We start from the raw sequence: 64,940 nt of genomic DNA, 5'->3' as shown, positions 1-64,940 counted from the left end.
CACTATTTCCGAACAAACCGCCGCCCTCGCCACCGTGGTCACCAACGTTCTCACCGCCGCTTCCTCTAAACACTAGCGCCGCCGCTTCTTCTCTGTAAACCTTAGCGCCGCCGCTTCTTCTCTGTAAACCTTAGCGCCGTTTCTCTGTAAACCCTAACGCCGCTAAGTCATCAATCTCGAGGAAAAGATGAACATAAAACGTTGTCTCTATCAATTTACTCATTCTCACCGTTTCACGTTTATTTTTTCAGATCTATAACCGCAATGACGAGTACTCCAACTCCTTCTGCGACTGGAAGACTTGTAAGTAATTTAAGTCGTCTGGAAAGTCTTCCAACTGGACGACTTAGTAGATGACTTAAATATAAGTCGTCCATTTGGAAGACTTTCCAGACGACTTAATTATAAGTCGTCTGGACTTATATTGTTGTCTTTGATTATTTTGCAGACAAAAAGGATGGATATTCCAGAACTCCCCCGTAGGTTATACACATCAGGGGAAGAGCCAGAAGCCCACAATAGCATTTCGTATCATACGGATAACAGCAAGTTGCATACTGCTCTTAGGAAAGCTCTTACTGATGACGAATTTGAAGAGCTCAAGGAGTCGAGTTTGGGAGTTTTCATCAAGTTCAAGGAGCAGGGATTTGGTTGGGCTTCAAGGCTGGTTCACTACATGCTCAGTTTCAAGCTGGACATTAAGAAGAAGTATGAGATGTGGTCTCTCGTTGGTCCAGAACCTTTGAGGTTTTCACTGTTAGAGTTTGAAAACCTCACTGGTCTAAACTGCGAGTACATCGAGGACCTTGAGACACCAAAATGTGACGTTACCCCAGAGATGGTTTCTTTCTGGGGGATGCTGGGAGTTCATCTGGAAGCTGGGCCAACTACTGATCAGATAATAGCAGCACTGAAGAGATGCGGGGATTGGTCCAGGGAAGATCGCAAGCGGCTCGCGTACCTCTCCATCTTCACTGGATTCATTGAAGGGAGAAAGTTTTCAACCGCTACACGATCTACTCTGGCAAGGCTAGTGATGGATTTAGAACGGTTTGAGAATTATCCATGGGGGAGAGTCGCGTTTAAGGTGCTGATGGACTCTTTGTGGAACAAAGAAATTGCTGGCTGTTACACCGTGGATGGGTTTATACAAGTTCTTCAGGTCTGGACGTACACAGCTATGCCGGAATTGGTGCTAGTATTGGTGGTCCCAGAGCAGACAGTCCGTCTCCACCGATACTGGCTTACGAGGGCAGCAGAGGCCGCAGATCAATGAAAGCTGCTATCTTGAGTCAGGTATTTACTTCAATCCAAAAGACTGCGCAGACGACTTATTATAAGTCGTCTGGAAGGTCGTCCAGCTGGACGACTTATCGGACGACTTATAATAAGTCGTCTGGAAAGTCTTCCCAGCTGGACGACTTATCGGACGACTTAATTAAGTCGTCTGGAAAGTCTTCCATCTGGACGACTTATTAGACGACTTATTATAAGTCGTCTGGAAGGTCTTCCAGCTGGACGACTTAGTAGACGACTTATAATTAAGTCGTCTATTTAGTATTTTTTTCAAATATCTAACTCGATTCTTCTATTTACTGCAGACCCGCGTGATCAACTTTGTTGAGAAGGACATTAGTGAAATGTGGCCAAAATGGGACTCTGAGGTTGAGGACCTGCCCGCGGAGAACATCATTAAAGTCATGTATGAGCGGAGACCGTGGAAGTGGACCATGGATTGCTGGGAAGTCACTGGTACTAAGGTCAATACAAAACCTAAGGTTGTGACTCCATCGAAGAAGGCCAAAGAGATGGTTGTGTTGGAGGAGGAGGAGGAGGAGGAAGACAATCCAAGACCTCGGAAGAAAGCTCGTAAAGAGGCTCCTAAAGTGGCTAGTGAAGAGGCTAGAGAAGAGGCTAGAGGGGTGACCAGAGAGGAGTTGGAAATTATGTTCAAGGGCGTAGCTGACTGCATGAAAAAAGGGTTTAATAAGTGCATGAGGGAGTTTAGGAAGTTGTCTGATAGATTGGAAGCTGTGGAGAAGAAGGTTGGTGTCACCAATCAGGCTACCCCTCCACCTCTAACCAATCAGGCTACCCCTCAAGATAAACAGCCTACCCCTCTTGCCAAAGAAACCGGGGGTAGAAACAAACAGGCTACCCCTCATGCCAATGAAACCGTGGTTAGTAACCAGCCTCCTCCTCATCAAACCAAACAGCAGCCTCCTCCTCCTCAAAAGAAACAGCAGCAGCCTCCTCCTCCTCAAAAGAAACAGCCTCCTCCTCAAAAGAAACAGCCTCCTCAAATCAAAGAGGTTAGTATCAAATCCAGGGTTAACTAGTTGTCCAGACGACTGTAAAAGTTGTCTGGACGACTAGTTGACCCTGGACGACTTAAACGTAAGTTGTCTGGACGACTAGTTGACCATGGAAGACTTAATTTTAAGTCGTCCAGGGTCAACTAGTCGTCCAGACAACTTTTATTTAAGTCGTCGATAGTTAACTTGTGTGCAACTTTTATTGCAGAGATGGTTGCCGGAGGATACAGCAACCGAGGCGAACTCGGTAAATAAGATCTTGCCGGAGGATAAAGCTTCCACCGAGCCAAGCGATCCAGTTTCAGAACCGAGCCTGGTTGTATTGGACAAGCGTGCAAAGAGCAAACGAGCGAAGAAACCTGCTCCCACTGTGAGTTCTCCTTATACGGCAGAGAAAAAAAAAGATAAAGTGGCGGCCTATAATCCATTTCCGCCAGTAAACAAAGAGAAGTTGAAGGAACTCGCTGATTGGTTGAAAACTGATCCGTAAGTGATTGCTTTACCCATAATAGCTTGATTTAGTCGTCCAAAACTGATTGCTTTTTTGTTTGCAGTCATTATTTAACTAAGACCGAGGACAAACCACGTACATCACCAACAAGGTGGTACCACTTCCTCCGGACAGCCAGAGGATGGCTGGAAGACTGCGTAAGTCTTCTGCACACGATTTAAGTCGTCTACAAAGTCGTCCAAGTAGACTACTTTCCAGACGACTTAAAGATAAATCGTCTGGAAAGTCGTCTACTTGGACGACCACGTAGACGACTTATATTTAAGTCGTCTGGTAACTTCTAACTTGTTATATTTAATATGCAGCATATAGATGCTTGGATTAATGTGCTAAGGCAGAGGTATCAGGAGAACCCACAAGCTTTCAGGAGCGAGCGAATGTGCTTCCTGGATCACAACTTTTCCCAGTCTTGGAGAGAGCAGTATCAGCTCTTCAAAACATCGGAACCTGATCACAAAGGTTTAGGAAGAGTTCTACCTGGTGGGGCGTCGATTTTTATGACGGATCAATACCTTCATTTTGCCAATCAAACAAGAAGTGGGGGGAGGACATTGATGATATCTATGCGCCAGTGAACTTGGACGACAAGCATTGGGTTGCTATTTGGATATCGATCCCTAAGAGGCACATAGTCGTCTGGGACAGCATACCTTCATCTAGTGTACCAGACGCATGGGATGCGATAATGGAGCCTTTTCTCCAGATGGTCCCTTATCTGCTTGTTGAGTGCGCAGCCACCGACGAAATACGGGTCAAATACGGGTTGGAGCCATACACATATGAGAGACCGCTGAAAGGTGTACCCACGGCCAACAATGGTGATTGTGGCGTGTACGCTGTAAAGTACATTGAATGTCATGCTCTTGGGGTCTCCTTTGACCCTAAAGACTTTGCTAGGTGCAACGCGAAGAAAATGAGGGATAATATGGCGGTGGATATATGGAAGGAGCTTGTTGATCAGCATCTGAAAGAAAATGTGGATGGTGATAAGTTCGTGGGCATGTATGATTAGCATTTGAACATGATTTTTTAACAAGCGAAGTATTTGTATTTCAGCTTGTCTTTTTTTAACAAGCGAAGTATTTGTATTTCAGCTTGTCTTTTTTTAACAAGCGAAGTATTTGTATTTCAGCTTGTCTTTGTATAGATTTGTAAATATATAAGTTGTCTGGAAGAAATAAGTCGTCTAGAAGGTTTGGACGACTTACAAATAAGTCGTCTAGAAGGTTTGGACGACTTATTATAAGTCGTCTGGAAGGTTTTCCAACTGGACGACTTACAAATAAGTCGTCTAGAAGGTTTGGACGACTTGAAGAGATAGTAGAAGGTCGTCTAAAAATAAAATACACTTGAAGAGATAGTAGAAGGTCGTCTAAAAATAAAATACACTGGACGACTTAGTAGAAGGTCGTCTAAAAATAAAATACACTTGAAGAGATAGTAGAAGGTCGTCTAAAAATAAAATACACTGGACGACTTAGTAGAAGGTCGTCTAAAAATAAAATACACTGGACGACTAAAAATTTAGTCGTCTGGACGGGTAATCAAGACTGGACGACTTAAATTTAGGTCGTCTGGACAACTAGTCAACTGGTTGTGTACATTGTGGTTTCGTATGGCCAGTTTCCTTGCAGTTTGAGCATCTCCGTGCCCTGTGTTTCTTCCTGGGTTTGTGTCCTCTCATCCTAGATAGCTCCAACCAAGATTGCCATCTTGATTTCTTCGGTCTCCCCCGACCACGCTTTAGTTCTGGAGGAAAGCATTCTCGTTCCTCAATATGTTGTGACACGATAGGATATATATTCTCTGAGTATCCTGCATACAGATAATTCTTTGAGTACAGTGGACATACAAGTGTGGAGATATGCAAACCAGCATGTATTCCAGCAGCTATAGCATGAGAGCAAGGTATTTTCTCCACTCCATAGACACCACAATCACACTTTGCATGTTCCAAATCAACCACACAGTCCATTTTGCCACCTTTGACAAAGAAATGCCATCCATCAATTGGTTCGACCGTCATCGTACCCGCTATCTCTTCTCGAACAGCAAGCAAGTATTCAACACCCCCGCTATGTTCAGTTGTGAGACTCAAAGCATCTTGTCTCCTTTTCCAATACCATTTTCCTAACTTCTGCCTTATGAACTCCAGCAGGAACGTAATCGGAAATCCTCTTGCTCGCTTCAGTGCGGAATTAATAGATTCAGCAATGTTGCTTGTTTTTATGTTGAACCTGTTCCCCTTACAATAAACCCTTGACCATAGCCTGACGTCGGCTTTCTCCAAATACGTTGCAAGTTCCGGGTTTGCACTCCGTATCTCAGCCATGTACCGGTCAAAATCGTAAACCGTGTGAGCATAAGCAGCCCCTTTCACCAAGTACATGAGATGTTTCCCTTTAAACTTTTTGACAATGTTATCTTGAAGGTGATAATAACATATTCCTCGGGTTGCCCAAGGAAACACCTTATCACACGCACTTTTAATGGCCTTGTGCCGGTCGGAGACTATCACCAGAGGCTTGTCATGAGATATACAACTAGCCAATTTTGTGAAAAACCATTCCCAAGAAGGTATATCTTCCTCATCCACGATCCCAAAAGCCAATGGGAATATCTGAAAATTGCCATCTTGTGCGGCTGCAACTAACATAGTTCCTCCATACTTTCCACTTAGGTGAGTTCCATCCACCACAATGACCCTTCTCTGATACTTAAAACCTTTGATAGAAGCTCCAAAAGAGAGAAATAGATACTTAAATCTTTTCATAGAATCAAGTTCTATCGCCGTGATAGAATCAGGATTTGCAATGGAGATTTGCTCGAGATATGATGCCAGACGCGAATACCCTTCTTCTGCTGATCCTCTCACCAATCTTTGTGCATATAACAGTGCTCTGTATGAAGTGGTGTAATCAAGCGCCATGCCAAACATGTTCCTCATTGCATCAGTGATATGCTGCGGAGTTATCCCATCAATGATTCCAACACGATCAATGAAAAGACTACCTACATACTTCGGAGTACAGTGTCTCCGCTGAGCGATTCGGTCTCCCGCTGAGCATAAATGTTTTTCCACATACTTTGTTACCCAAAACGTGTTTGTCCCATGTTTGACACTCGCTCTGACCTTCCATCCACAATAGCTAACCGGACATGTTGCCACAACGAGAGTTTTCGTTGATTTGTATAATCTGAAAGAAAACTTACCCCTCACTGCTGCCAACCGCAGCTCTGAAAGCAGTGCACCCTTGCTAACAAAACTCTGGTTGACATAGATACTGGTACCATTCGATTTTCCTCCTTCAATAGCATTTGTCTTAGCATATGTCTTTTGGATTTCTTCAAAACAAATATTATCATCATCTTCCTCGTCCTCATCTGGAACCTTTCCATAAAGACTGTAATCCCCACCATTCTGATCCGTTTCACCAACAATAGAATTATCAGCATCCTCCTCCCCATTTTCCTCCTCCCCATCTTGATTTTCATCTTCAACAAACTCATTATCACCAACATCTTCAAAACATTCATCAGCTTCATCATCATCACCAACATCTTCTTCCCATTCACCAGCTTCATCATTATCACCAACATCTTTTTCCCATTCACCAGCTTCATCAATATCCCTTTTCTCTGAAACCGTTTCGACCTTGCTGCGGCTTGATACACAAAGACATACTCTATGGGTTTTGAGTATCTCCAGCAAGTTTCGAACTTGTCTATCACTTGTAACATGAATGGGAAGACTGCCTGGAGCCATCATCATTTCTGCTGGTAATGAGTAGCTAATCTCCACACTCACTGTTCTCATGTCCAGGTTATAATCTTCTTGAGCCATTGCAACAAGTTCAGCATGTGTTGAATCTTCATTCAATAAAAACAATCTTGCTCCTTTGAGATCATCAACCACAAAATCCCAACGGAAATCTCTCAACAACCATTCTCCATACACTGCATGTAACTGAAAAATCATCTGCAAATATTCAAAATAAAACACATTAGTAAACATAGAGAAAATGAAGAAGTTCAATAAACATTGCCGCAGACGACTTAGCATTAAGTCGTCCAGAAGACTTAAAGGTAAGTCGTCTAAAGAGGTCACTTTTGCAATTGAAAATTAAAAGGGACGACTTAATTCTAAGTCGTCCGGCTTTGTTTGTTAAAAAAAAAACTTCAGACGACTTATATATAAGTCGTCTACGAGAAACGGGCTAGTTTTGCATTTGACCGAATCGTGTCAGATCTTTGACTATTTCTGGACGACTTATAATTCAGTCGTCTCTGGGAAAGTTAAAATTTCAATATTTTATGAAAACTTGACGACTTACGTGTAAGTCGTCCTAGGTTAGTTTTGTAATTGAAAAATAAAACTTGAAATTTAACTTTCTCCAGACGACTTAGATGAAAGTCGTCCAGCTAAACGACTTAATTTAAGGTCGTCCGGGATAAGCAAGGTTTGACCAGAAAATTGGGAAAAATTCTGGACGACTTTGCTTTCCCCGGACGACTTTAAATTAAGTCTTCTGGAGGGACGACTTTATATTAAGTCGTCTGGTTAAAGTTAAATTATGAAGTTTTATTTTTCAATTACAAAACTAACCTAGGACGACTTACACGTAAGTCGTCAAGTTTTCATAAAATATTGAAATTTTAACTTTCCCAGAGACGACTGAATTATAAGTCGTCCAGAAATAGTCAAAGATCTGACACGATTCGGTCAAATGCAAAACTAGCCCGTTTCTCGTAGACGACGTATATATAAGTCGTCTGGAGTGTTTTTTTTTAACAAACAAAGCTGGACGACTTAATTTAAGTCGTCCGTTTGACCAGAAGACTCATCAGTAAGTCTTCTACATACAGATGACTTACTAGTAAGTCTTCTACGCGAACAGATCTTGAAAAAAAATTCAAATTCGTACCTTAAACTAGGTGAGATGACTTCGTTTGCACACAGAACCTCAAACGAAAGCAACCGTAAGTCAAAACGAAAGAAATATGGCTCTGTCAACCATAGCCCATATTTTGAATCAAAAGCTTGAGTTTTTTGGATGAATATAGAGAGAAAGTGAAAGAAATGTTGTTTTTAGTTCATAACAATTGAAACAGAGAGAGTGTAAAGAGATTTACGTGCATTAAAGAGCATTAAAAGCTTCAAACAGTTCGTACAAGGTTGTTGCCACTATTCATTGCAGTGGCAATATTGTAAATACTTGAAGAAGATGAGGTTGAGACAGTAAAGAAGCCATTTTCGAAAAAAAAAAAAAATGTTAATGGCATTTTCGTAGATAAACTGCAGCTGTGGGGTTAAAATCTCAAAAAAAAAAAGAGTCAAAAGAAAAGGTTAGTTTTCTGTTTGACTCCAAGTTTTGAGTCACTTTTGCAAAAGCCCCTTATATTTATGATTAAAGGTTTGGAGTTAAGAAAATACGAAATGAGGTATAGATTTAAAGTATGAGTTTAATTTTTTTAAAAAATAATTTGAAAATATAAACTTGAAAAGTTTTAAATTTAAATTAGTAGTTTATGTTTAAGTTTTGTTGATTAAATTTGAAAATGTTAAATTTGGTGTTTTTGGATTTTATGATTGGGAGAATAAGGTTTAGGGTTATAAGTGTATGGTTTGGAATATAGTGTGTGAAGTATAAATTTAGGTTTCAGAACTAAATTATAAGAAATATTAAATTTTAAAGTTAAATTTAAGATTTGTTCTTTAACTTTGAAAATATTAGATTTAGTGTCTATATTAGTGATTTGGGGTATAGAGTTTATACATAGATTTTAGGGTTTGAGATATAGTGTTTGAGTTAAGATTAGTGATTTCGTTTTTGTGTTGTTTAGTGTTTTTTATTTATTTTTGAAATGTATAATGTAAAATTTTAAATTTGGTATATAGTTTGAGATATTATATATATATATATATATATATATATATATTATAAAAATTAGATTTTATTTAAATTTTGAGTAATTGGGGAAAAAATGAATTTGCAATGGAATTGCTAGGGATCCCTCGCAAATTTCTTGCAAATTTGAGATTTGCAATGGAATTGCTAGGGATCCCTCGCAAATTCCTTGCAAATTCATAAGTCAATGACTTTAGGGTTTCGTTTGGGGTATTGGTATATTTTTGGTGGACTAATATGTATTTTGTATTTGTTGTTTGAAAAAATAATTGACATGAAATTTTGTTTCAAATTTTTTTTGGAAACTTATTTGACGTGTATTTATTGTATAAATTATAGAGTTTTGATGTTTAGTACTTTGTAATATTAGTTTTAAGTGTCAGAAAATATTTATCCCGTAAATATTTAGTTGACTGATATTGATTAAATTTCCAAAAATATTCATCGATGTACTTGTTAAACACTAAATATTTTAATTAATAATTTTTATTAACTTTATTTGATTTTGGGAGAAAAATGATAAAATGTACATACCATGCAACTTCTTTGCAAATCTATTGCAAATTTGCAAGGGAGCTGTGAGGAAACAAGATAGACATACAAAATTCTTACAAATCCCTTGCAAATTTGCGAGAGAAATGTTTCATTGCAAATTTGCGAGGGATTTGCGAGGACGCTGTAACTTCCATCGCAAATCTCTCGCAAATTTGCGAGGAATTTGAGAGGAAAATTTTTCCTCGCAAATTTGCGAGAGATTTGCGAGGGTAATAATTTTTCTTGCAATTCCGTTGCAAATCTGTCGCAAATTTGCAAGGAAAATTTTTGCTCGCAAATTTCCCTTGCAATCGGCGTGTTTTCTTGTAGTGAAAGTCGGTTTTTGTGGATGCGACACGTGTCTCTTTTAAAAAAATTGTTTCTTTCGTATGGATTATTTGGGCTTTTATGATTTTCATTGGGCTTAGTATTATCTTTATATTTGCTGACAACAAAAATGATGTTTCTGTGAGTAATCGTGGCATTCAATTAAGCGCTTCAGCAAAATTTACAGGAGAAAATAACCCAAAAATCTACGGCTATGACCAGATACGCCGGAATCTTCGATCACCTGCAAGGATAAAGTCAAATCAAACACAGGTGGAAGCTTCCGGTCTTGACTAATCGATTTGACTTCTTCTAATCTGTATCAAAATCGGGCACCGTTACAGAATTGACTGGATTCATGCATCTTCGTTAACACTCGCATTTACACTGATTTCCCTCTCCTCACACAATTTCTCATTTGATTAACATCACCATTCAGTGAGCTATAAATATGTGAGTTCCCTTCCATGAATTTCATCAGTTCATTATTCAAAACTATTTTCCAAAAAAAATCAGAGATTGGAATGGCAAAAGCTTTTCAATTACTCACCGTTTTGAAAACCGACTCCACCGTCGAAGTGCCTCTCCTAAGGTTTTGGAAAGCTCGAGGCGGGAGATTGGATGTCGATATGCTACCCCTCAACACTAAAATAATTCCGAGGAAATCTCTCATAACTCTCCTCAAGAGGCCAAGAGCGAAGAAACTGCACACTAGCTTCTTTTTCTTTCAGTCTCAAGAATGGTGTCTCTTTTGGGCATCTTGACCTGTTTTTTTATTTGGTATTTTTTCTGAGTCATTCTTGAATTCAAGCTTAGAATCCATGTTTTTACTTTTCTGTTTAGCTTTCGTTTTTTTTTGTTTCTCACCAGCTTCTGATTTTTCTTTTGAGATTTCCTTTGTAAAGTTCTCTCCTTTTTGCCAAATTAAATCAATTGTACGTCTTTTAAAGACTCCAACGCAATCAACGCTTTGAGGTCATTCCTTTGGATTCTGTTTTAGGTTACTTGTATAGATATATTCATAGTTGGATCTGGGTTTCTTAGTAAACTGAATATAAAAAGTGATTAAAAATAGTTAATTCATACTTTGTTTAGTTTGGTTCTACTGAATTTCAGACTAACCATCAGATTCAGGTAATAATAAAAGTATTAAATCTGAATAAGTTGGATTTTGAATTCTAATCTTGGTTTACAATGCTTTGTCTTAATCTTCCTTTTTAACCTGTTGGACAACTATCAAGTTTTCAACTTGAAAAAACTATATCTAAATGGCGGAGGCTGAGAGCTTTGTCCCTTTTCAGTGCATAAGGAATGATGTCATTTGGAAACTCAAATCCTACAAGCATGATTGGATCAGTGGTTTCAGAGCTGGATTTGGTATGTTCATGTCTCTTCTCTTTTGCTTTTACATAAAGTGTTACTGCTTGAGAGAGATAAGGTTGATCTTCATTTATGAAAAAGTCTAGGGATTTGTATAAATAATTGGAGAGGTTGTGGGTTTGTCAAGTTTCGTACCCTGAAAGAAACCATTGTTTTTTTGCATGATTTGTGTTGCACTTGAAAAGTTAAGCCTGATTTCTTCTATGGTGATGATAGGTTTAATTTTTAGAGATCGTGTATGTGTTGGATGGCTTAATGATTCCAAGGAATACATAGATGCTAGGAAAGCTATAGACGATGTTGGGATTTGATTCTGAAGATCAGGTACTTTCCTTTTAGTTGTTTATTTACATGCTTAGACATAAGAACAACTCTACTTACATTCTAATTTTCCCGGATGCACTCTTCCGTATAGTGGCTGCATTCCTTCATCTACGGAACATCGAGCTCGCAGAGGGTCAAGAATCATAAGCTTCAGAACCTAAGGACGAGAAATCACGGTTCCATCTAGACATCAAGGTTGTTCATGCTAACACTAAGGTATGACTTTGCTTCACTTTCTTCACTCATATTTAACCTTAAACTGAAGTTTATTTAGATATAAGTAGAGAATTTTTTAGTATATGACAATGTATGTGTTTGCAAGAATTCATTTTTGCAAGACATTAAGAGATATTGTGTTATGATTCCACGTCTTATCATTGATCTAATTAAGCTAGGAGTTTTAAATTTATCTTATCAATTCAGTATCCTTTTATTTGTTAGGTATTCTCTTCGTTGATACTTTTTGATATATTAGACGGAAGAAATCAACATTTGATTGCATTAAAGGAAAATTTAATCATATATTTCAAGAAGAAGGGTGACACTTCGTTGAGACTTTCGATCTCTTTAACTTTTTGCCAGCTCCATCATCAGGCGAGAGATATTGTTTTCAGCAGCTCGGTATTGTCTCACCAAGAAGCATTGTTAATATATATACATAAAAACAAGAAGCATTTGTAATAGATTGATGATAATGATCATGCAAGCCTATTTCGTAGATTACCTGAGAAAAAGTTAAGTTATATATCATGTATCAGCATGTGACATCCAAAGACAACTATAATATAAAATTTTAACCACAATACAAATTTGTTATTTTTTTGTTAATAATTATTTTTACTACCAACCAATTCTGAAAAATAACAGTATTGTGCAAATACGATTATGAACATTATTCAAATTAATTAATTATATATAGATGTAGAATGAGGAGGAGCAAAAAAAAATTAATAGATAAAATTTTAATACCTTTAAAAGTTATAATTTTAATGGTTCCAAAGCCAAAATAAAATTCCAAAAGTACATACAAATTTATTTTACACAAACTTAAATAAGTAAGATAAAAATATTCAGATTAAACTCCGCTTAATTATTTTATATATTTTCATCATGTGGTACATAATTTTCAATAATTAAAAATTACAAATTCTGAGTGATAAAAGTTCAAATCTGTCGGACAAAAACAAAAAATTTAAACCTACATTTTTGGAAATTTGTCTAATGATTTATGTTTTAATAATATTAATATAATTATGTATATATATAATACTGAAACAAATAGAAAACAGAATTAAAAATAAATATTAGAGAAAATCCTGGGCGTAGTCCGGGCCGACCCTAGTTTATAATAATTGATTACTTGCAAATACTTGAATTGAAAGTACGTATATGAAACAAGTATTTTAACGAGAGTAATTTTAATGAGTTATAAACAGTTTTCTAAAGGGTAATAAATCACTTTTAGTGATGAGCAACAAGAAATGCAACAAATAGCAAATTAAGTATAAAAGTTAAAAACGATATTTGATACTTGACTTAGGGGGATGTATTCAATTTAACATCTGATGTGATTTGATTTTTAATGGGATTTTAGATGATTTCAATAAGTTGCAGAGATTTAAGTGATTTTTGTTAAACTACTCTAGAATATCACCTAAAACTATGAGATTTGGGTTTTAATTTTTTTAACTAAGAAATTCTATCCAAACACCCTAAAATCACCTAAAAACTTTAAAACTCCACGACTTAAAATATTTTCAATAACAGTGGATTTCAGAGTACTTTAAAAAATGTCAAATTCAATAACAGTGGATTTTAAATGAATTTTTAAAATTCATGTTTCAATAGCAGTGGATTTGTCATTTTAATACAAATCACCTGAAACTCTCAGTTGAATACATCTCTCTTAGACTTCCAAGTAATAAAACTTGATGACTTGTTATTTGATTTGACAAAACCAAATATTTAAATATTCAAGATGAATACGAGGCAACTAACGAACTAACGAGTACAAGTCAAATACCAAATAATCATGCCGAGCTCTACTCCTAACTAGTTGCCTCCGCCACTGTCTCTTATATGGCTGAAATCAAGTCCAGAAACATTAAAGACAAATGTATAATATCTGCAACTAGAAAGGAGAGTAGGGTTATGAACTTGGGACCAGGTCACCACCCGTCATGAGAGCGACCAGTATTATTTCCAATTAACACTACTAGATTGCATATTAATTAGTTTATGTTTTATACGAAAATATGATTTGAAATGAACACCATACATATGATACACAGGACCGTGTCTCTGATTATATGTGGAATTTTGACGGATTATAAATAAAGGAGTTGTACTAACTAACGTTAAATGCACACAAATTGTATTTTAAATAATCACTAGATTCGGACCCGCACAACCGTGCGGATATTAATTTTCATGTTTATATATATTTTACATAATTAGAATATATTTTTAAAGTTACTTATATATTTAAATGTTTATATATAATTATTTTAAATATAACAATTTGATAGATTTCATGCTGTAAGTTAATTGATTATTTCAAATCATCACATATATTGATATTTTTTTATTATATATTTTTTAAAATTATTTTTTATTCAATTATTATGATCATGATCTGTAATTCAAAGCGCTAGATTCCCTTTATCAATATTTTTTTTATGTTTATTCATTTAAGATAATAACTATATATATATATAAAAAAGTTTAAGATAAGTTAATTTTATACATGAATTATCTAATTTACTAATGTTAACCCGTTCTACCAACATATTATATTTCTAGCATAAATTTTTAATGTTTGTGAAAATAAAATATATTAATTTATCAGTTTAAAATAATTTTTATCATATTTAGTTAAATACAATGTTTTATTTTAAAATGATAGATATAACTATAAAATATATATATATATATATATATATATATATATATATATTTATGTATAATAACATTAATTTCATTACTAATTACAAAATTAGTGAAAATATGTATATACAATTTTTGATAATTAAGATATTGTTATGATTTTTTCAACACATTTGTTAAGAAAATTAAAAATATATATATATTTATATTTTAAATTAAAAGATATCAAATTATATTATGATTTAAGTAGTTCAAAGATTATATATTAGCATTAAGGAAATGCATTTAATAAAAAATTTAAATGATGATCCAAATAAAAATATCACACATGAATCAAGGTGAGTTTGTTAACAAATCCGGGTTTTTAGGAGTTGATGTTATATTAGGAATGATATATTATTAATCCATATTATTAGTAATAAATGAATGATAAATGATTTCTAGTGAGGGTCCATTTTTAAAAAAATCACACATGAATTAAGGTTGTGACTTCTGTTTCAATATATAAAATAGTGAAAAAATAATGTTCAGTAAGATTGTTTTTAACTTTGTAATTTTAGGTAATGTCCCTGATTATAATTTATAAACAAAGCACCATGAATATCAATGATATAAATCATTGCTAATAATTGTTTTTGATAAATAAAGAATATATAATTTAATTAATTAGTATTGTCATCATCATATTCAATCAATATTTGTTCCAAAAAAATATGTATTAGTTACAAGCAAATTCGAGCATCACTGAAGTCCCTTTTTATTGTGTCATGAGACTCATGCATGACTCATCATGAGAAAGATTCCGTTACAAAAACAAATTGAAGCAAAAGTTACAAAACCGCCACAATAAAATATAGAAACAAAGCCAACCATAAAATAAAATTCTATGAAATGATCATATTCATTTAGCTGTCTACCTAGGCTCGTCTATTACATTTAGAAGAAAATATAAAGATGATTGTTAAAGGAAGAGAATTATTTGTTGGTGGTAACAAAGTAAGAAGCTACACATGCTCATCATTATCATAAAATTGCTCGAGGAAAAAAAACAGAAGCAAATGATATGGTTTACGAGATCACGTTTTGGTCACACACCGGATCGAGTGAAAAATCCAAATCAGCAGCAGCAACAATAACACCATAGAAAGTACATATGTATTATACGGAATAAATGCGTAAAATTTGATAAATCGATGTCAACAAGTATAGAACTCTGCCAATTCTTCAACGGATCCTCCTTCTTGACCACTGTTAAGCATCCACAACAAGTGCTCGAACAACACAACTTCACAAGCTACAACAATCTCACGTTCTTGTTTAGCAGATCTAGAAGACCGAACCACCAGTTCTTGAAAGAGTGGGTGAGAGATGATGTCCGGTCTAAGCATGTAAGGTCTTCGAGTCTGACCAACATAAACAACATGGAGATTGTTGTCCTCTGAGAGCTCATCGGAGACGGCGGCTGAGGAGGATGAGTGGTGGTGGTTCTTGGCGAATGAAGGCCATTTCTTTATCGCCGACTTGAGCTTTGTCAGCTTCCCAACTTTGGCCATTGAAAAAGAATCTAACCCTTTCTCTTGGATTTGGAACAATATAGTTGCTGAAACTAGGTAGGGTTTAGGGTTTATGAGGATAAATGATTATATGAGTGTGTGTGTGGGGGGGTCTCAAAATATTGAATGAAGAATAAAAATGTTTGAGATGTTCTTGGGAGGAAATAACGAGGAAGGTTCGTGTATATATATATATTGAGTGAGGTAGAGAAAGGAGAGAAAGAGAACGTATAGATGCATGACCCACCGATTGATGTATAACAGCTAAGAGAGATGAGGACATAAATGGCAAAACTAGCATCTCCTTTGCCCATTGTTTTTTCTTAATTATAATCGGATTTTGATATTTATTTAAGTAGATTTCCTACATAATTCCATTTGTAAATAAATTTGGACAAAGTAATTGATTATCTTCGTATAATATATTAGTTAATGTATTAAAAAAAGTTCTATTGATGGCATGAATGTATACAATCTTGTATATAACATGCTCTTTTTAGTAAATTGAAATTTCTAATAACTCGGTAACTTAATATATGAACCAAATGTACAAAGCATATAAATTTTGGATCAACAATACAAGAAAATCACTAACAATAAACATTTGATACCATACTTATTAATCTATAGATCATTAACATGACAAAGCTTTTGCAATATATGTCTATTGCTTTCTTACTTATGACATTTTATTTTGTCTACATTGATGCCACTCTTCATAAATCAAAATTTGAAAATACTTGATAACAGACATCGATGTTTATTAAAAAAAAAATTATTTATTTTATGGGTACTATAAAGTTAAAAATAATACATATAATATACGTATACGTGTATGTTTAGATGTGTAGGCAACATCATCTTATTGCGTGTTGTGATCTTATGATCGGACAAAGATTGATGTGTTTTAGATAACGATTACAGCTTGTCCACAGTTTTGTTGAATATTACCCGATAAAGCTAATTTTTTGTCGTTCATGTATACTATACCAATGACCTATTGACTCATTTTGAGTAGCATAATTCAAAACCATAACCATAAAACAAATGAAGAATCCTAATCATATAAACAAAGAGATGACGGTACTGAATCAAAACAAAATAAAATTATTAAACTTCCTCTATTTCTAAAAGATTAAAAAATTAGATAAAATTTTGCTTTTTAAAAGAGATAGATGTTTTATATTTTATATGCAGTTTTATACTATTGACTCATTTTGAGTAGCATATTTCAAAACCATAACCATAAAACAAATAAAGAATCCTAATCATATAAACAAAGAGATGACGGTACTGAATCAAAACAAAATAAAATTATTAAACTTCCTCTATTTCTAAAAGATTAAAAAATTAGATAAAATTTTGTTTTTTAAAAGAGATAGATGTTTTATATTTTATATGCAGTTTTATTATTTAATTATAGTAAATTGTAAATTAAGAAAATATAATTGTACTTATTAAAATATTATAAGTTTAAAATTACGGAAAATAAAAAATAATAAAATAATGTATTTATTATCAAAATTTGAAGTTTTCCTAATATGTATGTGTTAATTAAAAAAAATATCTTTCGTAAATAGAGGGAGTATAACATTTTTCGGACGGATGCAACCACACACACAAGGCAATATGTTCTTTTCTTTTGAGAAAATACAGTCCTCTTAATCAGTTAAAATGCATATAAAAAAATTAAAGTTAGTCAGTTTGGTATTTCTGAGAAATTGGGTGGAGAGAACCTTAGACCACGCGCAGCGGGAATTTTTAAGTGGAAGTCTTTAGAAAAAAAATAATTAAATAATCCGTAGACTCCACCAAAAGCTAAGAATTCAACTTTTAAAATTCCTAACTAAAGACGCTTTCTTAGTGAATCCTTGCACTATTTGCGGATCTCCAAGACTACGTGGCGGCCAGTGAATGGTCATTTTTTTTTTTTTTTAAATTCAAAATATCCAAGATTAATCCAAAATGTTCTTGTCGCTAAGGATTCCAATGAGTGTCACCGTTGCGCATGATCTTAGTACCTTAATTACCGTCTGTCTTTGTCGAACAAAAAGGTTGTGGACGGTAAGTTAATCATTTAACGAATTCAAACACTTCTTATAATTGGTCGTAAATACTTATTTATGGCAAAATAAATCAAATAGTAAGATAGTACTGCTAATGATCAGACATTAGATAACTGTCCAATGTCATGTACTTACTTATATACTTATGTAGCCATCATATAGGCCTAATAATTTTAAAAAAATATATATCTCCTGTTTCAAGAGTTTTGTTGAAGATCTTAAGAAAGGAAAATGACACTCGCACATATATGATTATGCATATATACATGCATTACATGAAACAGACAAGCAGCCTTATCATTGTAATTATTTTTTTATTGTGAGGATATGATTAAGTCCAGTTATGCTATCTTTTTTTTCGAAGTAGCTCCATATATATAGAGCGTGATTAATACGGGTCTCTTAAAATATGATTTTTAGCGTAATATAAAAGATGTTTCTTAATTTTTTTTAATTAAAATTTAAAAAATATTTTTTTATATTATGGTAAGAACTCTACCCTAAAATATTCCATTAATGATGCTTTTAGTCAATATTCTAAAGTATATTACTTTTAGCAATATTATTTTGTTGTTTTGAGATTTAAATATATTATTACTAAAAAGGTTACAAAGTTATTTAAGAGAAATTTGTAGATTATATTAAAAGAGTCCAAAATTAAAGCAGAGACATGCCAGTTGGGCTGGTGCTGACGTGTTGTTCATCTAAGTGCACGACAATTGTGCAACTAATCTACTTTTGTTTTCTCTTCTTGTAAAAGAAATGCATAATAAGCTTTTTTACAACTAATATAACTTATCGTTTTCTTAAAGTATTTGTATATAAGGGCTTAACGGAGTAGTACATAGTTGTTGAAATATATATGCATTTCGTTTATTTTTCTTTATGAGTAGTTGTAATTATTGACTGATATATTGTAGATTAATATTTTTACGATGTATGAATATGAGTATCTATTCAGTTTTAAATCGCGATAGTCTACAGCGTTTTATACTGATTTTACCTAATACATTTTACGGATTTGGAAATGTTCTTAAGCTTTAATAAGTGCGGGTATTTGTTTTTATTTTTAAATAAATAAATTTTTGTTTTGTATAAATTGTTTAATATATTTTTATAATCTACGCATACAACATAATTATTTAATATGACATTTTAAACATTATAATTTTATCTATTATATTGAGTAATTATATTCTTTTTTTATAGTCAATCGTATCATCATTTATCATCGTATAAATTTACCGTATTTGATTTTCAATGAACTTATATATATGAAAATATACTGCCAATAATATATTAAAAGACTAATTTCTACTATATTTTATCTATTATATTGGGTTTGATTCCCCTTGGCCACCCATAGACGTCTTAAGTGGCAAGAAAACTCGGATTTATATGGGCCTCCTGGTGATTAGTTCTCAGACCTAAAAAGCCTTTGAGATCACACCAAAATTATCAAAAAATAATAATATTATATATAAATGATTATTTTATGTAACTTTTAATTTTTACTTTATAATTATTACTAATAAATAATAAGAAATATAAACTACGTAATTTTAAAATATAATTTTCAAAATTTAGTAAATGGATACCTAGATCGGTTTAATTTTGTTTTTTACGTTATGTAAGTTAATTAGTTATTTTAATTTTAACATTATACCTTATTTTCATATTTATTAAATAATGACACACCCATCCACATTCTAAATCAATTATATTTAAATATATGTCGAGTTTATATAAGTTTATTTGACTAAATTCAATGACAGAAATAACTAAATAAAAATAAAATAATAGAGATATTTATACTAAAGTAATAGAATAAAGATTTGTACTAAACCCATAAAATAATAGAGAGATATGAATGTTTTATGGTTGTTTTAATTGATAAAAAGAAAATAAATACTGAAAGTTATGATTAGGTAATTTTTGTAGTGAAATATAAATTAGGAAAAGACAATAAATACTGAAAGTTAAGATTAAGTAACTTTTGCAGTGAAATATAAATTAGGAAAGACAAAAATGCTTAAAAATAAGTTTATTATTATTTGACATTCACTTGTAAATAATTGGTTGTTTTAACGGTGAGTTTATATTTGTATTTCTCTTTTAATAAGATATATTCTCTTATGCCCCCCAATTAAGTGGGATTTTAAGGTTACATCTGCTCTAAGCATGTCTTAATCATATCACTCAAGTAAAGATCTATACCAATTTGTTCTCGCACACCTATCATGATGCCATCACTATAAGAAGGGGAAGTATCGATATCAATATTTGTATGTAAAATATACTCAAAATTGATGAAATACTTATTGGGTATAATTTTTTGTACAACATTTGGGAATATATATATATATATATACACCTGTAGAAGGATATTTTGATCAATGATTTCGAGTCTCAAGTGATTAAATTGAATGTACAATATATATATTTTGTTTTGAAGAAAGAAAACAACAAAAATGCTTACCATAGAGGGGGCCTTGCTTTTAGCACCTCAGACAGAAGGAAAAGGCATCCACAGGCGTAATGTGGTGGCTGCTGTAGCACAACCTAGTCAAGAATATAAGAGTAAATTTAAGAGAAAACATACAAATTTCCAATACCAGTGTGCTAATGCCATCACTCTTTATGTGTTCATCTTATAAGATGATCTTGACGAGTCATATATTCATGTTACCAACCTGCAAGACTCTTTTGGAGAAGGCAGCCACCCGCGCGCCTTACATTTATATCGTTTTCTCAGAGCCCAATAAACATTTCAGCTTGAAAGTTAAGAATTGCAAATTATTGAACAGCGTTTTTTTTACATCTATTGAACAGGGTTATGGAGAAAAAGATATGGTTCATGCTAGGGCAAAAAGATATGCCTATTACCATTGCTGATGCTTTTAGAATCTTTAGGAGTTACTAATTTAAATAGCACTCGTGTCTTCAGCCAATAATTCTACATACATATATGTTTTTGTTATCATTTATTTAGGACAGTCTCACAGTTTTACTTATAAAATTCGATGTAAATGTTTTGCCATTAATTTATACTAGATGATAATCTGTGCTCATAAGCTGGGTGAATTTTTATAATAATGTTTTTTCATTAAATAGTTTTAACATTTTGCAACACTACAATTTTTATTGATTGTAAAATGACGAATACAATGTTGGTCTCTTAAATGTGTCATCATTGTTGAAGACTTAATGTATTACAACTCATTTTAATTATTTTTAAGACTTCATATGCACAAAAGAAAATTAAATTTTACGGATGACACAAAACACCAAAACCAAATAGGCAATAAAGAAAGGGGATTAGGGTTTTTGCTCTCGGTTTGTTTACTATTGACTCTCCATAAGTGATTTAATTTTCTACCTCTATAAAATTGTGCTTTCGTTATCGTCTCTGTTTCATTGAAATGAATTTCGTTTGTTTTTAACTTCTTCTGTGAATTCAGTAAATTACATAAGTGTCAAATAAAAAGATGGACATCTGTAAAAATTAGTTTCACTCCAAATACATATCTAAGAATCAAAATTTTGAAAAAAAAATCACCGGCAAGCTCTATTAACAAGTTAGTGTTCCAATCTAATACAAATATTTATTATTGACACTTCCTACTCATATGATTTTTTAACATTTATATATTTGCTATAACAAAAATTTAAATCATTAATCACAAAACTTTTGATGTGAAATTTTTCAATACAAATTTCAAAATTAAAATATTAAGATCTCAATAATTTTCACTGCAAATTTTGAATTAACATATTTTTATATTTTTATATAGTATATAATTTATTTCAAATGATATTAATATATATATATATATATATATATATATTAAATATGAATATCTATTAATGAGACTTCATATTCATACGATTTATTAGGACTTGACATTTTATCTGATACCCAAACCTGTATCTGAATCCGATCCGAAAATCCAAACCGAAGTAACAAAATACCCGAACGGTTATTGAATTCGGAGAAATTGGATATCCGAGCTCAAACGGGTAATATTCAAACCTGAACGGCCGAATGGATATCCGAAGATAACCAAACATAAGTATAATTAATCATATATTTCTAATTTACTTCTCTCGTTTTATTCAAAATGTTTATATTAATGATGCACATTGTTCAAAATTAGATAATGTACATATAACTATGGACAAAATCATTTGCTACTCACTTAAAATACATATCAAGCTCTTGTTTCTTGCATTAACAAAAGTTGCATCTAAAATTTCAAAACAACAACTAAATTAGTGTCTTTCTATTTTTAAAGTTTTATCTCCAAACCTATTAATAGTTTAATCTTTTAAAAATTAGAAAACCATTTAAATTAAAAGTATATTTTAAATACAAAAATCTTAAACAATGAATAATTTATTTATTTTTTCTTCAAAATTTAAATACCCAAAAGTCCAAAATATTTGAACCCAAACATAAAATATCTGAACCCGAAGTGTAGAAATATCCGAACGGTTTCTATACATTTATACTGAAATACCCGAAAATCCTAAATACCTAATACGAACTCGAACGGATACCTGAACGCCCACCCCTACGAGATATGATCATTTGTATCTTGTTTGAACAAAAAAAAGTTAAACTATTGATCACAAAATTTTCAGTGTGGAATTTTTACCATTTTTAGTAATATATATAGTCGTTTTTAAAAATTCAAAATATAATATATAAGAAAAAACTATTTTTATTATATGTTTAATGTAAATGTTTAATTTATTTTAATAATATAAAATTAAACAAAAAAGAGAGAGAACACAAAATTTGTTATCAAATATTCATAACCATTAATTATCATATATATGTTAATCATATTAGGTAATTCCGTATGATAGTTAGTTTAATAAAAAAATATACTATATGTTTATATGGACCAACTTATTTTTCTAAGAATTCTAAAAATCATCTTCGTTATGACACGTGGCTAAAAAACATGTTGTAATGATCCGTGATTAATATATATAGGGGATAACAAATGATACATATATAAATTTGTCCAAAAATGTATCAATTACGTTGTGTAAAACTGCATTAATTAACACATCCTTCCCACAATTAAAAAAAAAAAAAGTAATTCTACTCCAGTTTGGGCTTCGACTCAAATTAGCAACACTTAATAATAGCTTTACCTTTTCACAACCTTGACTCTTTCAACGAACATTCTCGCCATAAGCTCCTAACTATCTCTCATCCAGTGGATCACAAACGCCAAAGAAAAACAGAGACAGAGCGAGAAACAAGACAGGAACAAAGAAAATTAGAAACAAAAAAAAAAAAAACACAAGGTTCTTGAAAACAAGAGTAAATGGCCATGGCCTGGCTAATATGGCCGTTCCTACTATTCCTAACAGCACTTCCCGCAAATTCAATAACTGAATCAGAATCATTGTTGAAGTTCAAGCAGTCATTAAACTACGCCACGCCTCTCGATTCTTGGACACCAGATTCAGACCCTTGTGGAGGAGTGCAACTATGGGTCGGAATACTCTGCAACAAAAACTCAGTCTTTGGCTTACGGCTCGAACAGATGGGTCTCTCAGGAACCATCGACGTTGCCTCCTTAATGGACTTACCAGCGTTACGCACCTTAAGCATAATGAACAACTCCTTCTCCGGTGATATACCCGAATTTAACCGGTTAACCGGTCTGAAATCTATTTATTTATCGGGTAACCGGTTCTCTGGTAGCATCCCTTCCAACTATTTCTCAACAATGGTTTCTCTGAAGAAAGTTTGGCTCTCAAACAACGAGTTCTCTGGTCTCATTCCTCTCTCGTTGGCCACTAAGTTGCCTAATCTAATAACGTTACACCTCGAAAACAATCAGTTCATTGGGAATATACCGAACTTCACCCAACCGAGTTTAGTTGATGTTGATCTCTCAAACAACAGACTAAACGGAGGAATACCATCCGGTTTGTCGAAATTCGACGTGTGGATTTTCGCGGGGAATCCTGGCCTTTGCGGTGAGCAGCTAGCAACTACATGCACGCAGCCGAAAGATGCGACTGCATCGATTTTAATAGACGGGACAATGAAAGATGCCTATAAGACCAAATACTATATAGCATTTGGTACACTAGGGTTCCTTTTAGTGGTTACCATCATCTCCTTGTTCTTCAAGAAGAAGAAAAAGAGGAGAAAGAGGAGGAAGAGGACGCGTCGTGCCTCTGAACAAGAAAGCAACGACGACCAACAAATCCAGGTTAGTCCACTATCACTTTCTTCACTTCACCATAGTAGGTTCTGAGATTTACGGGGCTTGAAACATATACGAACTGTACAGTAAATGATCAATACATATTTTTATTAATCAATTTTAGGATCAAATGATTTATACATATTATCCATTTAAATTTTGGGGATTAAGAAGAATGTTTCATCTGGTTATGCCTAAAACGGATCCGGTGTTAAAGAGAGTTTTTAACTTATAAAGAAAAACTTCTTGATCTCGTTTGACAGGTAATAGTTGACGGATCAAGAACTGGTGGCTCGAGGCAGAGTAAGAGCAGTCGCTCCGGCGAGCTGAGTGATAGATCAACAGGTTTGACGGGGACGGCGGATTTGGTGATGGTGAACAAAGAAAAGGGTGTTTTCCGTTTATCAGACTTGATGAAAGCAGAGGCTCACGTTCTCGGAGACTCTGGTGGCGGTGGCAGCCGGCCTAGCAGCAGCGGAAGCGTGGGATCTGCGTACAAGGCAGTGATCGAGAGCGGTGTCACGGTGGTGGTGAAGCGTGTGACGGTGATGAATCAAGTGAGTTTAGACGTGTTCGACAAGGAGATTAAAAACTTAGGAAGCTTGCGACACAAGAATGCATTAACACCTCTTGCTTACCATTTCCGACAAGACGAGAAACTGCTTGTGTCTGAATACGTCCCCAACTTGAGTCTTCTTCACCGGCTACACGGCGATCCCGGGGAGGCTTCTCGGTTAGATTGGCCTTCACGGTTTAAAATCATCCTAGGAATCGCGAGAGGGATGTGTTACCTCCACAAGGAGTTAGGGTTTCTAAGCTTACCTCACGGAAACCTAAAGTCGAGTAATATATTCCTAGCCGACGACGGCGAGCCACTCATCTCCGAGTTCGGACTACAGAGACTGATTAACCTCGACGATCAAGTTCAATCTCTAGTAGCGTATAGCTCTCCCGATGAAACCGTCTCTTCGAAGTCTGATGTGTTTAGTTTCGGGGTCGTGGTGTTAGAGATCTTGACGGGGAAGTTTCCGTCGCAATACGCCGGATTGAATAGAGCTGGCGGGACGAATGTGGTGGAGTGGATTGGCTCAGCCGTGGAAAAAGGTGAGTGGATGGATCTGCTTCATCATACGGTCGTAGCCGCCGCTGCTGATGATGAAACGTCGTCGGAGGAGATAGAGAATGTTTTACGGATTGGTGTGAGGTGCACTGGAGATGATCCAGATCGGCGGCCTAGTATGGGTGAAGTTGTTGACGAACTAACGATGGAAGATTCTAGCGACGACTTCATCACCATAGAAACTTAGCTTCACTTTTACTTTTGAGATCCGATGAGTTCCAACCGTTAGATTCGTGCATATTCACCATTTTTGTATTAATTATGATTTTTCCCCCTTTTTTTTTTTTTTTTTTTTTGGGACAACTCCCTTTTTAAATTTGTATATGATTCAAAAATTAGTCGAGGTGAATACAAAGGTTTCTTTTAACGTTTTGGGCATTTATTGTTTTCGCAGTTTTATTACCACTTGCAAACTTTGGTCTTAGAGATGTGGAAGATGTCAACATGTTAACCATGTTGATGTAAATCGAATCAAGGTTGGGCATAGCCTACTTTAAAGACCACACTAAAGCAACAACTATTTGAGGAAATGTTTACCCTAAAAAAAAAATTATTTGAGGAAATCACAAATAAGCTGCCTTTGCTTTGGAGCAGTCAAAAAGACGGTTTGTATGCTAGTCCTAATGGTGTGATACTGCTTTGGCAAGATGCAAGAGCATATGTAAGGTCAATGGCTAAGAAAGGAACCCGCAAGAGAAGCCCTAAGAGTTGTGTTTATTACATATTGATGCTTATAAGGTAAGAGAGCGAGTTAAAGAATCATATTTTATATGATTGATAGAAAGCTAAAGAGATAATAGTATTGAGAGTATAAGCTTTGTAAACAGCATGGGATGCCCGCTCTGGTATGTGCGGGCTGGGAGGTCTCTTCTCTGGCTCTCCCACCCTGACTCGTCTCCCCTGGATCTCCGCCACTCGGAGCCTTGTATCATTTGCGTTGATGGCTGAGGCCCTTGCAATTCGTCTGGCAGTTATGACTGCGGCTTTCTCGAACATTAAAACCCTTGCGATCATGTCTGATTCTCTTACTCTCATCAAGATGCTGAAACAGAAGGAATCAAGGCCGGCTCTGTATAGGATTTTGTTCGATATCTATCATTTTAGCACCTACTTTAATGTAATCTCCTTTCATTTTATTCCTCGCTTGCAAAACTCTGAAGCTGATTCAGTTGCTAAGTTGGCTCTTGCCAGCTCTGTTGTATCAGTCTCCTCTAATGGAGCGTAAAACCTTTAATAATGAATGAAGTACTCTTTGACCAAAAAAAAAAAGCTTTGTGAACAGCTAGTACTCACAAGGTAGAAGTTAAGTATACAATGAATGCTAGTGAAAGGCATTAGCGTAGAATATATGTAATTTCTTCTTGAAAACTCTGTTATGAATCTAGTTGATTCCGGGTTGCCGACTCGATCAAATGTAGCTTCCTTATTAACATATGAGTGAACTGGATAAGTTTTTGTGCTCCTTTTTCTTGTTTCTCATATCTTCTTGCAAAGCTTCCATTTTTCAGTCTTCTTTACTCTGTTCTTGACTCTTGAGTAAGCCGTTTTGTCAAACCTTCATCATCTCTTGTTATTGTTTCTTCTCTTGAGGGAAACTCGCCGTCTTCACATTAGCGCACACATACACACTAATCACAATTGCGATTTTATTATATTCACAGAAAGTCACAAATAACGATTCAGTAATAAGTGTTTCAAAAAAAAAAAAAAAAAAAAAAAAACGATTCAGTAATAAATCTAATACTAGTTCTATTGTGCGGTTCCAAAAATATAAGAAATGTCCAAATATTTACGAATATCAGCTTGATTTCTATTCGGTTCGGGGTCTAATGCCCACGGTTAGTCTTAAGTTACAAACGTGCATGCTGTAAACTTTGGTATTAGAGACACATAACACACCATATAGCACACGCACAAAAACCGTCATTAGCGATTTACTATCAAAGAAATTCACAAATTTACGTTCAATACCATGTTTTGTCGTCCAATAATATGCCTATATCACGTGTTTGTGTATACATACGTACGTGACGCAAATATTGAAATTGTATGACAGCTAAGCACAGCTGGAGATTAACGGATCGTGAAATTATTATCGGTTTTTCTTCTTCTCCTTCTTCTTCCCCCTATGAATAATTTAATTATTGCCAGGATTTATAGACAACAAAATACCCATCCCTTCATTTGATTATTAAGGGACCGATTATTAATCACTCATACTTGGTTAACCAAGTGGTAATAACTTAGTGGCAATCTCTTGGGACTTGGTGTGTATCCACATCAGTCATGGGTTTGATTCTCCTTGATAACTAAATTATCACTATTTGGTCAGTCTGGGCTTGGACTTCGATCCAAGTGGTTTACATGGTGGGTCATGACAGATGATTGGTCCACCCCTAACATTAGTCGAAAGGTATTCCAAACTCGGGTCAGGCAGTGTGGTATGCTTTCGGACTAGTCCATTCTGTAGCACTAAGTGCGTTCCTCCCGGGATCGACCGGATCAGCCGATAGGGTTGATCAAAAAAAAAAAAAAATCACTCATACTCTAGCTACGAACAAAAAAATAATATGAGCACGAATAAATTATACTATTGGGTTACTATAATTATTTTTATTAAATTCTAATAGGTTAGATGCAAATCAAATCATGCAATACTATAATAAGTTAAGTGGCACTAACTATAAATCTATGCACATTGAACCGGGACAAATACTTCTGGATTTAGTGAATATCCAAACATCAAATCAAAATGTACACTATTGTCTAGAGTTATATAATCGACACATCTAATGACATTTGCTTACCCAATAAATGTTTTGCATAAAGTGAGCTGTTCACATTCATATTAATGACATACGAGAGGCTTTTAAATTAAGGAAAATTGCATTTTATTGAAATCGTCATCGGTTTGTACTCGTATTTGTTTTTAAAACTAAAATCTAGATTAAAAAAGACTCCAGTAATTCTCTCACTGGCTCAATCCAGCACAGCACCACTCGTGCAACATTATTATATTTTCTTTGTATTATTGACTTCATGTTTCTCGACTGTCCCATATCAATAACTAATGATAATTGATAATGTTTCCCCACGGTAATTTAAGGAAACTAAATAATTCAGTCCTCTTTGTTGTATTTACCAGAAATTACAGTTACTGTATGACTCATCAACATTAAAAGAAAGAAAGCATAGAATTAGAAATGATAATTGTATGTATAAATTTTATATCCACGGTGGATAGTCCACCTAATTAATATAATGATTAACGTTACAACCTATAAGAAGAAAAAGAAGAGTTGGGCTTTTTCTTTTGTTGTCTTGAGTTATAATTTGTTTTATCATCGTGAATCTTTTTAAAAGCCATAATGCGTGGGAAATCGGGTGCAAGCACGTGAATGTCGGCCCATTGTTGCAGTCGAATAGTTGACTTAATTCACATGATTCTGATTATTAAAAAAACATATTTCTTTCTGTTTAACCAGATTAAAAAACTATAGTAGAACTTGCATTATTTTAATTTGAAAAAGGACTTATATGATAAATAGTGAATCGTCCTGGGAGTTTTATTCTGATCCGAAACCTCAAACCAAAACTTAAACATTGAATTTAAACCGGACCAAAACTTATCTATATGAATCTAAAATCTCTATGTCCAAAAAGTATAAAAACCGATTCAAACTCAAATGAAAAATTGAATGTCCATGCATGTTTAAACCTTTAAATTTCTATGTATTTATAATCAAAATATTAGTTCATTTAAAAATTTGTGATATTTTAGATAGTATAAAACTTTAATGTCTAATTTTAAATTTATATAATATATCATTTTAGTTATTTCTGATTTATTTATATTTTATATATTTTCGAGTAAATTCAGTGTTGCTAAAAATAAAATAAAAAGATTGAATTGAAGAATGCCCATTATTTAGAAATTTACATGTATAAAATATTAGAACCAAATTGACACAAAATTGATTAGGAGGACCGATCTACAATATGCAAGTCTTAATAACTATTCTATAAAAAAAAAACTAAATCTAGTAAGAATCTACCCAACTCAAACCCGAATGTCGAGACCTAATAGTGAGTGTCAAGTTTAACATTTTAAAGTTTTAACTTACAAAAATGTGGGGGTATATCGATCAAAGTGTTTCCATCAACTTTAAAAAGGCGCCTCGCATGACGGTTAAGAGCTGTTAAAAAGCATACAAGTTAAAACCCGGATGTGTTCTGCATTAATTAATAACCAAAAAGCATCTTTCAAGTTCGACTGTTTGCTCTCTCTCTCTCTCTCTCCACTTTTTGTTTGTATTCTCGTATGAAACCATGGAACCCCAGGAGCAAGCTCACGGCAGCGACGGAGACGACTGTTCCGTCTCCGGCTTCGACTCCGCCGAGAAAGTCATCATGAAATGGGACGCCACGGCGTCGGAAGAAGCCAGAGAGAAGATGATCTTCACCGATCCGCAGGAAGTTAAGCTTTACCTCCACGCCGTCGACGAAATCCAACGGCACGTTTCCTCCCCCGGAGAGCTCGAGTCTCGAGCCAGCTCAGCGATCCAGATCGCCATGGCTCGCCTCGAGGACGAGTTCCGCAACATCCTCGTCTCACACAGCTCTCCCATCAACTCGGACTCTCTAATGTCCTCTTCCTCCTCTTCTTCTCACCTTGAGGTTGACGAAGACGCGAGTAACAACAACGAAGAAGATGATCAAGAAGAGGAAACGGATCTTCTCAAACGAACCGGGTCTAGCTCCAGCTCCGGTTCAGCTACGGTCCGGTTACCGACCGGGCGGGGAAGCTACAGTAGATCCACGAGCAGCATACGCGAGATCGAGCTGATCCCGATCGACGCGGTGGTGTACCTGAGCTGGATCGCTCGGCGCATGGTCTCCGCCGGGTACCTCCGGGAGTGCATTCAAGTCTACGGCAGCGTGCGCAAATCCGCCGTGGACTCCTCCTTCCGGAGGCTAGGGATCGAGAAGCTGAGCATCGGAGACGTGCAGAGGCTGAACTGGGAGGCGCTCGAGCAGAAGATCCGCCGCTGGATCCGAGCGGCGAAGGTCTGCGTGAGAGTTGTCTTCGCTAGCGAGAAGCTTCTCTGCGAGCACGTGTTCGAGAGCGTCGGAGCTGTTAACATCCACGAGGCTTGCTTCATGGAGACGGTCAAAGGTCCGGCCATCCAGCTGTTCAACTTCGCCGAGGCGATTAGTATAAGCCGGAGATCGCCGGAGAAGCTTTTCAAGATCCTTGATCTCCACGACGCGTTGATCGAGCTTTTGCCGGACATCGAGTCGGTGTTCGATCTGAAGTCTTCTGACTCGATTAGGGTTCAGGCGGCGGAGATACTCTCGAGGTTGGCGGAAGCTGCGAGAGGGATACTGTCGGAATTCGAAAACGCTGTCTTGCGTGAGCCGTCGAGGGTTCCTGTCCCTGGAGGGACGATACATCCGTTGACTAGGTATGTGATGAACTACATTAGTTTGATCTCTGAGTACAGACCAACGTTAGTTGATCTCATCATGTCTAAACCGTCGAGGAACGCTACGGATACAAACGCGCCGGAGATGGACTTCTCCGAGGTTGAGAACAAAGGTCCGTTAGCTCTCCATCTGATCTGGATCATACTGATCCTTCAGTTCAATCTCGAAGGGAAGTCTAAGTACTACAGAGATGCGGCATTGTCGCATCTCTTTGTTATGAACAATGTGCACTACATTGTCCAGAAGATCAAAGGGTCGACAGAGCTAAAGGAAATGATTGGAGATCTTTACTTGAGGAAGCTAACGGGTAAGTTCAGGCAAGCCGCTACGTATTACCAAAGAGCCGCTTGGGTCAAAGTGTTGTATTGCTTGAGAGATGAAGGGTTAAGGACAAAGGGAAGCTTTGCATCAGGTGTATCCAGGAGCGCGTTGAGAGAGAGGTTTAAGTCTTTCAATGCTCTGTTTGAGGAAGTTCATAGGGTTCAGTCACAATGGTTGGTTCCGGATTCTCAGCTTAGGGAAGAGCTGAAGATATCGATATTGGAGAAGCTTAGTCCGGCTTACAGATCGTTTCTTGGACGGTTCAGGAGCCATATAGAGAGCGGGAAGCACCCGGAGAATTACATCAAGATCACAGTTGAAGAGCTGGAGACCGAGGTTCTTGACTTGTTCGAGGGGTTAACTGCAACTCAGCAGCATCAGAGAAGACGATCAGAATGAAGAGATAAGTGCTCTTTCTTTCTACTCTTCATAGAGCTTTACAAAAAAATAGATTCTTTGAATTTTTTTTCGCAATTTCGGGTTCTTTGCGTGAGAGCCAAAATTCAAAGCCAAGAAAGGACTGATTCAACCTTTGATTTTAATTTTTCAGATTCATGAGTTTGTAATGTTGTATGAACTTATAATACATCTGTCTGGTTACTTGCCAAATTCTTAGCTCACATCTTTATTTGTTCATATGATGAAACTTTGTTGTGTCAATGTCATATATCCCTTTGTATGCTTATTTGCTATTGTTGTTTGTTAGTTTTGGTTTTATCCATAATCCATTCTTGTCTTTCATGGACCAAAACATATGTTACAAGACAAAACCTAGCTCAGGTGTAAAATGCAATTTAGGTCAACATTACATTAAGACGAAAACATGGCAACACAACTAACTTAGTTTAACTAACACTACAATACAGGCTGCTGTGGTCAAACTAAACTAAACCCCCGTGACCTATTAGAATACATATAGTAAAATATTAGGTGTTCATTAAAAGTAAAGGTGTAAGTAGAACTGTAGAAGAAGATCGAATGTGACTACTATCCCACTACTTTACTCCCTTTTCTCTTCCTCCAAATCTTTGTCTGATTCTTCTTCGTCAGCTTGTAAAGATCTTGTTTGAGATGTTCTTGACTTCTTGAGACTTCTTGAGAAGGAATCCGAGATGGTTTAATGAGGGTTAGTGTGTAATCATCCTCCTCAAACTCCCCACTTGGATCACCAGAAGATCCAGAGAACGCGTACCTACAAGATGATAATGACGGTACAAACTCATAGACGCCTTGCTATTTGCTTAATCTTCTTGGATATGGTGTTACCTAGTTAAGTTTTGGGATGGAGCCCAGAGAGAACATTATAATACCTAAGAGCTAGAAGGAGAGAAGTTGCCAAAAGGCTGGGATGATCCAAGCGTTTTCCCAGATGGTCTTCCCTTCAACAACCATATCCTTGAGGTCAAGATCACAATGAATGAAGCAGAGGTTGTAAACATCGGTCCTAGTGATCTGGATATATCTTGTTGGCAGCATACCAGACAATTCATTCTCACTCAACGAAACACCAAACACTTGTGGCCAACCAGAATCTTTAGCAGAAGGATGGTGAATGATCTTCTCCATGTGAGCAAACACCGAGTTTAGCCAAATCAGAGGTGCAACACACAGCTCTCTTCCCACCATAAGCTGATCCTCCAATGTATTTTCTGTCTTCTACCTCAAAAACCACAGCATGGATAGCTAGTGAAGATCTGTTGGAAACTTCCTCAGGCCTCCGGAGTGTGATCTTCTCAAAACTGTTAATGCAAGGTTTACAGAAACAAACTGTTGGATACCTTGTGAATTTAATTCAAATAAAGCAAGAAAACTACAGTAAAATTCGATTGAGCCAGATCCCCGTTTTAGTGTTTGTATATTGATTGTGAAAATAAATAAATTATAACCCTTAGCTCCATATTTATACTCCTTAAAAAATTAGTATTACTAGTTTTAGTGTTTGTATATTGATTGTGAAAATAAATAAATGAAAAATAATCGCTGACTACAGGCTATTACATTGTTAACTATCCAAACTAAACTAATGTATACCTAGTTACACGAAGTATATGTTATGTATGACAATATCCCTATTTAATGATGTTATGTGGTTAACATCACGACAAGTTTAATTTCATTCATCAAAAACTGATGTTTGTTTCAGAGACCGTTTAAATTACTTGTTTCATCAATTAAAACATGACCGTAATTTAATTAAAATTTGATTTTAACCAACGTTTTAAAAGCGTAAGAATATTTTTAACATAATCTAATTTATAAAATCAATATTTTTAACATTTTTTTATAAGTAGTGTTTTATATTTTAGTGTATTTGAAAACATATAATTAAATTATTTTTATTTATATTAAATATGAAAGTTATATAAGATATTATGCAATTTTATTTTTTAATTATTTTAATATGTTTTCTTATGAATTTTTAATAAAATGTATGTAATTCGTTTGATTAATTGTGTGATATATACTTATTTGATAAATTTTTAAATATAAAATTTATTTAACGTCAATTTATTAACTTTCATATTTTCTTTGTTTAAAACTTATTTGATGTCAACTTAAACCAAACATAATCTCGCATATATAATTATTAATTATATACTTTTAAGAATAAAGATAATCTAAGAATAAGAATCTAATATGAAAGTTTTACTAAGTTTAATGAATGCAATTTTTGTTTATAAAATATAAATAATATAATTAATTAATTTAATTAATTTATATTAAACAAATAAAATGTTAGAATCAGTAAATTGACATCAAATAAGTTTTATAATAAAAATAATAATCAAATAAGTATATATCATACAATTAATTAAATGAATTACATAAATTGTATTAAAAGCTAATAACAAAACATATTAAATAATTAAAAGACAAAATTTAATAATATCTTATATAACTTTCATATTTAATGTAAATAAAATAATATAATTATATAGTTTTCAAATACACTAAAATAAAAATGTTAAAACAGTACTTACCAAAGTTCTATAAAACATATTGATTTTGTAAACTAGATTTTGTTAAAAAAATTCTTACGTTTTTAAAATGCGGATCAAAATCTAATTTTAGTTAAATTACTGTCAGGTACATCATATCTTAATTGATAAAATGAGAGATTTAAACTGTCTCTGACATCCACATCACTGTTTGGATGAATAAAATTAAACTTGTGATGTTAACTATGTAACATATACTTCGTGTAACTAGATATACATTAGTTTAGTTTGCATAGTTATCCATGTGATGGTCAATACTTCATGTAGTCAACAATAATTTTTCCATAAATAAATTACAACCCTTAACTCCATATTTATACTCTTAAAAAAAATAATATAATATTACTATTCCCTTTACGAAAACTATCTTACCTACTAAAATCGTTTTTTCTAAGGGAACAATGTCATTTAAATCACAACTTTCAAATTTGGTTGAAAAGAAGCATGAACTTTCTCGTGGACCATTTAAAGCTTCAACTTAACTTGACGAGCCATTTAACCTCTAACAAATTTTAACTAAACCATTTTAAGACACCGTTAAAGTGGTTAACAGATTGAGTTAACATGGTTAATCTCCGTATTTAGTGGTAAACCACTAGACCACTTACGATTCTGTTGAAATGTATACATACTAATAGTTATTATTATTAAACCTCCAAATCATCTTCTCCCAACCTAAAATCCCTAATTATTTTCTGAATCTAATAAAACCCAAATTGTTGCTTCTCAAAACCTAAGACATAGACGTATCAACCGAAGACATAGAAGTCCGTAGCTCGTGTAACACCTAAAGAAAGTCTTCAACTCTAGTTTGAAAGGAGTAATGAGTGTATCAACCTAAGGATGAATAGAGACACTGATGAGCTCGAAGATTTAGCCCAAAAGCTCAAGCAAGATCACTACCTGGCGCAGCGTATCAACGGTAACTCAGCTCAAATCTAAAGATTTAGGTTAAATCTTTAGAGACCTGACTTCTTGAATCGAAGAACTTAATCAAATTCGATACAAGGCTCTCGTATTGACGACAGAATCGAATCAATGCAAGGCTTTAGAGAAACTCTAGTTTATTATCTTTAAAAAAAACTACTTATCAAAGCCAACTTACAATCCCTTATATAGGATCCTAGAGACGGTTTATAATAACCTAACTCTGTTAAAAATAGAAAATCTACTAAAAGGAATTCATAATTAGAAAAGGAAATCTTCTAAAAACCAAAATAGAAAAACAGTTGCTTGGCGGTGAAGGTATCATGATGCTGCATCAGGTCCCCCGGGGTGAGAAAGATTCGACCTCGAATCAGGAACCGGATCCGGTGGAGCATAGCGAGAGAGATAACGAACATTGAATACATCCGAGGTAGTGATATGAGCTGGAAGTTGCAGACGATATACATTATCATTAATACGCTCCAGGACTGTGAGAGGACCTATTTTCTTTGCCTTGAGTTTGTTATAAGCATGAGCTGGCATTCGATCCTTAGTGAGAAACGCCCAAACTTGATCACCAACTTCAAATAGGACACGGTGAGGATGAGAATCAGACGCTGCTTTGTACTTTGACGAGGAGGACTGAAGATTGGTGATAACCTGCGCATGAACTTGATGAATATTGTCGACAAAATCAGCAGCGACTCCATGAAGACGGGTATGGTCTGGAAGAGTAGTTAAATCCAAAGGACCACGAGGAAGAAGACCATAAACGACCTGAAATGGACTGAAACCTGAACTTAGATTGAGTGCATGATTATGAGCAAACTCTGCTTGAGGAAGTTTTGAATCCCACGATTTAATGAAATCACCAACAAGACATCGTAGCAAGTTACCCAACGATCTATTGGTCACCTCTGTTTGACCGTCCATTTGGGGATGATAAGCGGAACTCATGTCGAGACTGGTGCCGAGAAGCTTCCAAAGAGATCGCCAGAAGTGACCCAAGAAGCGTGAATCACGGTCTGAGACAATAGAATTAGGCAACCCATGAAGTCTATAAACCTCACGGAAGAAGAGTGTCGCAACTTGAACTGCATCCGTCGTTTTTTTACAGGGAACAAAGTGCACCATTTTTGAGAATCGATCCACGAAAACAAAGATTGAATCAAACCCTTTTTGTGTACGAGGAAGACCCATGACGAAATCCATACTGATGTCAGTCCACGGTTGCGTTGGTATAGGTAACGGCATGTAGAGACCAGCGTTTGTAGCATGTCCTTTCGACGTTTGACAGGTCGTGCATCTCTCCACAAAATGCTCAACATCGCGTCTTAGAGCCGGCCAGAAATATGACGCAGAGATCAAATGCAATGTTCTGTCGCGTCCTATATGACCCTCATTATGTGTTTCAGCAATTAGTTGAAGACGGAGGCTACAATCCGGAACGCAGAGACGGTCGCCACGAAAAAGAAACCCATCATGAAGAGTGAAATCGCGTGATACGCCATTCTGAACATCAAGAAGAATCCGACCAAAATATTCATCAGACTCGTATAAGTTAGCAAAAGCTGCAAAGCCGGGAACTGAAACATGAAGAACACCCAGCGAAGAACGACGACGGCTTAGTGCGTCAGCCACTCGATTGGAGATACCCGACGTGTGCTTGATAACAAAAGTAAACTGTTGTAAATAAGACACCCACGAGGCATGACGAGCCGAGACCTTATCTTGACTACTCAAGTGTTTTAACGCATCGTGATCTGTATAGAGAACGAATTCTTTATGAAAAAGATAATGTCTCCAGTGCTTGATTGCTTGAACCACGGCATAAAACTCCACATCATAAGTACTATAACGTAAACGAGCTCCTGCCAGCTTTTCACTGAAGAAGGCGATAGGCCGGTTTCGCTGACTCAAGACAGCACCGATTCCCAACTTAGAAGCATCACAATGGAGTTCAAAGACCTGGGTAAAATCAGGTAGAGCAAGTATAGGAGCTGAAATCAACTTTGATTTGATAATCTCAAACGCGGTGGCTGCGGCGGGAGTCCATGCGAAGACACCATCCCGTCGAATACAATCCGTGAGAGTCGCCATTAAGCTGCTAAACTGTGGCACAAATCTTCGATAAAAAGATGCGAGACCATGAAAGCTTCGTGTCTCAGACAATGTAGATGGAGTTGGCCACGTTTTAATTGCATCCACTTTACTAGGATCCACGGCGAGTCCTTCTGCGGAAACAATGTAGCCGAGAAAGTGGACTGTAGGAGAGCCGAACTCACACTTCTTCATCGTCGCATAGAATTGATCACGACGAAGGATAAGAAGGACTGCTTCCAAGTGTTCTAGATGCTCGGCTAATGACTTACTGAATATCAGAATATCATCAAAGTAAACCACCACAAATTTACCAATAAACGGCCGAAGAAACTGATTCATAACCCGCATGAAGGTACTAGGGGCATTGGAAAGCCCGAAAGGCATAACAAGCCATTCAAACAGCCCTTCTCTGGTTTTGAATGCTGTCTTCCACTCATCACCCGGTTGAATACGGATTTGATGGTATCCACTGCGAAGATCGAGTTTAGAAAAGGTTGTTGCAGCACCAATTTGGTCTAATAGATCATCAAGACGTGGTATTGGAAATCGATAGCGGACTATAATCTTATTAATAGCATGGCTATCGACACACATTCTCCATGATCCATATTTTTTTGGTATGAGCAAAGCTGGAACTGCACACGGACTCAAACTCTCACGCAAGTATCCTTTCGTGATGAGATCCTCAACTTGTCGTCGCAGTTCTTCATGCTCACTTGGACTCATACGGTAATGAGCTCGATTAGGTAGGATAGCATCTGGAACTAGATCAATACGGTGTTGAATATCTCTTAGAGGAGGAAGGCCAGTTGGTAACTCGTCGGGGAAGACGTCCTGAAACTTGGTCAACAGACCTTTAAAGCTATCCGGAATTTGCGGTAAAGATGTGTTGACTGGTGAGTTCAGCAGGATCAGAACACGTCCCTCTTCTCGCATCTCTTGCTCAAAAGGTTTGCGTTGGAGAATAAGGACTGGTGAGGACGGTAAACTCTGCTTCTCAGGTAAAGAGGGTTGCAGTGTGAAGTTTTTATCGTTGAAACGGAAGCTATAGGTATTGTGATAACCATCATGTTTTACTCGATGATCAAATAGCCAAGGGCGTCCTAAGAGAAGATGACAAGCGTCCATCGGTGCTACATCACAATAAATTTGATCCTGGAATGTGCCACCAACTGAATATGATATGAGAGCACGTCGAGTAATGGTCAAGTCTGTCTTCTTGTCTAGCCATGCGAGTTTATATGGATATGGATGAAGTTCTGTTGTCAGATTGAGTTTGTTGACAACGTCCTCTGCCACTACGTTTTCACTACTTCCCGAGTCAATAATAAATTTGCAAACCTTGCCGGCAATAGTACACTTCGAGTGGAACAGGTTATGGCGTTGTGGATTGTCATCAATATGGCGTGGAGCAAGGCAAACACGTCGCATCATCAAACAAGGACCAGTGTCTGCGATCAGGTCCTCTGTTTCTTCTAGATTTTCTGCAATTTCCTCATCATAAATAACCTCTACGTCCTTGCCAGCGGCATCAAGAAGAAGTCCCCTGCGATTTCTTTTCGGACAATTGGCTTGTCGATGACCAATCTCTCCGCAAGCGAAACATCGTAGTGAAGATGGTCGAGTTGTTGTCTTATCCGTCAAAGGCACGAGGGCAGTTTCAGCTTGTTGAGGAAGCGAATCATCGGCTAAATTTGTAGACTGCTGTTGCTGAACAGGTCGGGTAGTACGAGACGCAGACCAAGAGTAATTGCTTTTAGTTTGAGATTCAATGGTGAGTGCCTGTTGGTGAGCTTCTGATAAGGTCAGTGGATTAAACAAGTTGATAGTGTGTTGGATCTGTTGACGCAGGCCGGCAGTGAATCGAGCAACCAACTGTCGTTTTGAATCTTGAATATCAACTCTTGTAAGCAGCAAAAAAAATTCTTGGGAATATTCAGCAACTGAACGAGTTCCTTGACGAATATGATGTAGTCGTTGGAACATTAGCTGATCATAGTTGTAAGGAAAGAATGTCTTTTTAAGTTTTGATTTAAGCTTATCCCATGACATGATCTTGGGTTTTCCAAGACGGGCTCGTGTAGTTTTTAGTTGTATCCACCATGCTGCTGCTCTGTTACGGAATCGCATTGTTAACAACAGAACACAATGTTCCATTGGTGTTCTCTTAAATTCAAGAATTTCTTCAACTGTGACTATCCAATCGAGAAGTTCTTCGGCGGATGAGTTGCCAGGGAACTCTGGAATCTCTGTTTTGAATCCAGTTTCCCATGGAACAACAGCTACTGCACCGCAAATGTTATCTTGACCGAGTACACGGTCGTTGAGAGGAGCGAAGGGGTTCACATGTTCTGCTGCTGCGGCGGCAAATATGTTTGCTTCTTCATCGTCTTCTGCATCGTTGTTGCTCGCACGTTCAACATTATCGCGAACTGGTGGTTGTTGTTGAACATTAAGGTTGTGGAGGGTGGCGGCGATAGTTTGCATCTGAGCCTGAAGCTCAGCGATTGCATCACGGGTGATTTCTGCTTCGGTTCGAACAGGTGCTCGTCGAGGTCTTGCCATGGTGAATGGAAAAATTTTCGAGGAGCGTAGCAAAGCTCTGATACCAACCTGGTGCAGCGTATCAACGGTAACTCAGCTCAAATCTAAAGATTTAGGTTAAATCTTTAGAAACCATACTTCTTGAATCGAAGAACTTAATCAAATTCGATACAAGGCTCTCGTATTGACGACAGAATCGAATCAATGCAAGGCTTTAGAGAAACTGTAGTTTATTATCTTTCAAAAAAAACTACTTATCAAAGCCAACTTACAATCCCTTATATAGGATCCTAGAGACGGTTTATAATAATCTAACTCTGTTAAAAATAGAAAATCTACTAAAAAGAATTCATAATTAAAAAAGGAAATCTTCTAAAAACCGAAATAGAAAAATAGTTGCTTGGCGGTGAAGGTATCATGATGCTGCATCACTACCTCACCACGACATCCTTCAAAACAACATATAATTTTTAGGTTTAGAAACTAATTAGAGATTTAGGTTGGGAGAAGATAATTTGGAGGTTTAATAATAATAACTATTAGTATTAGTACAAGTAAATAGAATTGTAAGTGGTCTAGTGGTTTAGCTTAGTAACAAGTGTAGCTTTGGTCATGGTTTGTTGAATGTAGTCGACCAGTTAAAACGTTGAGATGTGTCAATGGTTCGGAGGTTGCTCCTTGACCGGGTAAGCCTAGGTAAGCCCGTGAGAGGGTTTAAACATTCTTAAGAAATTTAGAGTGTACCTTTCTTTGGGCCTACTGAGTGTCTTAAAGTAGTCCAGTGAAAAGTTAAAGGTTTATTTGTGACATGGAGTGGTTTTATTGATAGGTTACAAATACAGTTGATGTTTTCTGAACCTATGTGTTTATAACAAGAATATAAATTAAAAACCTTCTTAATCGCAAGCAACAGGTCATCAGATTCAGGACAATGCTGATATTAACTCACTTGAACATTAGCACTCTAGGGACTCAATGCAAAACTTTGTAAAGAAAAAGATAAATTCATAACAATTATCATATGGGATTATACAAACATTTATGAAATTTGTATACAATCACTTGTGCTAATATATAAATGTGAATTGTTTTGTAAAACACAGCATATACTAACTTTTTGTAAGAAATTACAAAATTTGTAGTGTAAAGTGACTGAAGAATTACAGAACAGAACATAGTGTAAAGAAAGAAAACAAAGGAAGTTTTTATATAAACTAAGGTTATCCACCTGAAAAATACAAAACTACGTACATGTATGTATATATACAATTCTCTCTTTATATACATACATGCATGTAGGCATATAACTATCTCATGTACTGTATTCTAATGTTGTAGTTTCCAGAACATGTTTGTTTATGGACTCAAACATGCAAAAACAGAAGAAACTCATGGGCTCTACTAATAGATACCTAAAAATTTTCATCTGAAAGAAAAAGAAAGTTGATTGATCGTTTCTTTTTTGAATTTTGTTTGTCTTGATACCACTGAGATTCTCTCTACCTGTAAAGGCATAAGATCTAATATCAGATTCAGGATCAAAAGAAGCAGAACTAACGAAATAAAGACTTATTGTTCAGGTTAACTAATTACCTGTATTTTCTTGTAAGAACATGAAGAATGGAAAATGGGATCAGATCTCAAGAACAATGACTGCAACCAAAACAAAGAAGAAGATCTAATCAATTCTTGAACATTTTTTAAAATTTTTTTAAGAAACCAAAAGATCTGAAACTCACAATCAGAATCTGTTTTAACCCATTTGCTCCCATCACTACTTCTTCCTTCTTCTTCCTCGTTCTTTAGTGAAAGCTGTTGCTTATCTTCCACGTATCTCTTTGTTGATGTTTGCTTCGAGGAAGCTTGAGCATTAATCTTCTTGTGTAGCATCACCCTCAGTAACTGTATATATATATAGTGTAAATATTAAGTTACATGAACAAAACACTCTACTTAGTATTCAAAATGGTGTTATGAGCTTTAGTAGTACCTTTTCCATTCTTGATTCTTGAAACGTGTCTCTCAAGCTAGGGTTGGGAAGAGGAGATAACCCCTCTGAACATACAAACATCTTCTTGAAAAGATAAAAAACAGAGGTTTTGATCAAATCTCTCTTACTCTTCTTCTTTTTATTGCTACTCTCTGTAGAAATAGCTTTGCATCTTCCCAAGATAACACTGATTGTACGCTCCATTTCTTCTTCGTTCTCATCAAAATCACCACCACTAGCGAGCGCGTTGCTGATTCGTCTATCGACTTCAAGACTCGAAGGACAGTTCAAGAATCTATCCAAAGGAAGATTCCCAAGTTCTCTATTTACATCAGACTTCCTCTTCTTGTTCTTTCTTGTCAAGAGCTTGGTCAGTTCCTTTTGCAGTTTCCCGACTTCCTCGGGAGTAAAATCATCAAGATCACCGGAGAAAGAAAGATCTTGATCTCTATGAGCTTCCATGTTCACGTCAGAGGGATTCTCCTCTTTGAACACTTCTTGAACAACTTGTATTTGTGTTTGCTCTTTGGCCACACTACCGAAAGTTCCAATCGAAAGTAATCCTTGAGGCCAGTCGCTGAACTCCTCTCTGGGTTGATCTGTGATTTACAAACAAAAGACAAACAAAAATGATCAGAGAGCCAATTAACTACAAGGGGTTGCTTTGCACATATTCCAAGTAGGACAACATCTTTGGTAAATAAAAAGGTTTATTTCGTAGAATAAGTAGACAATATAATCTAATGTGTTTAATCTTTAACTTACGAGAAGAAGCAGAAGATATGCTTGGTCTATGAGTGTTCCCTTGTTTCCCATGTAGCTTGTTCTGCATCCATCCGAAGAACTGAAAACAAAAAAAAACGTTTATGAGTACTTGTGTTCATTTTCAGACACATCTGAGAGATCAATGAACATGAGTGGTGAAACGGACCTTCATGTCTTATTGACCCCGAAGAAGAAGAGGAAGAGAAAAATGTGAAAAAGAAATGAAAAATAGCTCGTTTTCTTGGTGAATCAAGAAGCTTAAATACAAGCAAGAATTCGAAAATAAGATATTTGAATATATTTGTTTTGATGAATTTAATGGTTCAAGTTCCAAAATTGACGGTCTTAGTTCTTTGTCCAGATTCACTTCTTCAAAAACAATAAGGAAGGAAGAAGAATTTTTTTTTTTTTTTTTTTGTTGTAATAAACTCAGGATTTGCTTGGTTAACTTCTGTTCAGTTCTCACACTCTTCTTTATACAGCTCACAATGCACGGCTCATCTCCCCATGCAAACGATCCAGGTCCAACGAAATATTCTTACGAGTGTATTTAATTTGTATTATAATTTATTAATATTATAAAAACGCTTAACTGGTATTATAAAATATTGATTTTGTATCGGAGAGAACGTCACGGCTTTGATAACAGTTCGTATAAACGGCACCTCGTATTTGTTTTGTCATTGAGTGGTTACTATGTCGACGCGAAGATACTGAGGCTTCCACACATCTTTGCTTATTTGTGTGTTATTTTCGTAGAATTTGGCCTTTTTCTTCTTCTTCTGATCATATGAGATAAATATGGGGTTAATTTGAGTACTAGCCATAAATCGAGCCTAAATTAAGTAAGTAACTTTGATTTTGACATAATTTAGTTTAAAGACATTTCGTACACAAACTATTCAGTTTTGCCACGTACCTTAACAAGTAACCAATTACAAATGATAGTACGTGATGTCATGCGTTGTGTGTCGTGATGAGAACCACATATCGAAACACAACAAAAAATTAACAAGAACAAAAATGTTTTCAATGTTTACATTTTTGACAGTAAATAATTTTAATGGTAACATTTTTGAATTTCTATGCTGACATCAAAGTATGTACTGTTTATCCAGCCTGAACCAGAAACTAATATAAACTAAACTGAAAGAACAGTATTCCAATCCATCTGTAAAGTATAAAAATGAATAAAGTCATTCTATAAAGAATAGCTGACATATTATATTCCATATTACAAAAATTGTTTAAAACACCAACCCCATCCCAACCCCTAAAAAATAAACCAAAATTTCACACCACCCCCAACCCGAAAATACTAAACCCTAAACTCTTATCATAACACTCTAAACTCTGATAACTAAACATTAAACCCAATTAGAACATGTACACTCAAATGTAAACACTAACCCCAAATAAAATGCAACAAAATAAATAGTATACAACATAATTGGGAATACTAAACCCTAATCTCTAATTTGTAAACCATACACACATTTTAAAACCGTACACCCAAATATGCAACTCTGGAAATAGTACATAAATTTATATACGGTTAAATTATACAATATAGATCGGTAATTGTAATAATATACTTTAAAGTGTAAACAATACAATATTGATCAATAATTGTTAAGGGTGACATTTACAAATAAGCTTATGAAGACGTACAAGTACACATATCACATATTTGAGTTATTTTATAATTTTCTCACATTCCATATGTACGGTATAAAAAATGAAGACATCCATTCTATATGGAATAGCCGACATATTATATTCCATACACCAACCCATCCGAACTCCTAAGAAGGTCCAACTCATCCATGACAAACCTGAGAAAAGAAGGAAAATGCAAAATTGCAGGTCAGTGGGGTATGATTAAAAAAAGAGAATATGCGATGAACAAAGTAGTAGTGAAACAGAGCCAAAGATAATAAGTTCTATGGAACATAGCATTGTCCGTCCGAAATAGTATGGAATTGAATGAAATGGAATTGAATGAAATGGAATGGAAATTCAACTCAATGAAATGGAATGGAAATGCAACATATGCTACTATGGAACTTCATTCCCACATACTACACGTAATGATACAGTTACACAACTATAAGATAAGATATTTCATTTCACACATAGTTATTACGCTATTCCATGTAACATAGCATAGTAGCACAAATATAGTTCTACCCTCATTTGTTCCTTTTGATTACAAACACAAATTTATCCAAAAATTTGCAGTAAACATATGATTCCAACAAAACATGTAAGTAAAACACTCAATTAATTCAGGGAACTATGGCTACCAGATCCAACATGCAACTGAACTGATGAGTTAGATTTAACAACTTAGAGGCAGATAAAACTACGATATCCCACATAAGGGAAACGAGCAGAGCAAGCATAGAATGGCAGACACAAAACCGAGAACTTACAGTGTTGACACCGCTCTCAGTCGAATCGCCTCTGTAAAAGAGAAGACGCTCGGGTTCTCCTTCTCTCCGCTTGGACTGTAACGCCACTTGTTCGCAATCGATTTCTGAGTTAGCTCGGCTATTCCCTTTTTACTGGACTTCAAAAGCAGAGAAGTCCAACGGTGACGACAATGTAGATGAAAGCGATGGGTTCGAAGAGAGTGAACAAACCGGCGACAGAGTCCTTTTAGTTTCCCAAAAGTTACCACGTGAAGGTAAAAGAAGAGATGGTGTGATTCTAATTTAACCACGAATAATTGTGACAGTTGATAATTAAGAATTTTTTATATATTTTTTTTGCAGGTTTCGCCGTGAAAGGCAAAACAGAATTAATACATAAAAGACAATGGCTGTATTAAAAAACTAGGGCTTTTGGGTGAATTATGATTTATTTTGACGTTATAAAAATCAATTTCCCATATATACATGGTAATGTATGTTGGCTTATTTTTTTCTAACTAAGTGCATGCAAATAGTGCCACTACCAATTCTAAGAAAAAAGGCATTATCAGAATTTTAATGCCATTGTTATTTGAAATACTTAATTTGTAATGGGTTTGTGCGAGTGGGAATATAGAGTTAAGATTATTTCTAAATATTAGATAGTAATTAAGCGTTGTATATTTTAATTCTTTCAAAACTAAATAAGAAATTTGTCGTTTTTATTTGTGACTTCTTATTGTGCAAACGGTTTCTTGACGAAAACTCATTGCACTTCAAATTTTTTTGCTCCACTCGTAATTTATTTTTAAGAAAACGATCATGTGACATGTTCACTATTATTCTAAGGCTGATATCAATTTCTAGAGAATTTCAGAAAATTCTAAGAGGGAAAGAGACAGATAGAAAGAGTGAAATTTATAAAGCCAAACCCCACGAAGGAACTCATGCCAGTGTCCCCTCACCCTTTGGATTTCTACGACTACGATCTTAGTGTCTCTATACAATGTAATTATGTATCTCTATCTTCCATCAAATTATTGATTCATAATGTTATGGACGTGTAACACATTTTACCCAATCATCTTTTAGGTTTGACGGCAAACTAATCATCCATATTTCATTTTATGGTGCCACGTTAGTGTTACAAAGCTACATAGATGTATATATTTCTTTCCATATGGTATATGAAAATTAAACTAATGATGGAATCTATATGACTTTATTAATGGCCTTACGAAACCTTGTAGACCAGATTTGTGGACATCTTACCAAATCGATTTCTGAGTTAGTTGTTTGACTAATTAAGCCGTTGGAATATTAGCATAAATGATTTGATATGACACTGATAATATATATAATACATGGTTTATATAGACATTATCCGTTTAATATTATGGTTTTAATATTTGTTTGGAATAAATCATTTAAACAATATTAACATGGCCTCTATATCTTAAATATTTTACATTTTTAATTTGTGACATAATAATTCCTAAAATAAAATTCTAAATAGGACATGGTGAATTGATATTTTTTTTGATAAAAAATAAATTGATTGTTTACTAGATGTTATTCGCAATCTTACACAATCACAATACGGAGTAATTTTATTATTCACCGTTTTATATAATCATATGTTATTTGTATGTTTTTTTAATTAGAAATCCATTATCCATAGTTTCTCATTATTGCTTTCTTCTTCAATTGGGGATTTAATTAGGTTTATGGAAATAACATAGTAGGAGTGGAAGAACTGAGAATAAAGATAGAAGGAAACAAAAAAGGAAACAAAAGGAAAGCAACAAAAAGCAGTCTCGCTTTATCGTCGGAAGGTTGAGCCCACCTCACCACTCCCGATCACGTTGATTCTGGTGCAATAGACATTCGCCACATCATTTCTAACTTGTGTCCACTTGTCCACTAATTACTTTTATTAATAAGTTACTGCACTAGTAATTTTTACAAGGGATCATATAAATTAATGAATAAAATGCTGAGAGAGCTACGGTGCCACCTAATGTGTAACCCTTTTACTAAAGAGTTCGGGTTGACTTTCAACGGCTACTAGCAGCTCCAGATTCACTAGCCAAAGAGCCCTCCACAGTCGTCTACTAATTTAATTATGCACCAAAATCCAAGACTTAACATAACAGTTTTGTTATTTGATAAAAAAAAAAAAACATAACAGTTTTGTTACTGTATGGAAAGATAACATAGTTTTTTTAACATGAAAGATAAAATAGTTTATTACTTACAGTAAAGGCATAAGTATAATGTTAAAATATTCTAAATCAATTATTATTAAGTTTAATGTTAAAATATTCTAAATCAACTATTATTACAGATTCTGGTACATTCACTATCCATCCATGTTGGTAATTCTAGCAATATATTATAAAACACACGATATAGTAGATTACAATACTACTCCAAAACAACACTTCGGTTTATTTAAAAGTGTTGATGTTTTTCACTATTGTAATTGTTGAAGTTGAATAAATTACATATATCATTTTAAGAAGACTAAACACCCATTAACCTATATACAATATTCAGATGCATATCAAATATACAACAACAAAACAATTGGAATTGTATCATTTGATTAAACATGCAAAAGAAGAAAGTTCAATGAAAAAATCCAAAAGTTGTGTAGAAAAAAAATGCTACACATTAAGAAAAATAAGAGTAACTAGTTAGTTTTAATCAATCGTTAACAAGAATAAAAAGTTTTAATCAAAGCTAACTAAGCCAGAATAGTTGTTGGAATTGTTTGCAGCTAAATCAAGAGTTCTAGTTTTGACTGTAAACTTAGTTTAGTGCATAAAGTAGAAGCATGGACAAGTGGTAGCTGTTTATGTAAGAAATATCCAAGAAAATGATCCAAATTATCAACGTAGAAGTTGAGAAGAAAAATGTCTCTCTGGTTTTCTCTCTAAACAAAAGAAGCTAAAAGAAACAAAGATACAGAGCTGAGACAAAGAAAGAGAGATATAAAGAGAAAAGTTCGAAATCAGTTTTTCAACATTCCTACAACACTAAGTTTATCAATGTGTGTTTCTCATATCTCTCATTCTGAAGTTCCGGAATTTGTTTTGTCTAGCGATCTTATATTCTCATACAGTCTCAGTCTCTCAGTTTCCATATAGTCAGAGTATAAGTCCAACAGAAATTATGTTGGAACAAAGTTACAAAATATTTATTCTACACTTGTTCCTAAGGCGAATAAATAGAAACAAATCTAAATAAAATGTATACGTTGTATTTTTAGTAAATGGATCAACTTGATAGTATTTCATAGTATAGATTTTGACTAGTTTAAATAATTATTGACTAATATTTATATACAGTACACAGAATCAATATAATTAATAAAGGGGAATATCAAATTCCAATAGCGTTTCATCTTACCAAATGAACTAACATCATTGGAGGAAACATGCATATCTTATTTGTCCCCATGAAACTTTGGTTTTACTTCAACTTCTTCTCTCGCCTTCTTCTCTTTGGTCTCCTATGGTTGTACTATTATTTAATTAACAGTAGTATCTTTAGCAAAATCGAGATTAAGTTAAATACTAATCTGAGTGTTTGTGGCGACTTGACTGTTACACGCATGCAATACGCGTTATTACAAATTTATAAATGGTACATTGGTCTGAAAATGGGAGGAAAATAAGGACAATGAATGGATTAGGGACCACTTAAATAGTCATTATTGTATCGAATGTGTGGTTAATATAGTTGATACGATGCCTTAAACATATGCTAATCGTGATTAACAACAAAAGTGAGGTTGTGAGATGTTTTGTGATTTTAAACAGTACACGTGTGAGGCATCTGAATTATAAATATATAGTTTATGAAACTACTGGAAGTAAATAATCGATGTACTATAAAGTATCAAAAGAAACGCACCAGACGAATATATACACATGATCGTCATGCAAGTCGTCAGCATGCTATTCCTTATGAAACATATATCTTATGGTCAAACTAGGCAAACTTTTTATAGTTTATTTAACATATTTTGGGACCAATCCTACGATGGTTCAATTAGCTAGTTTGATGGATAAAACCATCTTATTATAATCTCTGTTGATTGCTTGTGTGATCACAATGTCGGACAGAATTTGAAACGGCGATTGTCAGACGTATGTGTAGCCGCAGTGGCGGAGTCAACCAAACTTTTTAGAAGGGTCGATTTAAATAAATAACATATTTTACCAGGGTCAATAAGCTATTTTTGCAATATTTTTACAGTTTTTTCTTAAATACAAATATTTTATTTTAAATATATAGAATCAAAATCTGGCTATGTAACAGTCTTTTATAAGACCACATTTTCTGAATCTCTGTACGTGCCATGTTACCTGGAGATAACAATATTATAATATATGAATGGTCAAATAGCATGGCAGTCCAGCAATTGAAAATCCATGTAGCCAAGACCATAACGTAGCTAAATTATGGAGCATAGTACCTAATATAAGAGATATATACCTTGTATGTATTTTCATCTTGAGGACGCTACAAAAACCTAGCCTCTTTCCGAGTGAATGAACTTATTAATACTTGTATAAAGTCAGATTTAAGATTTTACCATTAGAGAAGACCACCTTCAAACCTCAAATTTAAGGTTCACCCAACCTTAAAAATAAAGTTGCTCGTGGAAATATTCTTCAACGGTGAAATTAAGTCATAAATAATCGGACGCACATGTCAATTTAACTTTAACAATTAACAACTAAGCATTATAACACATTATAAGAATTTAACTAATTTTAACTTTAACAAATCTAAATTTGATTATTGAAAAAAAATTTGAATTGCTCTACACATATGAACATAAATTAAAAAATATATTCTCCATTTAACAAAGACTTTGTAAAAAAGTAATCTCATGCTTTAAAGCGCAGATTAAAATCTAATACACATATATATATATTAATATTAAAAGATATTCCAAACTAGAGCCTTAATACATTTTTATCTTAGTAGCTTGAAAACATAAGTCAGAAATTGATATTTTGTTAATAATTCAAATATAAAAATATACTCCAATTTGTGAAACAAAAGAAAACTCTACTGGTTAAAGCTTGGTTGGCACAACATTAACATAACCATTATGCTCCTTATTATCTAATCAAGAATGATTACTATAACATTTAGAATAGCATTCAGAATATGCAAATGCTATATAAATGTGTTTTGCCCAATGCTTTCACATGAAACTTTTTGTATAACATTTGCATTAAATATATAATTTTGTAAAGAAAATTATATAATTTATTTCTTTTATTCAATAGTTTAAAAAAATTATATTTGTATCCAAAATTAAATTTCTATTTTTAAAATTAAAAAAATTAAATTAAAAAAAAATTTAAGAAGAACAATTTTTCACATTTAGAATATAAATTATTATTGTAGATAAAAATAAAAATTAATATATATATATATATATACATGTATATTATAAATATAATTATATATATTATTTAGAAACAAAAAAATTATATATTTTATATTTATTTTATGTGATAGTTTTCGATATGAATTATTATTGCTCTAACAATCAATTTATTAGATATATTTATGAGATCATACTATTTCAGTAGAATATTTTTACTGTTTTGTTATTAGCCCTGACAATCAAGTTCTAAGTCGATTTGGCTGACAGTCAAATAGTTGGAAAGTAAAGATATTAGAGCCGTAAGGGGTTTAATTTACTTAACTAGACTCGAGAGAGTGAAACACATCGAGATTAGAAAAAAAGAGAAGAAAGTGTTAGGAGCACATGGAGTGTGAGCATGACGAGGTCTCTTTGTTTGGTAACCTTTCCATTAGTGTACCAAATCCTTCTATTTCTGGAATGTTTTCTCTCTTCCGCTTCCTTTATCAATCTACTCAACTCTTCCTTCTCCAATGCTCTTTAAAAGAAATCTCCTAATCTTTTAACCAAAATATTACCACTCAATTTTTTCAAACATATATATATATATATGTTATACATGTTTCTTTCTCACTGATTCTCTTTAAGTCAAAATTTTTACATGCCAATCTTAGGTACATCAGAAGATAGTTGATATTGTTGGAATTGTGTTTACTGCTGTCTATTGGTTTATTGGTACTTGTTCTCTTCGTCTTTGTGTCCCTAGAACATATCAAATGAACGTTTTCAGAAGATAGATAATCTTGGATTCTCCAAGGATGCTTAGATCACTGCCTAGTAGTCCATCTAAAGACAAAGACGATGACTGTGCTTCAAATGTTTTGTCTAAGTCCGATTGTTGTTTCGCCAGCTTGACTTGAAAAGTTCTTTGTTGGAGAAAGAAAGTTCAAGCTCTTTGATGGAGAAAGAAAGTTTAAACCGAACGATCTGGTTTTTAGATTTAAAATGTCTGTCAGCTACCAAAATTGTTGTCTGCGTGTGTGTTTTGCTGGATTTGTGTACATGTGTAAAATTTTGGGCTAAATGCTTAGAACTTATCGAACAAAACTTTGGTTGACCAATCAAAGTGTCACGTAGATAATTAATTAAAAAATATTAAATCTATTTTAAAATAACTAAAAAAAGAATAATACTAATTTTAACAAGCTGATGCCGCCAGCTAAACCGTAAACCCGAATCTTAAATTCTTAACCCTAAACAGTAATTCTTAAACCCAAACCCTATATCTTAAACCTAAATCCTAGACCTTAAACCCAAACCATATACTCTAAACCCAAATCCTAGACCCTATAAACCCAAACCGTAAACCTTAAATCCAAACCCTATACCCTAAACCAAATCCTAGACTCTAAACCCAAATTGTATACTGTAAACCTAAATCTTAGACTTAAAACCAAAACCGTAAACCCTAAACCCAAACCCTAAACCTAGACGCTATAAGGTTTGAGTTTAGGGTCTAGGATTTAGGTTTAGGGTATATGGTTTGCGTTTAGGGTTTATGGTTTGGTTTAGGGTTTAGTTTAGGGTATACAGTTTAGGGTATACAATTTAGGTTTATGGTATAGGATTTGGATTTAGGGTTTAGGGTTTGGGTTTAAGATTTGCGGTTTAAGGTATAGAATTTAAGATTTAGGGTTTACGGTTTAGCTAGCAGCGTCATCGTCGTTAAAATTGACGTTATTCTTTTTTCTAGTTATTTTTAAATAAATTTAATATTTTTTAATTAATTATCTATGTGCCACTTTGATTGGTCCTAAAAAGAGAGGTGAATTTAAAGATTCACCCTAGGGGATGAACTTAAGTTTTGTTCAAAAAATAAACAATTCTTTCACTTGTTAAAAAAAGTTTTTATCATTATTATTTTCCTAAATTGGTACTACTTTGAAGGTTTCTAACTCGAATCATAACCAACTAAAGAATGCAGAAAACACGTACAACTTAGTGGAGCTAAGAGCATCTTCATACCCATTCCATAATTTACTCCATAAATAGAAGGAGAAATGGAGTAAAAACAAAAAATAAAAAAATCATTCTATTTATGGAGTAATTTTTTTTTTTTGTTCATATTCTATTTTTAGAGTAAATTATGGAGTAGGAATGGAGATGTAGTAAGCTCCGGTGAAGAATACCACATTTAACCACTTGACTAAAGATACTTTCTCAACCTAAGAGTTTATCTAGAGTATACAAAGAATTGAATGATCTTTAGAGCTAATTCGGTTTTGAACTTTAAGACATGGTAATTTTTTTTGCTTTTATACATAAATATAGGTTATGTGTATGTGCGACCAAAAGAAAAAAACATATGATATCTGTATGTATTTTTGGTAGGAGATTTGTTTTTGATTTTAAGAAAAGTATGTAAGAATATCTTGTCCAAAAATTGTCTAAGTATATATATATAGCTGGAATGGATATTAAAAATATAGGATCAATTAGATAGGATCATGCCAAAAATTTAGACTAGATATTTACACCATTATAGAAATGTAATTAATGTTATTAATCTAAAATTTATACGTAATAAATAAATTTATTTAACAGTTTCTTCAAATATTATTATTTACATTTTAATATAAAGTGTTTGCTTTTAATTTTCATTATATTCTATTAAATATGGAATCATTATATTGTAATATTATTTGTTTATTTAAGGTAATTTATTTTCAATACAGACTTGGTATATACTATTTATAAATAATATACTAACTTAATATAATTATTTTACTAACTTAAAAATATCAAAGGATAAAAGGTGATAAAATAATGAAAGAGAGTGAATGTATTTTAATTTATGTTTGTTATTCACATAAAGTAAGATATCTAAGAATTTAAAACAATAAAATGTCTTTCAGTAATTGAAAAATGTAAGATTGTTTACCATAACGATTTTGTAAATTAATTATTATGATTCTCTTTCCATTGTAATTTTTAAAAATGTTTCCTAGTAAGAGATTCCCTCTATGTTTGTATCGTCAATGTTTACTTGTATATAAAACATTCATTCTTTATCACGTTTTCAATATCAAATAAAAATAATAATTGTTTAATTAACATAGTCATCTAATTATTCAAAAGTCATGACAAAATTCTTGTGTTCGTATCTGGTCATCTCCATGTTTGTTCTCTCAGGTAAGGATTTGTATGCTTTGTATTGCATTGGTATGCTCATCTTCCCTTGATCTCTTTAAGAAGAGTCAGATCATTCTTCAGGTTCTTTGTAGGAACCCTTTGGCTAAAGTACTATTCAACTAATTATTTTCAAATGAACTATTCTCGTTTTGTTTGCATAATATACTTAAATTCATTTGTAGGCTTGTTAAATATTTTTATTTGTTTTTAGCCTTTTTGGCTTTGCCAAATGCACAGAAAATATGCAGGGTGAATCCGAACCTTAGGAAGGCATGCAGTTTTCAAGAATGCACACCGCTTTGTCTTCAAAAGTACAACATGGATGGCATTTGTATCGGAAATAACAAGAATATTTTCACTTGCATTTACAATTGTTAAATTAGAATGTTGCTAAACTAGACCCAAAATCTTATTATATGGGGCGTTAATGACCTTAACTCCATGTATTTGGAGGATATGGTCATATCATATTTGAATAAACGTTTTTTATATAGTATATCTGATTTTGAATGAAAATCAAGTTTCATGTGATTGCCTTGGAACAAGCAAGGTGTATTTGCTAATTTTTGGAGGTTGGGTGTAAACGGTGACCAAAAAATGAAAAAAAATAATGTATTTCTTATTATTCCTAATTTTTTTTACCATTTATAATGAATTGTTTTCTTTTTACATTTCTTCTCATTCTTTTTATTTTAGTCAATAAAATTTGATAATGAATAATTTTCCTTTCATTATTTTACTTTTATTTCTCTGTATTTTTTTTACTTATTCATAATGTGTATGTAATGGTGGCCAGTTAAACCCTTTCGGCTTGGCTTGGTATTGATAGGCAAGAAGTTATTTAAAAATTGTGTGAACCGGGGTTTATAAAACCGGAAAACTGAACCAAACTAAACCATAAAACCGGGTTATGACTCCGGAAACAAAAACGCGACAAAAAGAACGTAGAACCAAAGTAACATTCTGTCTGAGTCGAAGGGACTCTAACGTCATCAAGGTTTCATCCTTTTACGCTCCGCCGTACAAATGGCGAGCAACGTCAGAAGGCCGTCAAACCTAACGGCAGCAGCCGTCCGGTTTCGACTTGCTCCGTTATTACCGTTCTCCGGAAGTTCTGGTTCCGTTAACTCGGACACGACTCGTTGCTCCGAGTTAATTCGAGTGCCGAGTTTAGTCGAAGGCTGCGACTACAAGCACTGGCTGGTGCTCATGAAGCCTCCCAACGGATACCCACCCCGAAACGACATCGTACAAGGCTTTATCAGAACGCTCGCCATGGCTCTAGGGAGGTAAACTAATCAAGAATATTTTCACTAAATTTTGTTGTATCAATAAAAGTTATGGTTTGTGTGGTGTTCGTTCTACTAGATACATTGCCATCGGAAATCTTTATTTTTTGCAGGTTATAAAAGCCTAGGGAGACTAAGAAACCTGCAGATTCTGGATCTCTCTTTTAATACATTCAATAGCAGTATCTTTCCCTTTCTTAATTCTGCTACATCAGTCACAACTCTTTTTCTTCGGTGTAACTACATGGATGGCCCTCTTCCTGCTAAAGGTATGTTTCGAGTGGATACACCGAATGACCTTATTATTGATGATGACTCTGTTGTTATTTCAATTCAGTAATCAGAGTTACTGTTATAGTTTAAATCTTTTACCTGTTGGATTTCCTTTCAGAACTTAAAGATTTGACAATCTTGGAAGTGCTGGATCTCAGTGAAAACAGATTTAGTGGCTCCATACCAGTTACAAGGTAACTCAGAGAATTTAGTGGATTTAATGACTGCATGCATATAAACTTGGTTCTTATAATCTTTCAACTCGTTATGTTATAAATAAAGATGCTCATATTTGTGTTGGTTTTGTCTTGTGGCAGAGTTATCTGCCCTCAGGAAGCTGAAATCTTTGAATCTACATCATAACCAATTTTCTGCACCAATGGGATCGCAAGGCAAGTATGCTTGAATGTTAGCAAGATTCTCACTTGCATCTATCCAAAATAAAAGGTTATCATCTGCAGGTTATAAAAGCTTAAGGAGATTAAGAAACTTGGAGATCATGGATCTGTCTGAAAATGCATTCACCAACAGCATATTTCCCTTTCTTTGTGCTGCTACCTCACTTAAATCTCTGTTTCTTGGGAACAACCGCATGGTTGGCTCTTTTCCAGTTGACGGTGTGTTTTTCCTTTCCCTTCCTATCTAGCAACTGGCCTATACTTCTTAGTGATGTATATTTTGTTCACTAGTTCAGTTTTATCATTGTTGGTCTAACATTATATGTCTCGCATCTAATTTCTAACGTTCTTATTTATGTTGAACTCCCTTCCAGAACTTAAATATTTGACAAACTTGGAACTGCTGGACCTTCGTATCAACAGATTTAATGGCTCTACACCAGTACAAGGTATCTAATATAATATACTGTCCATATAACATTTTTTCTTTGGTTTGCCATCTTTGAGATCATCATGTTCGTAGGTTAAGGTGCTTACCCTTGTCTTGGATTTGTCTTGTGGCAGAGGTATCTGCCCTGAGGAAACTTAACGCTCTAGATTTGAGTGATAATGAATTTTCTAGCTCAACAGAATTGCAAGGCAAGACTAAACATATCCTTAGCAACTCCACTGAAATCGGTGGGATGAATTAACGTTTATTCATGTGCATAAATTTTTTGCATTTGATTATTGTAGGAATTTGCAAAATGAAGAATATGCAAGAGCTTGATCTCAGTCGAAACAAACTAGTAGGTCCGTTTCCCTTATGCTTAACTAGCTTGAGTGAACTTAGAGTTCTTGATCTCTCATCAAACCAAATGACTGGGAATGTACCATCTGCTCTCGGAAACCTTCAATCTCTCAAGTACTTATCATTGGTTGATAACAACTTTGACAACCTCTCCAAGCTGAGGGTGTTAATACTTGGTTCAAAATCTAAATCATTTCAAGTAGAGTCAAAAAGTTTTTGGAAGCCAAAATTTCGACTAAGTCATATTGCACTACCATCTTGCAACTTGGAGAAGGTTCCTCATTTCCTCCAATACCAGAAGGATTTAAGTCACATTGATCTTTCTGACAATAAAATTTCTGAAATTTTTCCTCATTGGCTATTGGTAAACAATACAAAACTCGAAAGTCTCCTTCTGCAAAATAATTCATTTACTAGCTTTCAGTTACCATAATCTGTTCATAAGCTGCGTCTTCTGGATGTATCAGTTAATAACTTCAATCATTTCTTCCGGAGAACATTGGATGGGTACTTCCTCATTTAGAGTATATGAAACTAGCTAATAATGGTTTTCAAGGAAATCTGCCATCTTCTATGGGTAACATGAAAAGTATTAGTTATCTGGATATATCTCACAACAGCTTCAACGGGGAACTACCAAGAAGCTTTGTAATGGGTTGTTATTCCATATATTCCTTAACATTGTCACATAACAAACTAAGTGGAGAGGTGTTTCAAGAATCCGCCAACTTTACTGTTATATGGGATCTTTCCATGGAAAACAATATGTTTACTGGAAAGATTGGAGAACGTCTGCCGGACATGAAAAGCTTGAAACGGCTTGACATTTCAAACAACAATCTCATGGGCGTTATTCCAAGATGGATTGGCGAACTTCCAGACTTACGAGAGCTACATGTTTCAAACAACTCGTTGGAAAGTGAGATACCTATTTCGTTGTTCACCATACTGTAAAGAAGATATCTCATTGATACTTTGTATATTGATGATTCTCTGTAATTATAGTTTTCCATTCTAGGATCTTCTATTCTTGTATATAAGTGTAGTGTACATCTTAATAATAATCATCCTTCACATCTTATATGGTATCAGAGCAATCGATACCCTAATTTTTCTTTCCTTTTTCAACTTTTTTCTCTTACGCTTAAGCAACGCCGCCGTCTGCAATGGCAGCCACCGGTGAAACAATTCAAACCCCTTCCCACATTACTGGTGAAACTATCCGAACACCTACGCACACCTTCTTCAACGTGAACACATTCAATGTCACCAAGTTAACTTCCACCAACTACTTTATGTGGAGTCTTCAGATCCATGCCTTGCTAGATGGCTATGATCTCGCTGGTTTCCTTGATGGATCCAAAGTCACACCCATGCCACTCTTAATGTTGAAGAAGCTATAGTCGTTAATCCTGACTATACAGAATGGAAGAGACAAGATAAGCTTATCTTTAGCGCCTTGCTAGGAGCTATCACTTCATCCATTCAGCCTGTGGTGTCAAGAGCCACAACCACTGCTGAAGTATGGCATACTCTGGCGTCTACATATGCCAAACCGAGTCGAGCTCATATCAAGCAGGTGCGAAACCAGATGAAGCTATGAACAAAAGGTACTCATACTATTGATGAGTACTTTCAAGGCTTCACAGTACGGATTGATCAACTTGCAATCCTTGGCAAGCCTCTTGACCTGGAAGATCAGATTGAGTTCATTCTTGAGGGACTTCCTGAGGAGTACAAGCAGATCGTTGATCAAGTTGAAGGCCGCGACACGCCACCGTCTCTGACGGAGCTACACGAACGCCTTCTGAATCATGAGATCAAGTTGCTCTCTGCGGCTCCACCATCGCATCTGCCTGTCTCTGCTAATGTGGCGTACAACACCACCAACAACAACTCTCGGAACACTCCACGCCACAACAACTCGAAGCAGTACAACAACATCAATCAACAAAGCAACTGGAATGATTCCAATCAAAGGCAGCACAATCGCTCTGGTAACAGACAGCCTCGTCCGTATCTCGGTCGTTGTCAAATCTGCAGCACTCAAGGGCATAGTGCTCGACGTTGTCCACAGCTCCAGTTAATGCAACATAATGCATCTCCCTTCCCAGCCACTGCAACGATGCCTTGGCAACCACGTGCTAATGCAGCCATGGTCTCTCCCTACTCAGCCAACAATTGGCTACTTGACAGTGGTGCAACGCATCATATCACAAATGATCTCAACAATCTTGCCCTTCATCAACCTTGTCAAGGTGGAGATGGAGTTTTAATCGGTGATGGTTCGCCTCTTGCCATTTCACATACTGGTTCCACTCTCTTGTCCTCTCCAACTCTATCTCTTACTCTGGATAAAATACTTTGTGTGCCTGATATTCAAAAGAACTTGATTTCAGTATATAGACTATGCAATGCTAATCAAGTTTCCGTTGAATTTTTCCCGGCTTCATTTCAGGTGAAGGACCTAAGTACGGGGGCCCTCTTCTTCAAGGCAGAACCAGGAATGAACTTTATGAATGGCCTATGAGTGCACACAAGCACAAGTATTCTTAGCTTCAAACAGAATCAAGACTACTCGTGATGTGTGGCACTTGCGTCTAGGGCATCCATCTCCGCCATTACTTCAATCTATTATCTCTAAAAACTCTCTTCCTGTTGCTGCTACTTCTTTGGATTTTCAGAAACCTTTCTTTTGTTCTGATTGTCATATCAATAAGAGCCATAAAATGCCTTTTCAAGAAACATCTATTGCTTCAACAAGGCCTCTGCAATTTGTGTTTTCAGACGTGTGGTCTTCTCCTGTTTTTTCTCATGATAACAACAAGTATTATGTGATTTTTGTGGATCACTACAGTCGATACACATGGCTCTATCCACTACAAAAGAAATCAGTGAAAGACGTTTTCTTAGCATTCAAACCACTTGTGGAAAATCACTTTCAAACGAAGATTGGAACTTTGTTTTCGGATAATGGTGGTGAATACATTGCACTACGTTCTTACCTTCAGACGCATGGCATCTCGCATCTAACTTCTCTACCGCATACGCCGGAACACAACGCCTCTCTGAACGTAAACATCGGCATATTGTGGAAACTGCGATTTATCTTATTAATCGTCTTCCAACACTGGTGCTTGCAAATCAATCTCCCTATCAGAAGTTATTAGGACAAGCACCGAACTATGAGAAGTTGAGGACGTTTGGTTGTTGTTGCTACCCGTGGCTTAGGCCATACTCAACTCATAAACTTGACGATCGATCAACTCCATGTGTCTTTATGGGTTACTCGCTCACTCAGAGTGCTTACTATTGTCTTGACAAGCTCACTGGTCGTGTCTATACATCCAGACATGTGCAGTTTGATGAGTTCACGTTTCCGTTCAGCTCACTTACAGATCATGCTAAGGTTCAACAGTCAGAGGAAGCACTGTCTCAGAGTTCAGTTTCGTTCACTAAAGTTCATATGGTTCAGCCTTTGGGTCCTCACCAGCCTGTTCCACCAACCGCCTCTGCTACAACTCCATCTCAGGTATTACCTTCTTTAAACTCTTCTTCTTCATCTTCTAATATGTCTTCCTCTCTCAGCCCCACTGGCCAACCAACTCTCCCAAATAACCTGTCTATTCCAGACCAACCTAACTTAACCACCGAAAGGCCCACTGGTCCAGCCACTGTCCCAAATACACAAATAGATACCTCCACCTCCCAAAGACCCACTGGTCAGTCCTCTGCACCTACTATCTCTGTACAACAACCCTCAACCACCACAAAACACCCATCAAATGAGAACTAGAGCCAAAAATCAGATCTCAAAACCTACTAAAAAGTTTTCCCTCACTGCTGCATTTCATCAAGCGTATGAGCCTGAGCCTTCTACTTACAAACAAGCGCTAAAAGACAAGTTGTGGTGTGACTCCATGTCTGAGGAGATTGCAGGTCAGATTGAAAAAGAAACATGGGATCTAGTACCTGCTACACATTCACAAAACGTTATTGGCTGTCGTTGGGTCTATAAGAACAAGTTTTTCTCTAATGGCAAGCCACGTCAACGCAAATCACGCTTGGTAGCCAAAGGAAACCATCAAGAGTATGGGCTTGACTATAAGGAAACGTTTAGTCCGGTCATCAAAGCGGTCACCATTCGTCTTGTTCTTGGCTATGAGGCAAGTAATCTTGGCCTATTCGTCAGTTAGATGTCAATCAAGCGTTTCTCCAAGGTACTCTGAAGGAAGAAGTTTTCATGGAACAACCACCAGGGTTTGTTGATGCTGATCGTCCCACGCATATGTGTCGTCTGAAGAAAGCGATCTACGGTCTTAAACAAGCTCCTCGCGCTTGGTATATGGAACTCAAAACATTCCTCTCTCAGTCTGGTTTCACTAACAGCTATGCAGATGCCTCACTCTTCGTATATTCTCAAGGGAATCTTCTTGTCTACGTTCTCATTTATGTCGATGATATTCTAGTCACAGGCAACAATGATGAAGCAGTCTCTCGTGTCATTACAGCACTAGGTCAGCGGGTTTCTCTCAAAGATCAAGGTGAAGTTGATTACTTTCTTGGCATTGAAGTTACAAAAACAAGTCAAGGTCTGCATCTCATGCAACGCAAGTACATACTGGATCTCCTCGTCAAGACAAACATGCTTGACGCAAAGACAGTCGCTACTCCGATGCAGACCTCACCGAAGCTCTCTTTGAAGTCTGGAACACCGATCACTAATGTTACTGAATATTGTATGGTAGTGGGAAGCTTGCAGTATCTAGCGTTCACTAGGCCTGATATCTGCTTCGCCGTCAACAAACTTTCTCAGTTCATGCACTGTCCTACAGACGAGCACTGGCAGGCTACTAAACGCGTCCTTCGTTACCTCGCTGGAACCTCGTCTCATGGCATTCTTCTCCGGTCCAACAATGTTCTCAATCTTCATGTTTTTTCGGACGCAGATTGGGCAGGTGATGCTGATGACTATGCCTCTACCAATGCTTACATTGTCTATCTTGGCAATCAACCTATTTCTTGGTCAGCAAAGAAACAAAATGGAGTTGCGCGGTCTTCAATGGAAGCTGAGTACCGAGCTATTGCCAATGCAGCATCTGAGGTTCGATGGATATGTAATGTTCTCTCTGAACTTCACATCAAGCTTCCGAAGGCACCGGTAATTTACTGCGACAATGTAGGTGCCACATATCTGAGTGCTAATCCAGTTTTCCATTCGCGTATGAAGCACCTTGCGCTTGATTATCATTACATCAGAGGTCAAGTCCAAGCTGGTATTCTACTAGTAACTCACGTCTCTTCCAAGGATCAGCTCGCAGACGACTTAACGAAGCCCCTACCTCGTGCAAGCTTCAAGGTGGCATGCTCCAAGATTGGAGTGATTCACCTCCCTCCATCTTGAGGGGGCGTGTAAAGAAGATATCTCAATTGATACTTTGTATATTGATGATTCTCTTTAATTATAGCTTTCCATTCTAGGATCTTCTATTCTTGTATATAAGTGTAGTGTACATCTTAATAATAATCATCCTTCACATCTTATACATACCCTATCTTCAGCTCCTTGACCTTTCTGCAAACCATTTATCTGGGAATATTCCTCCGCAAAACAATTTGATACAGAGAAATAAGAGTGACAAATGGCACAAGAATAAAGGCGAAGGAGGTTTGTTACGGGTTGTTACAAAAGGACGGAGAAGTGGCCAGGTGTCAGCTCATTAGTGGTTGTTCATCTTTCCGTTGACTCAACTATAAACAGAAACGAAAGTTCAATTTTGTTAGATTCATTCATGAAAATTGTATTGTGATTCTCTTAATCTGGACTTATCTCTGTAATTCGTATTTGGGGCTTATAATTGGAAATGATCGTTCTCTTTCGGTATTCTTTACAAATAAGCTACGATTTGGTGTTTGTAACGAACGCCAGATCGATTCTATAGCGAAAGATACTTTTATCGCTATCAAGTGGTATCAGAAGCCGTCGTATCCTCGGAAATTTTTTCTCGTGGTGTGATCGGAATCTATGGCGGGAACAAGGTCGCATGCGTTATCAGACGGTTTGCGGCGAAGGAGATGGAAGGCGCGTTGGCAAATTGATTTGAGGCACTGGAGAAGGCGATCACATCTCAGATCGAGCAGAATGAGCGTCGCGATGGAGCGAGGGAGATGATCGAAGCTTTCAAAGTAATGACGAATCAAAATCCGGCGAATGCTTCGACAAGTGGTGAGCTGAATCGCGGCGAAGTTCAGGGCGTTGGTGCGATGAGAAATGAACCATACCGTTACAATCGTCACGATCAGGTACATACGTACCCAGGAAGAACGCGATTGACGAAGATTGATTTTCCAAGGTTTGATGGTGGTAAAATCAATGAGTGGTTTAGTAAGGCGGAGGAGTTCTTTACTATTGATAATACACCGGAGGAGGCTAAAGTGGGGATTGCGTCTATGCATTTTGATGGCGATGCATCGACTTGGCATCAGGATTTACGTCAAGAGGATGAAGAAGCGGTGGTATTGCGTAACTGGAGAGCTTACAAGAACAGACTCAAAGAAAGATTTGAGGAAGTTCTTGTTGATCCGATGGCAGAACTGAAAGAATTGAGAGAAACTGAAGGAATTGCTGCATATCATGCGAAGTTTGAGTTGATAAGATCAATGTTACGAATGTCTGAGGAATATTTGCTGAGTGCATATCTGGCAGGTCTAAGATTGGATACACAGATGCATGTACGTATGTTCAGTCCACAATCAACTAGACAATGCTTGGTGCTGGGGAGATTATATGAGAAAGCACATCCGAGGAAGGAGAGCAAAGCTAGTTGGGTGCCTCAGAGGTCGCAATCAAACCACAATCCACAACGAGGGTTGATTGCACAGCCGAAGGAGGAAGGAAGTAAACAGAAGGAGGCTAATGGGAAGTTGAAACCTTTTCTATCTCAGGCAGAGATGAGTGAGAGAAGAGCAAAAGGATTATGCTATTACTGTGATGAGAAGTACACGCCTGATCACTATATGAAGCATTAGAAAACACAATTGTTTTTCATGGAGTGTGAAGAAGATGACGAGTTTCATGAAGCGTTAGAGTACGTTGAAAATGAGGAGCATTATGCAGAAACAGAACAAGCCAGGATTTCAATCAATGCGATTGCTGGTATCAGTGACTATACTACAATGAATGTTCGAGGAATTCATGGCAAGAAGACGTTATATGTGCTTATTGATTCGGGATCAACACACAATTTCATTGATAAGAAGGTGGTAGAGATGCTTGGTTGTAAAATTAAAGAGGCAGGGTGAACCAAGGTTTCTGTCGCAGATGGGAATCAAATTACAGTTTGTGGAAGAGTTGATGATTTCAGGTGGGAATTTCAGGGTCATCAGTTTCTATCTGACTTTATGGTGATACCTTTGGGAGGTCATGATGTGGTGCTTGGTGTACAGTGGTAAGCGAGACTTGATCCAATCACTTGGGACTTTGATAAGTTGGAAATGAGGTTTAAGTGGGAGCAACAGAAGGTTGTGCTAAATGGCTTGCGACCGAGGTCAGTGAGAGAAGTGAAGTTTAAAAAGAAGGATAAGAGCGGTGATTCTACAATGCAGTTGAATATGATTTATACATATGAGAATACTTAAGAGAGTCTGTTGTCCTTGAGGGTATTGAGTAGTGAAGCAGGACAGAAGAGTTTGAAAGGAGGTATTGAGAGATTAATAAATGAGTATGCAGACATATTCACAGAACCTACATCCTTACCACCTTTCAGAACTAATCACAATCACAAGATAGTATTGAAGGAAAGGTCTGACCCGGTGAACCAAAGACCTTACAGATATGCGGTTCATCAGAAGAATGAAATTGATAAAATGGTGCAAGAGTTATTGAAGGCGGGAACAATACAAGCTAGTTCAAGTCCTTATGCATCACCAGTTGTTCTTGTGAAGAAGAAAGACAACACTTGGAGATTGTGTGTGGATTATAGAAGGCTGAATAATATGACCATCAAAGACCGGTTTCCTATACCATTGATCGAAGATTTGATGGACGAGCTCGGCGGTTCACGTGTGTACTCAAAGATTGATCTGAGAGCATGCTATCATCAAGTCAGAATGGAGGAGAGTGACATTCATAAAACGGCTTTTAGAACACACAGTGGTCATTTTGAGTATTTGGTACTGCCCTTTGGCTTAACCAATGCACCGGCGACATTTCAGGGCTTAATGAATCATGTTTTCAGTGAGTTTCTCAGAAAATTTGTGCTGATATTCTTCGATGACATATTGATGTATAGCTCATCTGAGGAAGAACATGAATTACATTTGGAGGAAGTTTTTAAGCTGATGAGAGCTAACAAGTTGTATGCTAAAAGGAGTAAATGTGAGTTTGCTACGGATCATGTAGAATACGTTGGCCATTTCATTCAGGCAAGCGGAGTCTCTATTGATCCACGCAAGGTTAAGGCAGTTGAGGAGTGGCCTCAACCAAAATCAGTGAAAATGCTTAGAGGGTTTTTTTTATCGGGGTACTACAGACGCTTTATGAAGGATTTTGGTATCATTGCTCGACCCTTGACTGCATTAACGAAGAAAGATGGATATGAATGGAATGGGGAAGCACAAGTAGCGTTTGAAGAACTGAAGAAAACGCTATGTAATGCTCATGTTCTAGCTTTACCTCAGTTTGATAAGCCTTTTGTAGTTGAGACATATGCTTGTGGCAATGGTACTGGTGCAGTACTAATGCAAGAAGGGCACCCTTTGGTTTATATCAGTCGTCAACTAAAAGGAAAACAATTGCATTTATCAATCTATGAGAAGGAGCTGTTAGCAGTGGTATTTGCAGTTCAGAAGTGGCGCCACTACCTTCTCACAAATCACTTTGTGATTAGGACG

At 35.6% G+C, this 64,940-nt stretch overlaps 5 protein-coding genes across 6 annotated transcripts; 3 read left to right on the top strand and 2 right to left on the bottom strand.

Moving 5' to 3' along the window:
- Positions 1–15,183: 15,183 nt before the first annotated feature.
- BNAC06G24340D (auxin-responsive protein SAUR78) lies at positions 15,184–15,974 on the bottom strand. Its single transcript, XM_013843360.3, has one exon. It carries the CDS (start codon positions 15,737–15,739, stop codon positions 15,383–15,385), a length of 357 nt encoding a protein of 118 aa, XP_013698814.1. The 5' UTR covers positions 15,740–15,974; the 3' UTR covers positions 15,184–15,382.
- Positions 15,975–22,836: 6,862 nt separating this feature from the next.
- LOC106405488 (pollen receptor-like kinase 3) lies at positions 22,837–26,754 on the top strand. Its single transcript, XM_013846010.3, has 2 exons — positions 22,837–24,047; positions 24,305–26,754. Exons 1-2 carry the CDS (start codon positions 23,148–23,150, stop codon positions 25,346–25,348), a joined length of 1,944 nt encoding a protein of 647 aa, XP_013701464.2. The 5' UTR covers positions 22,837–23,147; the 3' UTR covers positions 25,349–26,754.
- Positions 26,755–29,350: 2,596 nt separating this feature from the next.
- On the top strand, positions 29,351–31,705 carry LOC106353772 (exocyst complex component EXO70A1-like). The gene has a single exon (XM_013793567.3). It carries the CDS (start codon positions 29,491–29,493, stop codon positions 31,366–31,368), a length of 1,878 nt encoding a protein of 625 aa, XP_013649021.2. The 5' UTR covers positions 29,351–29,490; the 3' UTR covers positions 31,369–31,705.
- Positions 31,706–40,731: 9,026 nt separating this feature from the next.
- On the bottom strand, positions 40,732–45,090 carry LOC106405106 (protein LAZY 4-like). Its single transcript, XM_013845708.3, has 6 exons — positions 42,464–45,090; positions 42,298–42,376; positions 41,533–42,131; positions 41,282–41,444; positions 41,136–41,195; positions 40,732–41,045 (listed from the first exon to the last, which is right to left on the bottom strand). The coding sequence occupies exons 1-5, from the start codon at positions 42,467–42,469 to the stop codon at positions 41,176–41,178; spliced, it is 867 nt and encodes a 288-aa protein (XP_013701162.2). The 5' UTR covers positions 42,470–45,090; the 3' UTR covers positions 40,732–41,045; positions 41,136–41,175.
- Positions 45,091–50,468: 5,378 nt separating this feature from the next.
- Positions 50,469–57,127, top strand: LOC106403137 (receptor-like protein 15). Of its 2 annotated transcripts, XM_048760073.1 has the most exons (9): positions 54,043–54,587; positions 54,701–54,856; positions 54,979–55,054; positions 55,178–55,252; positions 55,322–55,477; positions 55,633–55,707; positions 55,823–55,897; positions 55,994–56,412; positions 56,516–57,127. In XM_048760073.1, the coding sequence occupies exons 4-9, from the start codon at positions 55,240–55,242 to the stop codon at positions 56,588–56,590; spliced, it is 813 nt and encodes a 270-aa protein (XP_048616030.1). In that variant the 5' UTR covers positions 54,043–54,587; positions 54,701–54,856; positions 54,979–55,054; positions 55,178–55,239; the 3' UTR covers positions 56,591–57,127. The 2 variants fall into 2 exon arrangements, 1 of the variants encoding a protein (XP_048616030.1); XR_007324697.1 differs by lacking the exons at positions 55,322–55,477; positions 55,633–55,707; positions 55,823–55,897; positions 55,994–56,412; positions 56,516–57,127 and adding an exon at positions 50,469–53,298 and having other exon boundaries at positions 53,510–54,587; positions 55,178–55,255.
- Positions 57,128–64,940: the final 7,813 nt, after the last annotated feature.

Source organism: Brassica napus, chromosome C6 (genome assembly GCF_020379485.1).
Source record: "Brassica napus cultivar Da-Ae chromosome C6, Da-Ae, whole genome shotgun sequence".
Taxonomy (NCBI): domain Eukaryota; kingdom Viridiplantae; phylum Streptophyta; class Magnoliopsida; order Brassicales; family Brassicaceae; genus Brassica; species Brassica napus.
Note: the sequence above shows the minus strand (reverse complement) of the source record. Positions and strands in the feature narration are given on the sequence as shown.

Bases quoted from the DNA above. Each gene is read 5' to 3' on its own strand.
- BNAC06G24340D (XM_013843360.3), bottom strand. From the start codon at position 15,739: ATGGCCAAAGTTGGGAAGCTGACAAAGCTCAAGTCGGCGATAAAGAAA.
- LOC106405106 (XM_013845708.3), bottom strand. The intron at 42,132-42,297 runs GTAAGTTAAAGA...TGTAAATCACAG, and splicing joins CATATCTTCTGCTTCTTCTC to ATCAACCCAGAGAGGAGTTC. The intron at 41,196-41,281 runs GTGAGTTTCAGA...TTTTGGTTGCAG, and splicing joins GGTTAAAACAGATTCTGATT to TCATTGTTCTTGAGATCTGA.
- LOC106353772 (XM_013793567.3), top strand. From the start codon at position 29,491: ATGGAACCCCAGGAGCAAGCTCACGGCAGCGACGGAGACGACTGTTCC.
- LOC106403137 (XM_048760073.1), top strand. The intron at 55,708-55,822 runs GTATCTAATATA...GTCTTGTGGCAG, and splicing joins TGGCTCTACACCAGTACAAG to AGGTATCTGCCCTGAGGAAA. The intron at 56,413-56,515 runs GTAAACAATACA...TGGATGTATCAG, and splicing joins TTTTTCCTCATTGGCTATTG to TTAATAACTTCAATCATTTC.
- LOC106405488 (XM_013846010.3), top strand. From the start codon at position 23,148: ATGGCCATGGCCTGGCTAATATGGCCGTTCCTACTATTCCTAACAGCA. The intron at 24,048-24,304 runs GTTAGTCCACTA...CTCGTTTGACAG, and splicing joins ACGACGACCAACAAATCCAG to GTAATAGTTGACGGATCAAG.